The sequence below is a fragment of the Pezoporus flaviventris genome, unplaced genomic scaffold, assembly GCF_033815535.1.
Source record: "Pezoporus flaviventris isolate CSIRO_AGI_PZ_B2104156 unplaced genomic scaffold, CSIRO_AGI_Pfla_v1 ptg000030l, whole genome shotgun sequence".
Classification (NCBI taxonomy): Eukaryota; Metazoa; Chordata; class Aves; order Psittaciformes; family Psittacidae; genus Pezoporus; species Pezoporus flaviventris.
In genome coordinates this window covers 6705509-6777291 of record NW_026892578.1, presented here as the reverse complement: position 1 = coordinate 6777291, position 71783 = coordinate 6705509, and the positions used below count along the sequence as shown (strand labels likewise).

The following is a 71783-nucleotide window of genomic DNA, read 5'->3' as shown; positions in this document are numbered from 1 at the left end:
TTGGCCTTCTTGGCCACAAGGGCACAGTGTTGGCTCATGGTCACCCTGTAGTCCACTAGGACCCCCAGGTCCCTCTCCCCTACACTGCTAACAGGTCGTTTCCCAACCTATACTGGAACCTGGGGTTGTTCCTGCCCAGATGCAGGACTCTACACCTTCCCTTGTTATATTTCATCAAGTTATTCCCTGCCCAACTCTCCAGCCTGTCCAGGTCTCGCTGGATGGCAGCACAGCCTTCTGGCGTGTCAGCCACTCCTCCCAGCTTAGTGTCATCAGCAAACTTGCTGATAGTACACTCAATTCCCTCATCTAAATCGTTGATGAATATATTAAATAATACTGGTCCCAGTACTGACCCTTGAGGCACTCCACTAGTTACAGGCCTCCAACTAGACTCAGCCCCGTAGACTACAACTCTCTGGCTTCTCTCCTTCAGCCAGTTCACAGTCCACCTCACTACCTGATCATCCAGACCACACTTCCTCAATTTAGCTGTGAGGATGCTGGGGGAGACTGTGTCTAATGCTTTGCTGAAGTCAAGGTAGACCACATCCACCGCTCTGCCATCATCCATCCACTGTTATTTCCTCATAAAAGGCTATGAGATTGGTCAAGCATGATTTCCCCTTGGTGAAGCCATGTTGACTGCCCCTCATAACCCTCTTATCCTTGATATGCCTTAAGATGGCACCAAGGATAAGGTGTTCCATCACTTTCCCAGGGATGGAGGTGAGGCTGACCGGTCTATAGTTACCCAGGTCCTCCTCCTTGCCCTTTTTGAAGACTGGAGTGACATTTGCTTTCCTCCAGTCCTCAGGCACCTCTCCCGTTTCCCAAGACTTGGTAAAGATGAGGGAGAGTGGTCTAGCAATGACTTCTGCCAGTTCCCTCAGCACCTGCGGGTGCATCCCATCTGGACCCATGGATTTATGGATGTCCAGATTGCTCAACTGGTCTCTAACCCATTCCTCATCGACTAAGGCAAACCGCTCCGTTGACCTGACTTCATCTAAGGTCTCAGGGGTACAGGGCTCTTCAGGACTGCCTGCAGCAGAGTAGACAGAGACAAAGAAGGCATTCAGTAACTCTGCCATCTCTGTATCTTCTGTCACCAGGGCACCCATCCCGTTCATCAGTGGGCCTACATTGCCTCTGGTGTTAGTTTTATCTGCCATGTATTTGAAAAAGCTCTTTTTGCTGTCCTTGACCCCTCTCGCCAGGTTTAATTCTAAGGAGGCCTTAGTCATCCTAGCTGCCTTCCTACATCCTCTAGCAGCAGCCTTATATTCCTCCCAAGTGGCCAGCCCCTCCTTCCATGACCTGTAAACTCTCCTCTTCCACTTGAGCATACCCAGCAATTCCCTATTTAGCCACGCAGGTCTCGTGGCCCTCTTCTTTGACTTCCTACGTGTTGGGATGCTCCGATCTTAAGCTCGGAAAAAGCAATCCTTGAATGTCAACCAACTATCTTGGGCCCCTTTACCTTCAAGCAGCCTTGCCCATGGGATTTCCCCTAGCAATTGCTTGAAAAGGCCAAAGTTTGCCCTGCTAAAGTCCAGGGTTGCAATTCTACTTGCTATTCTACTGGTCCTACCACACAAGATCCTGAACTCCACCATCTTGTGGTCGCTGCAACCAAGGCAGCCCTCAACCCTTACTGCTTCGACCAGATCCTCCTTGTTAGTGAGGATGAGATCCAGCAGCGCTCCTCTCCTGGTCGGCTCATCCACCATTTGCAGGAAGAAGTTATCATCCATACACTGGAGGAACCTCCTGGACTGTGGCTGGGTTGCTGAGTGGTCCTTCCAGCAAACATCAGGGAAGTTAAAATCCGCCACGATGACCACGGCCTGTGACTATGGAGGAACTATGCTTTCCTCCTTTAACTTTAACCTAAAGCAGGAAATCATAGGCCTCCCTCTCTCAGCCCATGAGAAGAATAACTTAATTTGGTTGCTAATTTAAATACAAGCTTATTAAATACAAGCTTATTAAATTAAAATGCATCACAGTCTTCCGAAGTGAAGGCTGACGTGACTGTACTTGCCCAAACTATGGCCATTTTTAGCTCTCTACTTCTGAAAAGTAATTTAAAAATATATTTTGGAAGTTACCAACATTTCTGGGTTGGTTTTTTTTTCTTTTTAAAACTGGCCTCCCTTCCTAACCAAAATTCAAGCAAATATGTATGAGAGTGATCTATTATAAACATCTGTAAGAAGCCCACTTGCACAGAATTATTTTGTGATGCCTTTTGAGGACAGTCCGGAGGCTACTCTCAAACCAGGATTAATTGCTATGCAGCCAGAAAAACTGTGTACTTTGCCAAAACATGCCAGCTGGAGCTCCTGCGACCTTGGGACCACCAGCAAATCTGGTCACTTCATGGGACAGCAGGCTGCTTGACAAGGAAGTATCCCACACTCAAGAGCAGTTCTTTGAGACAGACACAAACATTTCCACAGCTCCCGCTCTACTCACCAAAGTGTCTGCATCCATGAAGACACATTTGCTATAATGAGTAAGAGTCCAACAGTGAAGCTTAGTGAAGGTTACACCCAGTTCTGGCCTCTGCATCAGAGCCAAATGGACTGAATCAGCACTATCAAGCACATTCACCTCGATTACTTCGTCAAATACGTTGCGGAGGACAGATCTACCAGAGCAAGCAGTAGAGAGATGAGCTGACTTCAGGCATGACAACAGTGATACACAGCACTACATTTATTATAACAATAGATTGATTGGTTAGGATGTGAAAAGCTCTTGTTAACAGCCTGCTGAAGTGATAGGAATTTATCAGGCCATAAACCATTCTACTACCATTCTACTTTTGAGTTGTAAGCACAGCTCTGACAACTCAAAAGTGACAAGTGCTATATGGAGAAGAAACCAGTCTTTATTTTAGTTACCAAATCTTCTAGAGAAACACCAATGAAAATTAAAGCAGCTTCAATCCTGCACAATTGACTTGAAGTAACAGCACTCAACTGTGTTCCCTGCACATTGCACAGGATGTGGCACAGACTGCCAGCACAGACATTTACACCTGTTATGCCCAAGTATACTCAGCTTCAAAACTGTATCTCTTAAAACAGGCAGTATATGCTTGTTTACTACTACACATCCTTTAAAATGAGACTTCTAGGAACACATCTTTTTTCTATGCATATCTTTTCATGGGAATTTTATAGGGGACACCAAAGTAGGTAATTTTCCTTCAAGACACAAAAGACACTTTTTTAAACTCAGCTTATTTGTTTACATTATGCTTTTAACATTAAAGTTCCTGCATGTCATATAAACACAGAAAAATAAAAGCCTGTGCTGATTGTCTAGGTTGCAGAGTCATTAGCTCGTCTGACTGATCTGCAAAGGACAGTAGTTAACTGGGAAAGAGCAGGTACAGATTTTTAGAAGCATAGTTCCGTGATGTGCTTTTTTTAAAAAAAAAGCTATTCTTGATTAAAAATATATTATAAAGGTTTTTCTCTCCACTGAATGGGGAGAAAAGAACCTGATGGTCTTGATATCCACCCAGGTGTCAAATGTACACAGTACTCCCCCAGGAATGTTCCAGTGTTCTGACAAAATCCATACTTCAAAAAGCCTGCAGAAACATATTCCTTCACACTTAATCACAGCAAAAATGGGAAAATCCCTTTCTTGAGCCAGATCAATTGCAAATACTTTCACATGGCATATAAAAATCAGGAACTTGCACGCTTCTTAAGCCACAGCAGAATTGAGTTTAAGCAGCTATGGCATATCATGTTTCTTTTAACAAGCAATACAGTCCTCCAAATAACAGAGCTTGAGTTCAACAGATCCATTGAGATTTATGTATAAGCAATTCCGTAGTGTCCATAAAATCACATCCCAAATTGGAAAGTGATTAAAAAGAAGTTGAAAATATATATATTTCTCATCATGATAGCCATGCATCAATATTTTAAGAAGATTAGTCATCTAAAACTGAGATCCTATGGGGTTTTTGGAGTTCTGATGTCATGGGTGGTTATGTATTGCTCTTTCTAAAAGAGAAACACTGGGGGGGGGGGGGGGGGGGGGGCAGGGGGAATAGTAGCACCTTTATTTTGTGTCAAAGCAAAACACAAAAACTGTAGCTCCTAAACTTTCAGCTTATGTTATGTTGTGGGCTTAAGATAACTTCCAGCCACAAGCTCTCATTCTGCAAGTGAATTCTTATTAGGATTACAATCTTACCATGGACATTATTTGGATCTCCTCTCAGAAATCACTAGCCAAGGGGGAACTTCAAGGCATAATGCTGTGAAATCCACAGGAAGCCTATTAAAATCTTCTATGCTGTTATTTATTCTTTCATAACATCAACCTCAAAAAATACATGAATACTTACCTCAACCCACTGGAAACCTCTGGTGTAACTAGTACTGCCAATTTTCTAGATGTTCTATGGTTCCTCAGTGACTGTCCAAGAACCAGAGCACCTTGACAATACACATCATTGGTAGCAAGGGTCACAAAGGCTTGATCCGTTACTGTAAGCAAATATTCAAAAGAGTCACTTTACAACTTTAGATCATCTCTTTTGGCAGGCTCCTTCCTCCTCCATCTAACCCACAGGCTGCAGCTTATAACAAGCTGCAGTTCCTGTGATAAGCTCTTTTCCCTCCTAAACTCCCCCAGAAGACACAACTGAGTAGAAAGCCCAGTGAATATGAGTGCAGAATGTATGTCTCTGAATTTTATTATGTTTTGTTTGCCTCATTTACATAATAACAGTTATGAAGTTTTTGGACTAACCTTAAACAAATAATTACCCGAGTCTTATTGCCTAAATACAGTGACAGTCAAAAAAGCCAAACTGTGAATATTTAGATTTTACGTTTAACTAACACAGTGTAATACAACTGATAAGGAGAATGTTCCTGTTTATATAGTACCAAAAGCTAAGGAAACAACTGCGTGTTAAGTATAGCCAGAAACATCTTTCTTTCCATAATGTCACTAAATCAACACAACAGGCATTATTCTTTGCTCTGTCCTCTTTGTACTGGAGTAACTGGCGCTGGCTCAAATGTACCTAGAAGCTAACAATCCCTACCTCAAGTAGCACTAAGAAAATCAGAAGTGTTCCTTGTTGTCAAGGAACACACGGGAAAAAATGTTGCAATATAAAAAAAAGCAAGCTGGCACGACAGGAGACATAATGTATATTGCAGAGATACTAGGCATGTGGCAGTATCACCAGGGGCTTCAGCTTCAGCTCTGACCTCTGACAGAACCACTGCTATTGGGGTTCTGGGGAGAGCCAGAACCTATGATTCAGCAAAGTGAACAGCCTCCTCGGAGCAGAAGGAAGACTTCAGCATTCTAGGCTGCAAAATTAACCAGAACAAGATGAGCTGGTCACACAGATGAGGGGAATTCCACTGAGCTCTACAGACCTTCAATAAATACTTGTTTAAATCCACCATCATCTTAAGGGACAAATAAATTAAAGGAACCAAACAATAACAACAACATAAACACCCTGTCATACAGTTTCCAGGCTCTGTGAGAGACACTAGGAAAGAATCTCACAGAACTAGTTGCAGAGAACCCAGCAAATGACCTCATGGCTGCCTCAGCCAGATGCTGACAAAATGAACATGTTCAAACCTCTCACTTAACATCAAGGTATGCAGTGAAGGATGGTGAGTGCTGCTGACAAGCTCTAGGGTACTAACATGTCCTCCAAATCCAGAGCAAAGCACAGACCCACTGGTATGCTGTCTTCTTCACCCTTTTTTGCCTTACTTCCCATTCATCTCCAGCCAGACCTTAATTCAAATCAGGCACATGCATTTGCTGACACTGTAGCAGATTCCTGCACCTCATGAAAATTCCACTAGTGTTGGCCAAAAAGAATGAATCATCCATCCAAATTTAAACCAGTTCGCAGGTCCCTTTTACCCCGTAAAATAGTTTGCAGGCTGAGAGAGGTGGGGGTGTTCAGCCTGGAGAAGAGAAGGCTCAAGAGAGACCTTGTAACAGTCTTCCAGTACCTAAAAAGGGCCCATAAGGAAGCCGGAGTGGAAATTTTTAGAAGGTCATGTAGCAACAGGACAAGAAGGAATGGCTTTAAACTGAGAGAGGGGAGTTTTGGATTACACAGTAGGAAAAAAATAGCTTTACTGTGAGGGTGGTGAGGCCCTAGCACAGGCTGCCCAGAGAAGCTGTGGATGCCCCATCCCTGGCAATGTTCAAGGCCAGGCTGGATGGGGCTTTGAGCAACCTGGTCTAGTGGAAGCTGTCCCTGCCCATGGCAGGGGACTGGAACTGGATGATCTTTGAGATCCCTTTGAACCCAAACCAGTCTGTGATTCTATGATCCCTCAGCTAAGCAAACTCCTGCAACATTTTTAATCACAATTTCCAGAAGAAGCAAATGAAAAAGGGAGCTTTCAAATCTCCTGTTACCATAATGGCTCAAGCAAGTTATGGGTGTTCCAGAAATAATGAATAAGGAGCTGCTTACATGGAGTGTTTTAAAAGGACAGTTGTGCAAGTAAACCACTTCTACTGCAGTTTTCCAAAAGGTTAAGCAAATAATCTAAGCATACATAAAAGCCAATGCAAAACAAAACCACTGAAAGCTACTTTAGCAAAAAAATTATTCTCAAAAGACACAAAGAGTCAGCAAAGCACTTTTGGCAACAAGCATCTTCAGCCAAATAAAGGTAATAAAACAGCCACTGAGAGGAATGTGGGAGGTGGGTTAATACAAAAAGCAAACTGTGAAATGAGTGGGAGTTTAAATCTTAAAATACTGTTTTAAATAACAGCCACAAAACTGAACATATAATCTTCTTATTGCTTTTGCATATTCTTTTTAGCTAGAGAAGCTAAATCTTTACCTAAGTAATACATATAAAAATACACAAGCTACTCATTAAATAGTTCAGTGAGCTGGTACGGTGAATTACCACATCCTACATATACTTTCATGCCCTGTACTGCTGGGGCAAAGGCTGTGGTCAGAACCACAAGGAAGCAAATTGCCGAAAAATACAGCTCCTAAGAAACTCTGGCTAACACCTCACACAGAAAAGAAGCCAATTGTCTAGTTTGAGAATCAGATGTGGGATACATATTATGGCCTTCCTAATAGAATGAATCATTACAGAGATAATTAAACTATGGACTGCAACATTAAAATATTCCTGGTGCAAAGACAGAGGCACATCCTAGTCATTTTAAAAACATACAGGGGCATCACTGATCTGCTAAGAATCCTTAGGGAGATTTAAAAAAAAAAAAAAAGAAAAAAAGATTCTATCATTAATTGTTCTTTCATCTAATCCCCATTTTCAAGGAAGAAAATTGGACTTGCCTCATTTATGATGTTTAACCATGCCACATGCAAGGTCTACACCTGGGTCGGAGCAATCCCAGGCATAGCTACAGGTTGGGTGGAGAAGAGATTCAGAGCAGCCCTGTGGAGAAGGACTTGGGGGTGTTACTCAATGAGAAAATGAACATGAGCCAGCTTCAGTGTGCGCCCACAGCTCAGAAAGCCAGCTGTATCCTGGGCTACATCAAAAGGAACATGACCAGCAGGTTGAAGGAGGTGATCCTGCCTCTCTACTCTGCTCTCATGAGACCTCACTTGGAGCATTGTGTGCAGTTCTGGTGTCCTCAACATAAAAAGGACATGGAACTGTTGGAACAAGTCCAGAGGAGGGCCACGAGGATGATCAAGGGGCTGAAGCACCTCCCATATGAAGACAGGCTGAGAAAGTTGGGGCTGCTCAGCCTGGAGAGAGAAGGCTGCGTGGAGACCTCATAGCAGCCTTCCAGTATCTGAAGGGGCTTATAAGGCTTATAAGAACGCTGGTGAGGGACTATTCATTAGGGACTGTAATGATAAGACAAGGGGTAATGGGTTCAAATTTACAACAGGGGAAGTTTAGGTTAGGTATAAGGAAGAAGTTCTTTACTGTGAGGGTGGTGAGACACTGGAATGGGTTGCCCAGGGAAGTTGTGAATACTCCATCCCTGGCAGTGTTCAACAGCTGGAGAGAGCCTTGGGTGACATGGTTTAGTGTGAAGTGTTCCTGCCCATGGTGGGGGGGGGGGGGTTGGAACTTGACAATCTTAAGGTCCTTTCTAACCCTAACTATTCTATAATTCTATGATTCTATAATGTTCTTTGGAACACTGACCCTGTAAGTAAATGTTTTATTTTTATAACTTACAACTAAGGATCAGGTTTTCAGATACAGTTGTGAAAGTACCCTGTTTAATCTGAAAATTCCAATTTAACTGAAATCAAGGGCAATACTGTGTTGAATCTAATCTATATAGGGTTTCACTCACTGACTAAGCTGTAAAAGAATATTTGATCTTTCAAGTTTGAAAGACAAAGGTGTAGGAAATTAAAATTCATTGCAGCTGGATTTTGAGGGTTGTTTGCTTGTTTGTTTTTTTTTTTCTGTAAGTGTCAAGCACACCATTATGCATAACTTTCAATTCCATGTGCTGAATGACAATTGGATTTTTCACAGAAAATACCTAGTGTGAACAATATTAAGTTTTCAAGCAAATTGTTTTCAAGCTGTGGAATCCTATGGCTAATACCATTAATGCTTAGTGAATTACAAGAAAACTAAGTGTATGATTAGAATCACATTAAACCCATGTTGTATGAATTTATAAATCTGCTCAATTCTCTTGTTTGGAATGCCACACAGCACATCAAGATGCAAATTCAGAAATCATTATTCTCAGCAGTGGCTCCTCAATTTTAATACCTAGCAATAGTTGCTTGGAACAAACCAAGGGTTTTCAAGCAAGTAAGGTGAATTATCTTAGCACCCACTCTGCAGCTACAGATAGCAACAAAGACAAGACAGTAAAAGTAATACAAATCAATACAGTCAGGGAGATCTTTTTAACAGGATGCTTTAGCCAAGGATCACCAACTTCTTATGATACTTACTCATAAGAGTACCTCTGACACTGCCAGAGACAAAATTCTTTAACAGGCCTGAAAAACAATTCCAGGGCAGCCAAAAGCCTTACTTAGAATCTGCACCAGCAAGCAGACAGGGTGGTGCTCGCTTTGATGTTCAAAGAAATGAGAGAGGGAATGAATAAACACTAGGTACCCACTGAAAATCAGCACTGACTCATAGTAACAATCACTGAATGAACCACATGCACCTGTGCACCTGCCAGCTTCAAGACATGTTTCAGTGGGGTAGGGTTTATTTCCATAATTCACTAGACATAGCTTTTAAAACATATTTTGGTCTTTCTTCTGATAGAGAAAGTATAAATGTGCTCTAGCTATGGCTCCTGGAGTAATGACTCAAAAACACCAAGTTGTCCACTCTGAAATTGCAGTAGGAGACCAGAGAGTCATATGCTTTGACTTTCCTGCAAGTATATTCTAAATAACACATTGCCCTCTTATGCATAAGAGTACATAAATCAACAGCTATAATCCTCCAAGAGGCTGGTTAGGTCCCCAGTATGTACTGCCATTCATGCAAGTGTTGCACAACTGCTTGCTTAAATTCCTCCTTGGTACTATCTGCTGCTCTTTTGTCATCTCCCTGCTTCTACTTCAGACACAACTTGCAGTACAGGCAGGCTGCAGTCTGGACCTCTGCCTGCCAAGCCCAAAGTGCTTTTCTGAAATCCCGAGTGACAATGACATAACACAGCCCCAACTCACTGCATGTTCTCTAGCAAGTTTGTTACTCTCCTTCCCACACATAGGTCTCTGTATCCTCGCCCAGAAGTACATCTCAGTGAAGATGTGTTAGACTACGGCAAAGATAAAGAAAGCTACAGGCCTTCTCACCTCTGGCCCAGCACAACCATAACTGAAGCACTTGGCACAGAAAGCTTTACTCCAGCTGCCACCCACAACCTTAAGAGCAGTATAAATACGTAAAATGAATAACGATGCCAGACAATAACCTGTGTCAGACCACCATCAAAAAACATTGTACAAGTTCACAGCAAAGAGGCAGTTCTTGCCCTAGTAAACAAATGACAATTTTAATCCCCATGCTTCCCCTAGAAGTAGAAATGTTTCTACCTATTGGCCTGGGTCCAAGAGTAGAAACATTTACGTTATAGATGAAGGTGGTACAGCAACACTTTACACAGACCTTTTTCTTATAGAATAGAAATTCACATTTGATGGCATGCAATATTTCTCTTGGTCTAACAAAGTTCTGCCTGATCCAAAGCCAAATTCTTTCTTATCCTTTATTAAAGCAATGCTGAATTTTACTAGACAGGATTACAACTATTATCTTGGAAGGCTACAGAAAGAGGACTTATTTCTCAATTTCTGGAGCTTTTGCTATGTATATTTCAGATAAGAACTGTTACATTCTCCTTCAAGACCCTGCAGTTTCAACAGAGAGTGAATGATCCTTCTGAAAACCCAAATGCAACAGTATTATAACATGCAAATAAGTGTAACAAATCAGCACCCAAAGCTAGTCCCAAAACAGTAACGTCCCAATTTGAAAACAAATAGTTAAAATTGCCTAAGCAATCCAGGGACAGCTCAGAGGACTTGATACGTTTCAAGTTAGATGTTTCCAGTCTCTTCCCACGGTGTTGAGGCGCCACGTACACAGATTCAAACTCGGGATCCGCAAGGCCAAATGCCCCAGGTAGGTGTCTGTGATAACCTCCAAATGGTTTAGAGCTCTAAACCAGTCCCTCATGGCTTCAAGGACATCTGAATAAAATCAGTACCACTGGAACATAGAATGGGCTGTGAGAAGGACTTTTCTGAGCATGCCTCAGGCCGAGGGGGCCCACCCTGATCTGTCACCCTGCAGACGCCCCAGGAGAGCACACAGAGGCCTGGGCAGGCCAGCCTGTACCTACAAGCAGGATACATAAATGACTTCAGCTCTTCCATCCCACCAGCCAGACGGTTTAAATCCTAAGCTGCGAGTGCTAATTACAGCAAAGCGGTCTGCGATAACCAAACAGCGGAGACCCCCTCCCGCCCTCACCGCAGGCCACGGGAGGAACCGGCCTGTGCAGCCCCACGCCGCAAGCACGGCTGACCACAGCGGAGCGGTGTGGGGACACGCGAGGGCAGCCCGTGGGACAAGAGCCCGGCGGCAGGGCCCGCGGTACTCACCGGACATCCTGCGGCCGGCGCGGGCAACCGGACAGGGGCGCAGCCCGCGGCGGCACCACCTCCACCGCCTCACCTGCTGGCGGCAGGCCCGCTAAGTGGCGCGATGGGATTAGCCTCTTTCCTGCTGAAGACGGTGGTACGTGAACTACATCCGCAGGGGCTCCTGCGCAGCGGCCCGCAAACGACATTAGCGGCAGAGACCGCTTGGGAGGGTTGGCACGACCCACCGACCCATCCCGACCCCCAGGAACTGACTTTACTGCAAAGGGCCGTGCCCCCCTCGCCCGCTGCGCCGTGGTGCGCTCCCGCAGCGCCCCGCTTCTGAGGCCCCGGCAACCACCACACACCCAGCACCTGCTGCTGCTCCGTGACTGACCCCGACCCTGCACCCTCACAGCCCTACGGGAGGATGAGACATCGCGGCGCCTCCTAGCCGTGAGGCGCAGATGTCTCGCCCCATTGGCTGCTGCGCTGCAGCGCCCACCCCTCCCGCCCTGCGCTGGCGGTGGCTGCCCGGGGTGCTGCCGTCACGGCGGGGGCTGAGGGGGGCTTCCTTTCTCTTTACTTTTCCCCTTCCTCTTCTGCTTTTCCCCTTCCCCTTCCATTCCCCAGAGAGAAGCTGGGGGATACTCTACCGTGCAGCCCTTTAAGGAAAAAAACACCAATGCCGTCACTGGTGAGAATGGCAGAGCGTAGAAAAAAAATCTCGGCGCATGACTAGGATGAGTCCAGCCTGACCTATGGTAACCCAGACACATGGGGTTCACCCTGAGTTAAGGGAATCTGCCCCTTAGCTTCTTCGGAGCCATCATAAGCCTGAGGCTACATACACAGTCCGATAACTTGTCACCCAGAGAAGTAAACATGTTTTCAGAGACATTGTTCAGTTCAGAGGGCAATATATATATTTTCAGAAATACACACGTAAATGCACAGATACTTGCACAACGTGGTTTTGAGGTAACTATTACATGTAATTTAGACACACAACCTCTCTGCAAGGTAAGTTTAGGCTAATGTGGTTCAGCCAGGGCATTTCTGCATCCAACTGTTCTGTGGACATCAGTAACTACTTAGCAGAGGGCTGCGATGTAAGGCAGTGTGCCACCAAAGAAAATGCACATCCTACTCAACTATTTAAACCATTACTTGCAACAACTTGCCATCAGTGTTGCCACTCCAAGGTGTAATATTTGTTCTCTCACACACTGGAGGCATCCTAAAGGTCTACTGAAGAAGAGGATGTCATTGCTTTGGTAGTGGCAAGGTGTTTGAGGAAGGAAGGACCTAAATGCATAGGAAATCAAGCTTTACTTATCCCACAAAAACAAACTTTGGGAAGTGTGTTCATCATCTGTTTATATAGACAGGTCAACTAAACTGCACTTATGAGTGTCAAGATCTCTGTTGTGGATAATTTTACTGTCAGATCTGTTTCGGTTGGGGGACTTCATAAACACCAAAAGCATTTCCTTGGTAATAAAAGCAATGTCTACATTTGGATGATTTTCTGTTTCACTTGTACGCCAGACAACCTTTTATGATATAGAACAGTTTTAGAATGTCAGAACCAATAATACAAGCTACAGTTCTTCTGATGGTCTGACAACCAGTTTATATTCCTTCCTTCCCCTCACAATTTAAATGCATTAGAACTTCCCTACATACCCCCCCCACCCCAATTAGCTGAAATAATAGTAATGGTAATTAGTAAAATTAGTATAAAATTTTTATTATTATCATCATCATCCTAGTTAAAAGGGGAATTAACACTGAAAAGTGTGCCTGCACACTTGTATACTGATTGACTGTGTGTTGATGTAATTAAACCAAAGAGCTTCAGAGACTTAAACCCTTGGGTGGGCAGGATTGACCAACTCATGTTCATGGGGTTTGCTCAAATTCTCTATAACAAAATCTGCTTTTTTGTTAATACTATTAACACAAGTAAGAAATTCCTCTGAAAGTACTGTAAACAAATGTAAATAAATTATAATATTTCAAATGCAAAAATGTTGGTAATGCACCCAGATCCTTCTCTGGACACTGCTCCTGCAGGGAAAAATAATCTAAAAAAAAGAATAATTTCAGCTGTTTTCTCCTCACCCTCCATTCCCCCCCCCCCCCCCCCCCGAATTCCTTAATTTGAAGCATTTTTTTCTTTCCCCTATGAAGGACATAGGTGAATTTGTATGTAAAAGGTATCAGCTGGCATATGTCCAGAAAGTAATGAAACAAACAAAACTCAGATAATCTTAGATAAAACACAGTATGTGTTTATTGAGAATTCTCAAGAGAAAGAAGAAAATACTTTCATTGTTAAACAACTGACGTGGCAACACTAACTTTTCATTAATCAAAACTTTATGTCCACCCAGCAAAATAGACGTCGATCTGTTTTAACTTTCAACATTCAAAATTAGTACTTTTAAAGGAATATCAAGTGTCCATGAAAACCCTATTAAAAAGATGTTCTCATTCACAAGTTGAAAGTGATAGCCACAAAGTTCCTCGTTTGGTTTTTGTGTTGTCAAAATGCTTCCATATTTAAACTGTTGTATATTAGAATTTCTTACCTTCAGGATCAAATTAAGATTATGGTAATATCCTCAGTAACTGCTATATATCCGTTTCATATATACTTTAAATAAGACGGTATTTGACTTTATGAGAAGAGTAATTTTTCAGATGATGTCTTTCAATAATTTAATAAACACAAAATCATGCTTACCTCCATCTAAATGGAATTTCTGTCAGAAAAAGCATCCTACACATATAAAATGGAGATAAAAACACATGGAGTCCCTCTGTGCTTTGAAGAGTTTTCTAAAATGCCCGTATTGCAGAATTACATTGGTGAACTACTAGTTTGTCCAGCTTTCATCTGTATGTCATTCATTTGCTAGTATTTTGAATCAGTTACTGAAATTAAGGCACAGAGACTGGAAAAGTGTTAGTTTTTGTTGATAGATTTGTCTACATAAGGACATTTGTTAACATGGCGAGGCTGATCAAGAACAAGGGAAAAAGATGAAACAGCCTTGTGGCAAAACTATCTCAACCATACTTGCATATATGTATGAAGTTTAAAAATTGGTGTGACATAGATTTTATGGAACAAAGTGTCACAGACTCATTCTAAACGATTCAGAAAACTTTGTACCTATTTCTCCTTTACATATATTATGAATAATATGGTTCTTTCTTAAAAAAACAAACAAACAAACCATGGCAGATTAATGCTTTTGAAGGCTCTTAGAGCAAGGCCTAAGTTTTCAAGAAGAGAAACAAAATTTACATCAGATTCCAGCTCCTGAGAGAATCTAAACATCATTTCAGTAATAAATAAATTAATAAATAAATAAAATCAACAAGTGTTCCTCTCATTTTTTATTCTTTTAACAGTGGTTTATCAATTTACATGTTCTTTTCATGCAATATTTTAAAATTAAGACTTAATTTTCCACCTGTAACCCTTTTCACTTTGCTAGAATTCAGACATAAACATAAAGGAAAGGCACTCAAATTTTTAATCCTTTACACAACTTCCAGTTTTACTTAAACATTATAGAAAATACAGAAATATCATAGAATCAGATGAATGATAAAATGGTTTGGATTGGAAGGGACCTTAAAGTTCATCTAGTTACAACCCCCTGCCATGGGCAGGGACACCTTCCACTAAACCAGGTTGCTCAAAGCCCCATCCAACCTGTCCTTGAACACTTCCAGATAGGGGGCAGAGTGGGCATCTATATACTAAATATACTAATGAAACCCAACATGTATTAATGGAAATGTCAATTTCCTTATTCCTATTCTATCTGAAGTATTAAGTATTTTGGGTAATTTTAAATATCAGGAAAAAAAAAAACCCTGTTCAGTGACTCAAATGCTCCCAAACCAAAATATTTCCATCTTTAGCTTATATTAAATTTGATTTCTTTGTTGCTTGAAATAACTTCTGAATCAATGCAGGTTGGAGAGCTCAATAGAATCCCTGGATGTTTTAATCATGTCTTTGATGACATAAAGCTCAGGGTGCAAGAGGGACGTCAGATGAAAGGGAGCAGGACTGCAGGGTCTCAACAAAACGTTCATTAGAGGAAGATTTCCTTTTGTCAGTGTGAGAAAGTAGAAAAACACTGTCAGATCTGTGGGTCAGATGTCACCCATCAAAGGAGACTGTGATCAGAGGGCAATTCTTCTTCCAGTGATTTAGACTGTAGCCCCACCTGAAAGATGAAGATTTAACATTCAATGTGTCCATGATGGATGCTCTTTGCCAGGTTTTTGGGCTTTATTTGCCTCAGTTCTGGTAAGACAACAGGCAGGAACCTCATATCTCCAGATATGTATAGACAGCCCTCCCCATTTTTTCTAACTTCACATTTCCAGAGTTACATGGGATTACTGACCTGACGCTTTGCTTAAACCACGGCCATTCAGACAAAGGAAAATAAGAAACTGTTGGGACCCTGATGGCACAAACATCTGTTTGTGATGATAGCCTTCACAGTACTGACCAATCTATCCCAGGGCATCTCAGGCCATGCTCTGGCTGGATCTCCCCTTCCCAAGCTTTACCCCAGCACCTAGGAAGCAGTGGCTGCACAGAGCCCACCATGGCATCTCCAGGCTGAGTCTTTCTGAATCACATGGGGATTCCATATCTCTCAGTAATGCCTGTGAAGCTGTACACACCTCCTGTGTCTCACTCATGTCATAATTGTTAGTCCCATTATAGAACAAATAAGGTGAATTAAAGGTTTGAATTGACCTCTATGGCAAGGGCAGGATGCCCACCAGGCCAAAGCTGAAATGGGGGCCCCAGCCAGAAGGTACATGGGGTGCCCCAGGTGAGGCGCAAACAGAGCCACAATAGTCAGTTACCTCTGTGGTGGCAGATACTTCACATCATGTAATTTTCTTCATAAAGAGACTTACATCCAATTTCTGACCACATTATGGCTTCCTATACTTGTCCTTGATGAAGAACATTAAAATTACCACTCTCTCTTACCACAGAGGGTTTTTAGGATGAGATTTTCAAATGCCCTCAGCCCTGAGCTTTTTCTGCTCCCACTGAAATTGTCTGTAAAATTCACATCTACCCCACCACTAAATCATCATGGAAAGCGGGAAACTGATTTGGTCTTACCCTGTGGTTTGAAACAAAGTTTCTTGTTCTTGTAAGCAGAGTAGGCTGCTATGGATCCAACAACCAGTATTACAAAAGCAGAAATTATAGGAGATGTAACTCCAGCTATTAATCCTGAATCTGTAGAAAAAGTAAAGAGTTCTTTTTCAGAGACATCAAAATGGTTTCACTTACGTGTATTCTCTACTAAGGTATGCTTTTGCCAAACTATGAGAATTGTTTGGTGAAACATTAGAAATTCATTAAATAGAATTAAGTAGAATATTAGAAATCATGTTACATTACAGATGGTGTGAAAAAAGTGTCTTAAAGCCTAATGTAGTGTATGTATTACTTTTATAAGACTAACATTTTATGATGATATAAAAAAATTAAAGAATACATTATTTACTATACCCGTGTTTCCTCCATGATTGAAATTGTGCTCCTCTTCTCCTGGAATAGAGGGTGAAATTTCATCAAGAAATGTGCTTTATCTTGTTTTGACAACAAAGTCTTTACTCAGTGAAGTGTCATTTCATACAGGAGGTGAAAGGGGGCAGCTCATCAGGACTTTGAGAGAGGAGCTCCCTTTCCAGTCCTAACTGCAGCTGCACTGGCTGAAGGAATAACCATCCATCCCCCTGACAATTTTTGGAGACTATTATCCTCTAAAAACAGGATAATACTTAACAGCCTACATCAAGCTGATTTCACAGGCTGATTTAGCATAAGATCATAGGCACCGTTCATCTGCTTGCAGTTCTCAGCAGAAGACCCTTGCTTGTGGACTGTCCTAGCTGAATTCAAAGGGATAAATCCTGCAGGGTTCTGGCATATGCCAGAAAGCTACAAAATGTTTAGGAATATAAGCTAGAGTTCAGACTCAAAGTCATGGCTTGTGGAGAAGGACAATCAGTCTAAATAAAAACAGCAGTGTCTTGTCCTACACCTTCAGTGACAGACTATTGCTAAAGCGAAAGTGGCCAGTTCTGAGTTACAAGTATTAGGGAGAAGCTGCAAGAAGAATTAGCAAATACTACCTGTTATGTGTGGTGGTAAAGGCTTCCCATCAAGGAGATCTGAGTCATCAAAACCTCCTGCAAGATAAAGATTAGGATTTCTATTGCAAAATGTCTGAACTCTGGTAACCCCTTCTGCTCCCTTGTCTGGTCCTTTTGCAGTGTTCTGGGGACGGCTGAGGGACTTTTGAAATTCCAGCTTTGACATGATGGGTGGATCAAGGGTCTTCCACTGAATGGTCACCTATTCAAATTCACCTGAACGCTGGAGTACTAAAACTGTTGCTGCTCTGCCTTTCTGCATCTGTATTGGCACCTGTGGGATGTGTGGGCTTGGGCTGTCAGAGACACAAATCCTTGTACAATATGGACATCTCAGATCTCAGCAGTTCCTGGAGCAGGAAGCCAGTGGAACCTTTCCAGGAAGACCTGCATAAGGACTCCAGAAGGGCCTGATCATAGTTCACAACTACAATCATACCAGAAGTAATTATGGGATACATGGCGGTAGCTGGGATAGGTCTCCCACTTCCACTTCAATTAAGTGTGTGTCTGGGACCACACTCGAAAGCAATACAGGCTTACATCCACCTCCCCAGTCCCACGGCCATCTCAGATGCATATCTCAGTATAGATTTGAATGTAGGCTTACCAATGCCCTGTGGCTAGATGTCAAATTTGAACCTTAGCGTGGCTCAGTGTAGACATATCCAAACCAAAAAGGCAAGCAAGATGAGTGTTAGTCTCATGCCGCTTAGGAGTCAGTGTCCCACATTTTGGGCAGACCACTAAAGCTTTATGGTACCAACACTAAAACTCGGGAAAACTTTCCAAACACTGTGTCAGGAACAGTGACAACAAAAGGCAGATGGAGGGAAGTGGTGATAAAAATTATTAACAAAGAAATAAGAAAGTAAACTATTCAAAATATTTACTCAGAATAGCTCATTGTGCTAGGATTTCTTAGAAGAAAATATTCTTACCAGAAATACCATGGCTCCCTGGTCGTGGTGGAAGAGGTGGGTATAAAGGTTTTCTTGAGATGTCACCTACTGATAATTAATATTGTTAGATGGTTGGAGAGGCAAAACAGAAAGCTGTAAATAAAGAGCATGATAACCTGAGATTTTATGCCTATTTTTAATTTGTCCTCCTGTGAGTTAACAAAAGGATCTTGAAACCAGTTAAGAAGTCTCAAGCAACATATCAACAAATAGGTGGCTACTATAACTGGTTAGAAAGTGAAAACAGAGCATTTGCAAAATTAAAATGACACAAGAATTCATAAAACTATTGAAGGAGAGTATTTCCTGTGTTTCTGGTAAGTGCTAGCATTGTTTAATGCTGACATCTGGGAAGCACAGTGTGTTATTGTAGGTGTCAGGGGTGCAGTTAGCAGAGCTGACAGAGAAGCTGGTGTTCCAAGCTGGGCAGGAGACAACAGGTTATCTCTGTATCAGCAGGTATCAATAAGATTTGCAGATTAGTTTCATCTAACGTATTCTGAATTTATCTAGCGCACGATGAATTTTCTACTCTTGAACAGTGCAAAATGAACTCAGACTTGAGCTTTGTTGCTTAGGACTTTGTGCTGGTATTTGGCCTTAATTTTTACAAAAGGTATTATAAAGAGATGCATCGGATAGAGAGAGAGATCTGATAACTAATAGCAGTTTCCAGACTGGACTAAAAGTGATGGTGTAGCAAGAGCTGGCTCAGGTCTAAACCTGACAAAGTTAACATCCAGGGCTGTTACTCTGTGTATCCATACTGGGTCCTTTTTGCTGTCCTTTCCTCAGCCAGTTCAGTCACATATTAAACTGTTCTCAGAGCCAGACAGTGAATTTAGCTCCGAATAAATTAAAACTAGGTCACAGAAATAAATACCAGTTTCCCTTCCTCTCCTTGAATCTTTCTTTCTCCTTCAATACATGCCACATGCCCTTTTATCATGTTTTCTTCTTGCCCAGCTGCTAAATGCAATGCTTCTGTTTGGGAGTACTATTTAGATTCTGATTCAGTAAATTATTTAGATACATGCTTAACTTCGTGTGAGTTCATCCTGCTGCAGTCAATAGATTTTAGGTAGAGTCTTAAAGCTTTGCTGAATCAGACTATGCCCAATTAACTATATTCAAAAGAAGAAGAGACTTGTTCTCTTCCAGGTCTCTGTGTAACAAACCAAGACTCACCAGTGCACAAAAGCAGAAAACTACTGATCCCATTATTCATTATTTTTATGGTGCTGCAGCACTTATTCAGTCTTCTCTAATTATAAGAAGATATATTTTATATCTGATATTTTATATCAGAACTATTGATAGTGAGGTAGATGTCATTAATCCTATTATACTCTGTATGAATATCAATTAAGAAGCTGAACTGAAAATGGAGCAAATAAATAGAAATAAAGGAAAATATCAATTGCCATTCTCTGAATTAAAAGGTGGGTTTTAGTAAAGATACTTAAGATATTCATTAACAATTGAATCAACACCCACCCTCTTATAACAGCACTCATTAAAAACTTGCAGGAATGGAACAATTAGTACAGGCAGGAAGAAATGACAATATAAACATAAGAATTAGAAAGAAAATTAGATTCAGCTTTATGAAGTGCAGGCTAATATGTCATTCAAACACAGGTATGAAAAGCCCCAGGAGAACCTGGAAATTTGAAAACCATGGAAATGGGAAAGAATAGTGTAAATAGTATGATTCTCTAAGACTGAAACATGAGTAAACCAAACCACTGCAACTGGAATCATAATTCAGAGGATCTGTGCTGAGAAGTAATTCTTTTGGGTAGCCTTGATTCAAGTGGAATGCAAAAATTCCCCAAGTCAAGGATTTCCCATACCTACACAGCTCAGCACAGCACCATGAATTCTTCCTACATCAGGTCTGGATGTTATAGAAACACTTGGAAGTGGCAGCGTGTTACAACAGCTTGAGTGCTTCAAGCTTTAGCTATATTGTGCCATCAACGCTCATCTCTAATACATTCCTTCCTGCATTTCTGATTTGTGATCAGCAGAGCTACAACAAGCTCATGCCTCCCTCTATCCACTGTTACCTCTGATTGCTGACCTTAGACTCATTTTTGGCAGCCGAAGGAATGACTGCCATCACCTGATTTCTTCTACCTGCTGTCAGAGGCCACCACCCTGAACGGTGCTGCACAGCTGAATGGGCAGCACATCCTCTCCCCAGCCATGACTGTGGCAGCCTGGCATGGTAAAGTAAACCAGAGCTGACTTCAGCACACACAGGTAGCCAGCCTGCAAGGTCCCATTGCTAGCAACCAAACACAGCCCATCCTGCTGGCCCCACTCTGCGTGATGGCCTCTGCCAAAAGGGCCTGCATGTACAGGAGTTGTAATGACTCACACTACCACAGTTCTGCCTCCAATCACTAAATTTCTTTTCACAAATCAGGCAGACTTCTGAAAAAGACTATAGAAAAAAGCCTTCATTATATTGAGAAAAGAAGACAATACTCACCCCCACCAAGAGCATCTCCTAAGTGCAGATCGTTGTCTAAAAATGAAAAGGAGGAAGATGTAGAGAAGTGCGTTACACACCATTCTTGAAGGAAGTGAAATGTCAGTTTTAGTAGAAAATGTACAACTGAATGAAAAGCAACTTTTTCAGGTCAGACCCACAAATGCAAATAAGGCATTACACTTTTCTTGAAAACTCTTATAGAATTTAATATTTGTCCACACAGTAACTGAAAAATGAAACAATATTTTCTACTCAAAATACAAAAGATTTTTGCCTGCTTTAAATAAGCTCAGAATAAATATCATAATGGAAGTAAGATCAATAACTCTTTAATATGTCTGCAAATGCATAAATGAAATTTGCCATGTTAAAATATTAAAATATCTTTTTTAAATATACTTAAGTATTAACAATGATGTCTGTTGTTAAAATTTGTGTATGCATGTTTGGCTTAAGTCCGATTTGTAGAACTGCAAAAACTGACTATTCATTTCAGAACGAACACTGGGAAGTAATAAACCTACTTGGGGAGCGAGATTGAATCAACTAATTTTTGTAAGGGTCGTGGTGACATAAAAAGTTTTGCTTCAAGCAATCTTATGTGATAGTTTGGCTGGGAGACTGCTTTTCTTTGGCTGAGCTATAAAGGTTTTCACATATATTTCGATGTTGGCATGTGCATGTTACTCAGTGAACAAACAGGCTATGACTATTCCCCCAGCACTGTACGTGTGTTCCACTGTACCTGGGATGGAACTTCCATTCAGTGAACAGTTTGTTTATGAGCTGGAGATGCATAAACAAGAGGAACTCCATTTCAACATGCTGGTGTGGGTACGACTATGTGGGTGACATGGTAGGGTGTGTATGGAATGACGGTGAGCTCTGAAAGGTCACTGAGTGATAGGCAGAAATATGTTAGATGAATGTCATAACTCCAAGAATCCCTTTCCTTCTCATTATAAATGTGGAGTGGTAGAATGAATCAGAAGAAAAGAGATGGCAAAATCTACGTAAATTTTTATACCGATGCTTCTTGCCACAGAAAATTAGATAGACACTCAACTGGGGTTTTTTTTTCCATTATAATTGTGCCGGAACTCCCAAAACCCAGTAAAATCCATCCAAATACAACACCAAGCAGAACTCTGCCTTCTTGTGTTCTTTATATCCAGAGGGAGTGGGAAGCTGATTTTGAACAGTATCTAGTCTCAGTTATGCAACAACTTCTAAATGTTTTGATGTCACCAGGAAATCTGGCAGGAAAATAATCAAATTCATACTACATGACTGGGCTTTTTCTTGTCAGGTATTGCTGCTGTCTATATGTGGCCAGCAGAAAGTTGCATTTCAAAAATACCTTTACCTGTCAAATGCTAACAATAAGAAGCAATAAACTGCAAACTGGGTTCAATTTATTGTCAAGATGAAGAAGTTAGATAAAGTGTAGGGTTCTGCTCTGGAAGGTTCATGCAGAGATTTGTTTCAGAAATTGTCAGGCTGCTATGAAATACAAATGGAAATGCACATGTCTGTAGGGACCAGAAAAACAGTTGAGCAAAGGGTTAAAAGAACAGACAATAAAGGTCACCCTTCCCAGCTGTAAAATTGAGGAATGTGTCGTGTCTGTCAAAACCACCAGGCCTGTGCTCTGATGACAGCACAGATGACTTGTCATCAGAGGAAAAGCAGAAGGGCACTCTAAAGCCAAAGGTAGCAGCATACCACCTATTCCACTACCTCTCCTTTTCACCCACCCACACTATAGATATAGTCTGTGTACCCCAAATAAGCAAAAACACCAGGCAGCAACCTGGCCTAGGGTTCAGAGTGCTGAAGTAAACAAGATTATGAAGCAAATGACCTCTAGTTGGTGACTCTTAAGAGGTGTAAAATATCTGTACATAAACCAGCCTGTGATTTCTGATCTAGAATAACCAAAGAGATGGCATAAGTATTCAGTAGCTAGCATGCTACACATGACACTCAACAGACCACCTAAGCACACACATCTTGGCGCTCATGCGTATGTGGGTTTGAGCATATGGCTGAATTAAATCAATGGCAGCAAGAATGTGAGTGGGTAGCTTTTTTAGATTTTGTAAATAAACATCACCTTCTACTAAATTTTGTGTTGAATGTTGTTACACTAGATGGCAAGCGCCTACAGGAGAGCTTCATCTCAGGCAGAGGTGTGTGGGAAGTGATGCCTGGAGGACACAGCCTCTACAGTAAATTGCTTCAGCTGAGCCAAAATCATCATCTCAGCCAGCCTCATTTCTCAATGATACTGGCTGAATGAGACATAGAGGAAACCCTGAGGTTAAGAAGCAGCATTAGGCAGATACTAAGATATACTTTTGTATTAAATTTCTGCACTCTCAAATCCAATAATTGATTTTTAGCACTTTTTTTTTTTAATAGTTTTAATTGTTTTTACACTCCCTGTAATCCTCTTCAGTGCTGAAAGAGATCCTGACATGGGCTGGAAAACATGGAGTTCTTCATTCCCAAGAATCAGTGAAGTTGACTCAGGTAGGTAATCATCTCATAGTCATACCTCTAACAGATTTTAAAGTCCCTAAAAATCAAATTCTTTTCACCTGACTGAGGCAGCTTCACTGTAGATACTGGCATCTCCAGCTTACCTGCAAACACAACTGAGGACAGTGTTTTAGGGCACAATTCAAGTAACCTACTTGAAATGTCTGTAGTAAGATAAGAACAAATCCGCATTTAGAGTGATATGACCATCCCTAGACATGCTGATTTCTCTCCACTGACTTTGAAGGAAGTCAGGACAGTAAGCTCAGTGGCTTAGTAGTATTTTACAACTGACACTTCTAACCTAGGCCAAACAAAGATTTCCTTTGAAAAACTAAGAGGGAAGGAAAAATGCAACCTTCACAGGATTTAGCAGCTGCCACATTCACAAAAAGCTGCTCATTTATTCAAAGAGTGAGCCAGAGAATCATGTGAGAATGTAACTGCTTTCATATACCTAAAGACTTACTGCAACTTTTATCCAGAAAAAGACTGACACTGTTGTGTGGGCTAAAGTTATCCTGCATCTCCCAATTCAGGCATTTTGTTTGATAGCCAGAAATTCTTTCAATATAATTTGGATGAAAACTCTGTTATCATTAAATTCCGTCACAACTGGATGTGTGGTTTTCTTCTTGTCTGGAGTTTGTTGTTGGTTTTTTTTTTAACAATAATGAGGTTAATTGAAAATCATCATTCTCAGGACTGCAGCTATAAACCTTTTGGTTCTCTCCACTGTTCAGAACTTTTTTTCCTTTCCGACATAGGTCTTTGTAGTGATCAATACTAGGTAATATTAAGCAAATACATGGGGAGAAGAAAGAATACCCAGATACCTTCTGATTCTTTTCCAAGTCCATTATCAAGCACATGAATATTTATGCTAAAAGACAATGGAGAAAAGAGTGGAAGAACAGTTACCCATGTTTGGCAACAGTTGCCCAGGGAGTTAAATACAGGCTGGAAAAGCATGAAGATCTTCAGGAAATAAAATGCCTTCACTGGCCAGTTACACTCTAAAGCCTTACTGGAAGCAGCATGTCCTTCCTTACTGGAAGAGATGTAATTGGTAATTGTCAAAATAACCCTCTTACTTTACACATAGAAGACAGTTTGTATTCACAAATGATCTCAGCTATGGCACTTTAGCAGATATGATCAAGAATCTCATGGGAGACAGTTTCTACCTATCTAAAATAAGTTATGACCAGTTTTGTCTTCATTACTTACTCAGCACAGGCCTTGTCGGTCTTCTGATCACTATAGGCTTCCTGGTAATTATGTCGTCTGTGGGACACAATGATATACCAATAAACAATAACAGCCTAATCTTTTTCAATTTCACAAAAGAAGGTATCTGCAAATCTAGACAGCTTCATTCATTAAACCTTTATGTATCACAGCAGAAGCCAAAAATTAAGGGATATGTTTTCAAAGCCTTTCTTGTTTGTTTGCTTTAAAGAATTTTTCAATTTTATGAAAGAAACATTGAACTCTAGCGTTTCTCAGTTCTTTGTATCTTTAACTTCAGTAGTAGCTACTTCATACTCCAGTCTTCAAGGAAAAGGACTTAAGTTATATTACTGGGTCTAAATGCCATGGTAAAATAAGAATAGGAGTTTTACCTACCTGGGTGATCAAGAGCATCAGCTAAATCAAAATCACGTTGACCTAGGAGGAAAGTGACAGAAGGAAAGAGACTAAGTCAGAGGGCAGGTTCCATGACCTTCAGGTCTGAGGGCTCTGGACAAAGCCAGAACACCAGTAAGAAACAAAACAAAAACCCATCCAAACAGGAGCAGGCACAGAGCAAGATGTCAGTTGTTGTCCCAGCACCATGTAGTCCTGAACGACCATGAGAAATGGGCTGATCTAATGCAAAGAAACTACTTGTTTAGGTAGTGCAATGAGGTGCTGTTCTCTTCTGTTATCCATGTTCAGCGGCTGTGCAAACATGCCTTTGAAGAACACAGGTTGCCTGTTACAGGGCACAGGGTCACAAGGTCTATTGCTGGGAGACTGCTGAAAGTAGCATTCAGCACGGTACTTGCAAACTAGAATCATTAGGTGAGAATTTTTAATGTCTTCATTATTGTTTTACTAGCTCAGCTTTACTAGCAAGTCTGCCTTGTGATCACTTGTAACATGAATCAATTCTTTCTTATAACTCTTCCTGTAACACGTGCCAGCAAGTAAAAGCTATAAAGATGTATTTACCTAATTTATTTTCTACTGTACCATAAAAAAACTGAAAGTGGAGAAAAGAGCCCTTCCTGTCCTGTGTTAGGTGACAATGATGTCACTAAATGTCACAGGGGGGCAACTAGCATCCTGACATTTGAAGTTAGCAGGCAAATGAAACTGGAAAATATTCAAAATGTATAAACTAAAATATATGATTTTGAAATAAACAAACACAGCTATTCATGTGAATTTTACTTTCCACTCTCTACAATCTGCCACTTTCCCTTTAATAACCAGCCTTCCTGAAACATCTCTTTGCAGAGTACATACCCATTAATTTTCATCCAGGCTGAAATTTCATCATCCTTGTGTTTGCACACCAAATACAAGATTAGCCTGTACAAACCCACAAAAAGTCACAGTGTGCCATGGCTTCCCTAAGCAGAAATGTTTTACTGTGCTCTATCGAGTAAGCCTCTTGATCAGGGTCTGTTTATTATCCCATCTAAGTGGCTTAATACCTAATTCTTCAATAAAGTGTTTTTCTTGGTAAGGCTTGAACACTTCACAGCAAGGGTTATAGAATGGCTTGGGTTGCAAGGGACCTTAAAGGTCATTGGGTTCCAGCCCCCAAGAAAGGCATCATTGCTCAAGAAGGGAAACTGAGGAACAGAGAGAGGCTGTCAGAGGTTCTCCAGCAACGCTCTGAGTTCAGCTCAGCCCTGACAGGTGCTGTCTGTCTTCATGGCATCTTCGCACTAATCACTGTTCCTGATTAATAGCTCTCACCTGTGTCAGAGAGCCCCTGGGAAGATTAATCGTCAGTGGCAAAACACTGTGTCAGCTTCAAATAACAATCAGTGTGGGAGCATAAAGTGGGAATGTCTTGATTCCTGTGAGGATTTTCATGTAAGTCTGTGAACTTAATTATAGCTGATGTCTTACAGAAAGGCTAAAACAAGGCTGGAATGCAGAATAGTGAATGACTTTAAAAGCAAAACTGTCCCTATAAAACATTATGACAAACCTGTGCTTGGAAGGGAAAAGCAGATAACAGAGTAAGGCTTTCCCTGTAATGTTAGCAGTGTAGCATTTCATCTCTTATACAATTGAACTGATCTTAGAGTGCCAGCTCATCCAACAATCTCTCCTTCCCCTGCCCTGGCTGCTCAGCCAACCTTGCCAAGTCCAGTAACCTTTGGACTGGGTCCTTAGCTGCGTTGCTAGTTTGATCTATATTCCCCTACTTGCAGGATGACGTCATGGCATTGCCTCTACTAATCTGGTCAAATTATATTTCTCTGAAGCATTTTTTTCAGTGCCAGCAACATGAGAAGTTTGACTGTCCTTTGGGTTTGTCCTCTGGATAAATCTTCATTCTTCATAGGCATCCCGAGCGCTGACAGAGGTTATCTGACCTGAGCCCTGCTGCTGCAGGGCACAGCTGGCAGGGCTCAAACCATTGCTCATCAGAGTGAGTCATGAGAAATCATTCTGTAACACTAAGGAGCTGTTGGCCAGACCAGCTCCTTTGTGGCAGGTCCTGACATGCAGGAAGTAACGATATGGAAAGCAGCTACAGAGGTCCTAGAGCTGCAAAGAGAATGTGACAAGTTTGTCTTGTGAAGGAAGACTCTGGAAAAATTCCAGGTAAAATATTTCTTTGAAGTTAGGGAAAAGAAAAAATAAATAAATAGGAAGAACCTCATCAAAAGATACTATAGAATTCAAGCAAGATGACACAGATGCTCCCAATTATATGAGAACCAAAGCAAAACAGCAGACTGAAACAGTTACTAATATCTGCCCTTCTGTATGATACCAACATTTCCCTCTCCTATTGTGTGTCATGTCTGCTCTGTTATCAAACAGATGAGAAAAGACAAGAGGTGATGTTTTAAGCCTGCAAAGGAGAAACAGAAGACAACTACAGGATTTTTAAGAATAGAAAAAAAGAAGCCTGAAAATCTGCAGGAATTATTCAGATTGGTTTGAGGTTTTTTAATTATATCTGATGATAAACCAAATAATAAAACCTCCCAGACACCAGCACAGAATGACTGACTGGGAGTAAGACAGGAATCTACACTGAAATCTGTTTGGTTGTGTAAATATAAACCTTGACAGATGGGCAAATTGTCTGTTGACATCTGTGCACCATGGTAAATGATATTCCAATAAACCAAAAGATTCCTTGGACTTCCATCCCAGCTTCTTCTGGTAATAACGTCAAACAACCGCAAGGAGTAAGATTTTGTGGAGCTGAATTTTAAATGCTCATTACCATTGCACCTAGACATTTAAAGAATGTAATTTGGGAGGATAACAGATGGTTAAATAGCTGAACAGCCCAGATTTCATCCACAAAATGGTGGGTCTACAAACAAAAACACATTTAGAGGCTCAGAGAATATTTAGCTCAATAGGAACTGGATACTTCAGGGAACTGTGAAGATGAATGACAATGGAAATAGATCAGTTAAGCTGTTTCACAGAACAAACAGACTGAAAGAAATTAATTTTCCACAAACAAAAATGGCCCTTTCTTTCCTTGGATGAGCTTCCATAATAGAAACAGCTGGAAACTTATGAAAATGAGAATGAAAGGAATTTCAGTGAGGAGAAAACAGCTTTGTTCCTTTGGGGGTTTTATTTGTTTGGGGTTTTTTTGTGTGCAGTTTTTGTTGGTTTGTGTGTGTGTGTGTGTTTAGTCTTGGTTGGTTGGGGTTTTTTGTTGTTTTGGGTTTGGGGTTTCTTTTTATTTGGTTTATTTTTTTTTAACCTGGATAAAGTTATTAAGAGGTTTAGCTATGCAGGAGGCATTATCTCAGAGTTATCTGTTATTACTGCTTTGGGCTGGTATGCTATTTCTTGGCAACACTTCCAGCCTTTCTTCTGGGAGTATCCCTGTTTTTACAAAGAAATGGAACTATTGCAGTGGTGTTTTTTCTTGGGTGGTCCACCATGATTCACAGCAGAGAATCTGAATAATGTTTATATGCTCCTGCCTGACATCACAGAGCAGTCCTTATCTACAAATAAGAAAGCACTAAACTAAGAAAGCAAGCCTTCCAGATGAATACACAGTTTGTATGGCAAAAGGACCTCTTTTAATCATGCTTATACTAGCTGCTCAAACACAAGGAACTAAACTACCAGCAGGATTTCTGCTGGCACTGCCAGCCTTATTTGGGATGTAATTCCCTCATCCCCACCCAACCGCCAGTAAAAAACTGTGTAGTAGACCTGGCCTACATAGCTAACAGTAGACCTCTGTAGCAGCCAGTCAGGGGAAAATAGACTTCATAAAGCCAAACATCAAAACATGGTAGTTTAAATGTCAAAGTTGCTAGATTTCTTTTTACAGGCATGATTTTTCCAGGTAGGATGTTTGCTTTCACTAATGCCCATACTTTCTATAAGCCTGTATAATACCATGTGTGGAAGCCCAGTGACATAAAATCCTTGTTAGTCTAATTGTTCTACTATGGAGACTATTATGGTTGCTCTTTGTTGCAGAGATCCTAAGCCAGCTTTTAATAAGTTTCTTTGAATATGAGACACATCCTGCTGAAGCATCATGGAAGTGAGGCTGTCCCACCCCACCAAAGCAGCACTCTACAAAGTCATGTCCTCAGGCATGTGTGCATTTAATGTCCACAAACTTTTTACAACATTAGTTTTCTGAAAACGCGTCCCACATACCCAGTCACTAAAATGCCTACAGCAGCATCTTTGTCTATGGTTTAATTTGTGACCTAAATGTTAAATGGATCCATCACCCTTTACCCGTGTAGCTGACTGATGACAAGGGCCTGAGGTCCCACAGTTTTTGAGGAGTATTTATGAGGAAGAAGGCTAGATTCTGCAGGTGGATGTCACCTATTCACCATTACAAATGTAGTCAAAAGTTTTCTGACGAAAGGCTACTGTGGCAACACTGCAATTTTACAATCTCTGTAAGTAGGCTCAGTCCTGCACTGGATAAAGATGAACACAGTTTGTGGCCATTAAAATGACCCACATTTAAATAGGGCATCATGAATATTGCTAAATAAGAGTCAGGTTATGAGACAAATGAAATTAACTTCTGATGCATTTAATATGCATAGTCTGGTATTAAGAATGAAACTAAGATCCATGAGAAAATGTGTTTCTATGTGTATATACATGTGTGGACATACATCTTAAATGTATATATGCACATGTGTGTTAGATAAATCCTTTTTTCATTAACATGATTAAATTATGGGCTTTGAGGGCATTAAGACTACCTGTGTTACAAATAAATTAGAAGCAACTAACTCAGAAATGTGAGCTAGATAGAAAGGAAAAATAAATTGAATTTACATTATTTTAAAACAAGACCAAAAATATCCCTTCAGTGTGATTAAATATGAATTGCTTTGTGAATACAATGAGCTTAAATCATTATGAAGCTGGCAGAGACTGAGGAAGAAGTGAGTGACTCACAAATGAGACCAAAAATTTTCTGAAAAGGAAGAATATGTTGCCAAAGCCACTCATGGGACCCAGTTTATGTTCTTTTTTTAGCTGAAATGGTAAGTTATTCTTTGCAGAGATCATTTCTGATTATTATACAGTCATGAGACATACTTCCCTGTAATGAGAAAATGGAATGTTTCCTCCCAGGTATGTGATTCAGAACATACCCATTTATTGGTTCAACTTTATTCAGGAACTCTGTTTGTTTAAAGGAAATTACTCATGTAAGAAAAGTTGTGGGAGAACATAAAGGCTTATACCCTAGAGTGGACATTTTGGACAAAATCTCGAGCAGGTACTATTTCTTTGATGTAATACACTCATGATCCATATTTCCTGATGAGGCTACTGTAGTTTTCCTTTCTATCATGGCCCTTTCATCCCATAAACAATGACTGCCATTACAGACCATTGATGTTAGGATGGAAACTGAGTTTGCTTTAAAATCTGTAATTAGCATCCAAGTTCCAGTCTGTAGACCACAGCATATGGACCTGATAATTGGCTTCGTGGTTTTTGTTAGGCCACTTCTGTTTACAGTTTGAATTCAAGGGAAATGAAAAGGTCTCCCTCACTTATTCATACAAGAACACATTTAAATAATCACCAGCAAATAAGATGCACTAATAAAGCAGGAGTGGCAGTACTGCTTTAGGTCTGTGCAGCATAGTTTCATCCAACATGAAAGAAAATCTTCTAGTTCTGTGGTGTTTGCTTTGCTGTGGACAAACAATAGCTGTTCAAAGGTAGCTGTCATTCTTTATGATGTGATATGTCCTGCATACATAAAATAGAGTATACATAATTTTCTATGTTTTGCTTCAGAATGAGTGCAGAAGAAGCTGTTGTATGCTGTAAAACTACAGGCAGAGCAAAAAAGTAGGGCTCTCCCATAAAGCAGCACCATTCATCTGAGCGCCTCAGGTTTTCAGCTTTGTGTCACAAGGAAGCAGAGATCAGGCCATGGCATGGGCTGCTCACCCAGAGCTTCAACCTGTTCCTGCATGGTTCAGGAAGCTGTCTACCCCTTTTCAGCCACTTGGTCTGAGAGTGTCAGGCTTAACAAAGGTCACGTTCCATGAGAACTGTACATGAGATAGGTTCAAACGAGAGACCAAGATGAGTGTTCCTCCTAAAGCCCTATATAGTGTGGCACAAGCAGCAGCTGCTCTCACAATGACCACTCACTGCCTAAGTACCAGCTGGCTAATCCAAGCTGTCCCAGATGGTGGGGTAGCGACAACAGAGGGAGCTGAAGATAATGCAGAAGGTCAGGGAGATGCCAGGCTTTGCTATTTCTGTTGCTCACAATTGTTCCTCTTCCCTGCATCATCCCAACTACACTGGTAAAATACGTGCAAAATACCCTTGGTTATGGGTAGACAGATGTCAGTAGGGCTATTCTGCAACTTAACATTGGGTTGAATTTGTTTCAGAGATTCTGTTATATAACTAATCTGTGCCCCCTGAGGTCAGCATAGGCCATCAGCATAATTATTTACATTTCTTCCAAAGGGGTTAGTAATCTGCCAAGTCAAACGGGACGTTCGGGGCATTTCACATTCTTTGCTTGTGTGTTGAAGACGCAAGACAAAAAAGAAGCAAGGCCTCCATCTTCTATCTTTCATACCATCAAGAATATGTTTTCTAGAAAACAGTAATGCTGGAAGGAGTTGCCGGACATCAGCAAGCAGTTCTGCTCAGCCACAGGTCCCTGTGGAGTCTTAGGAGCCACCTCCCATCTCATTTGAACTACATGAGAGAAGCAACCAGGCTCCCTTCACAGAGCTGAAGAAGCCTTTGCACATGCCACCAGTGTGCACAAAGAATCCTCTTTGAATGACCCTGAGCAGAGGGTGATTGAGCATCAGCTGGTATCTGAACTTCAAAAGCAGGAGACTCAGAAGAGGATCTGGTGGCACAGACTTCAGAGGAAACAGAGATCAAGAGTCTTGGCATGCAGAATGCTCTGCAGATCTGGGTTGGATTTCTGAACAAAGAGCCAGCCTTCTTTTGTTACCATTATGCTCAAGAAGCAAAATGTTCTGTATGATCTTTGCAAACAAAAATACCTATCTTGTATCTCAATTTCTGCTCCTTGCTGGTGGTAACCTGATAGAGTTAGAGTTGATAGTTACAGTTTTGATGTGGTATAGATTGTGATCTGGGAGATCGTGTTGTCATTAACTCCGAACTGTTCCTGGTGTGGAGTGTGTACCCCTGGTTCCTCCACCACTAGATGTAAGACCTGGGACATAAGGAAGGACTTTGATTTAATTTGTCTGCTAATCTCAATGCCTACTCTGGGCTTTGTTTTCATTTGATCTGGAGCATTGTTGCCCTTTGAAAATATATCGGTGTGATTTAGCTTTTAAAAGAAATTCCCCAGGAATTAAAAAATGTGTTGATTTCAGGCAAAGCTCAGACAGTGGAAGTGGGAGTGTTATATTTTCATAACCCATGCATGCCCTTTCTTTCAACTGGGATAGCCTACTTGGCGTTATGAGATACTGTACTACAGATGAGATTTTAGATAGTATTTTCCCACAACATTCACACATGTCAACCCCTTGTGGAAACAAAGGAAGACTAATCAAAACAATCTGTATCTCCTCCTAACCACGAGGCAAAATGCCACAGAAAGGCATATTTTTATTAGTTTTTAATATTGAAAGAATTATGGCTTTTATTTGTTTACTTACTACCCAATGGAAAAGGATTGACAAATCACTGCTGCAAACAATGGAGATATGCACACTGAAAACAGGCAGTCTGAGCACTGTTACCAGTCTTGCAATGTGGCAGCAGTGTATGAAAAGTGAACTCGAGAAAGTGAGTAACTGCACCAGTTATAAGCTCTTCCCAAGCCCTGGTGTTGCAACAGTTCTACTGCTGCTACAGATGATAGCAGCTCTGGTATCGGGAGTGAAATAGTTTTGGCACCCAGCAACAGAAGAACTCATTGTCTGACATATACCTTCTGATACCGTGAGTGCTTCAGCACGTACACAAAGGACCTCACATGGGGTGACAGCAAGGACTGGAGCTTGATGGAGCAGTATCAGAAAAACAGGACTGTGTTTTTCATCTATCTTATTCTGTCTTTTAACTCTAGTGAAAGCTACTTTATTCATAAAACTGTCACATAATGTCTCACATCCAAACAGGTCTGTAATTTTCTCCCATAAAGTGCCCAGCTAATTAACCAAGAATACAATTCATTTTGAGTTATTACAACATCTTTGTAAGCCTCAGCTGGACAGTAGTACATGGTTTACTAGTTAGCAATAAATGCTGTTCCCTTTACCTGTGTAGCATGTAATACCTCATGAAGTAAACTTAATATGTCTTAAACATCATCAACCTTTGCACTGTCTTTGTTACTGACTAAACATGTGATCTATTGTTTGATCTTGAAGACCATGGGTGTATAGGTTTTATCTCTATTGGGAACCTGAAGGGCATTTCTGAGCAGTCATGTCTGAGGGAGAGTCTCAGTTGCTTTCCAGCTGTGTAGGAAGCAGAGAGCCCTTTGCACAGCTGTCCCACTGCAGGTATGCACACAGATGTACAGCCCAAACAGGACCTATAGTATGTGTCAGACAGCTGCATTATCTCAGTTACTGGGGGGCTAGGACCTAAACTGTGTCTTACCACACTGCATGTGGGCCAAGCTGCAGTAACCAACATGGGGTGTTAGCATGAACTTCAGTGGAAGAAGTTTCTATGAGGTTTCTTTCATTTGGATTAGTCTAGAAGACACTCAGAAAACTAGCTGTAGGAGCTCAGCTTACATGGGGGATCTCATGTAACCTGCCTAAGCTTGGAAATAAAAGCCAGTGAATGTAGGTAAAAGTGTGGAAGACTGCAGCGAGCATGTAAGTTTCTGAACTGCATCAGGTCTCACTTTTCTTGTGCAATGTGGTCTTTGGGTATGTCACGTTTCTGTTGAGATGTGCCTGTCAAGGCCATGTAGCCAACTAACTGAAGATAGCAGGACATAAAAGAAATGCTAGATGGTAAGAGAAATGATGCAGTGTGCTCTAGCTGTGGTGGTACAGTAGATTCTAGAAGTTAGAACAGTTAAAGGTTAGGTAAGAATTAGGACTGCGTATACAAAGATGAATCATGTCACAGACATTCCCATCATAAGGACTTAGACCAGCTTTTTACCAGCACGGCCAGCCCTTCCTCATATCATGTCTTAATTGGGACTGAGAAGTGATTCCTGAAAATGTCCCCTGAAACATGGAGGGTTATACTCTTTGATGATAAAATTCAGTGACTGTTGCCATAGACTTATAATAATTCATTTTGCTTTTTAAAGTGGCTTAAATAGTTTCCACAGTTGCAAGACTGCCCGAAGCCCACAACGTCTTTCAGCAATGATTCCTTCCCCAAAGCAGTGCCTGAACTGGCTCTAAATTATCACATGTAGAAGGCAAGAACGGTTAGGCTGACTATCCTTGTAATTAAAATGCTAGAGTGTAGGGCAATTGGGTTGCCCATGCTCAGATTGTTTGAACAGAAATACTCAACACAAGACAATCCTCCAGAACAAGAAAGTCTGCATACCAGTGGTGAGAGACCATGTGAGTCACTGCTGTTCACAACATATTGCAGGGCAGCCCAGCACAGTCCTACTGCTCTGCTGTTTCTCCACCACGTTACTTGCTGAAGACCTCTAAATAATTCCTTATTTGTGAAAATGGAACTTGGGCACTAATTTAAGGCAAGTTTTTTCTCTGCCCATCACTGCAAGGTCTCCCAGGGACTGCATTTAAATCGGGGGTGGTGGGAGGAGGAGCAGCAGCAGCTATGTTGGAACTAGCGGTTAGTGAATGACTTCTTGCTGCAGTCAAACACTGCACTGCAAGTTTCTGAAGTAATGCTAATGTACAAAAAAGAAAAGATTACAAGTACACTACGTAGCACATGCACACAAGGATGATCCTATTTGGTCTGATAGCCAAAAAAGCTTTACAGAATGTTTTGCTAAAAGAAAATTGCATTTGAATATAGAAAAATGACTCAGTGTGAAAGGACTAAATTTTCCCAACTGCTATTCATTCATCAAAAATATATACAAAGTATATTCAATTCTTCATTAACCCTGCATGAAACAAAGAAAGTATGCTTGTGTGTGGAGTTTCTATATTCAGGAATGTGTTGGCTAAGGTAAATAAATTATTAATTTATAATTACTAAAGGATGAGCACCAGTATGCAGGTATGAGCATCCTTTAAACTGAATCAGAATTTGTTTTTACAATATAACTAACACATTTCAATAACTAAGAAGAGCTGTATAAACATGAAGTAAATAGTTGACTAAGGATCTGTTTGGGAACTTCAAACTCCCTTGGAACCTCTCATTTTACAGCTTTCATTTTAAAAGTTGATACTCAGCTCTAAGCTTGTCAGTAATTTTAGGGCAGCAACACTACAGAGGAAATAAGAAATTATAACAAATAAACAGACTCCAACTAGCACAGCTGTTATGAGCAATCATCCAGAAGATACGTATCTCCTTAGAAACTGCAGAAGTACTTATCTAAACACTCTTGAATGCTTCTCGTGAAACGAGTAACAAAAATAATGTCAGCAAGCATTTCTAAATAAACAAACTTTTTTTTAGGGGTTAGGGTTTAAGTTTTTGTTGTGTTTATTTCATTTTAATAATCATGCCCTAGAAATAAGCCAAGGTGAAGGTCACTTACCTCTTACATAGACTAGAAGAAAGCCAAGGCACAGAAGAAGGATACTTTTGAGTTTCCCCATTGTCTTCTATGCAGTGCCTTGATTGTCTTTTTTCCAAGCAATGATGGTAGATGTTGCAACTGCAGCGCCAAGGTTTGAGGGAGACACTTGGAATCAGCGGCTCTGTCCAAAGAGTTCTCTCACCATCACACCCAAACACCACAGAAGTCCCTAAAACCTCTTCTAGTACAAGACAAGCAACAAAAGCAAACAACCCCGCTATGGCCAAGCTGTGAGCAGCACCGTAGGTGCTCCCCGCCCTCTAAGAAATCTATTTATCACCCAGGCAGGGAGCGTGGATTGCTGGAGAACCAGCGGCAGCACCCAATGAGGAGGGAGCCGTCGTGCTCTGAATCCACCTCCTTCCCGGAGGGAAAGCCAACCTGTTTGACATCCTCGCCTTCAAAGCAGGGTGTGGTGCTGCGGGAGCTCAAGCAGCATGTGAGAGGAGACTGGCCTCCTCTGAAGTGTAGTTGGAAGAAAAATCTCTCAGATAGATTCTGTCCTCAAAGTGCTGCTTCCCTGCTCAGGTGTTGGCTGAGCAACAGCTGATCATAAAGGCAATCTTGTCAGAGTCCTAACTGCTCACTCGAGTCTCCATGCTGGGGAAATGGAGGCCAAGAACCTGCTTTGCAGAGACCTGGGAATTGTCTGCAGGAGGAAGACAAAAAAGTTATATTTTATAAACTTTTAAAAAGTGATACTGCACTACCGAGGTATGCTCACCACCTCGGCAGATGCTTGCCTCCAGTAGATAACATTGTTTGTCGTGATTTTTCCATTGATCTAGATATATTTTTAAACATAAATATCCTACATGGAGAGAGATCTCAGTGCCGAGTGTCAGAGCACAAAGCTTTGGGAAATCATCCATCCATCCATGAACATAGTTTAAAATCACTGACGTGATTTAAATTCAGTTTTGTCATAGCCTCTCTCTAGCAAATACCTATGTCAAGAGACACTTGTCTCTTGAACTGGATTGACGCTGTCACACCAGCTCCCAGCACCGAGGAGAGTGGTGTGTGTCCTCCCTTTTGCTGGGGGTTAAAATGCGGGGGGGGGGGCAGAAAACACTGTTCTGACTAGGGCTGGAAATACACTGAGGACTCTGCTACCATGAGTGGCCAATCTGTACACTTGCAATGTTGCTGAGTGACTCAGTCTGATGCGGAGCACAGGCTGGCCTCAATTGCACTTCATTTCAGTTACCTAGAACATACAGTGCATGTGCTGAATTCATGCTTTGATGCCAACTACAAAAAACTGACGCAACAACATAAACTGGACTGATAGAACCTGGTGATACTGGATCTTCAAGAAGCTTCTAGTCCAAGTAGGTCAGATTTGAACACCACCCCCCCCCACACCCCCCCCAACAAATCTGAACCAGCAGAATGGTTTATAAAGGCCTGGTTTACTGCATTGCATGGCTTAACTATTTACACTAGCAGTAGAAGCTCTAAAGCTCAAATTACGTACCATCATTCTCCTTGTCAGGGCCAATTCCTCAATCTCAGACAAGTTAAGGACATTTAGGTTTAAGAGGTGACTTTGTCAGCCAGTTAAAACAAGAACTATAACATGACACAAGCAATCCCATAAACCCACTGTTTGTTTTTTCCCAGAATAACAAAAGCAGGCACACATGTGCTAATCTTCGTATCAGTGATGAATTTGCCTGAAGGGAGCAGGAAAGTTACCAAGGCTATGTACTAGAACCAGGCAAGTCCAAGCAACTCAGAAATGCTCAGTAGCATTTGTTCTTGTAAATGAAACGATGTGTTATCTCACCTGCCTGCTGATACTAGCTCATTGGGATATGGCACGTTCTTAAGTTTGAAGATGATGTACCCCTTGTCTAGCTCTTCTGAAGCCAGATACTAAAGAAAAACAATGGGAAGGTGGCACAGAAAGAAGTGGACCTAGCATTGGAGTCCGGATGTCTTGAATACCTGTCCCACTTCTGTTCTTGGGGACATTACAGGACTTTCTTAATCTCAGCTCCCTCTGTCAAAGATGTGCAACAGCCTGCCCAAGATAGCAAGTAAACAATATATATTGAAAACAAATATAAGGCCTTACACCTGAGCATAAATTACAGTTTTATCACTTTAAGGAACTACTGACCCATGTTTTTCAATTTAAAGGGAAAACAACATTCTGCCTAATTTTTATCTGACAAGGTGGATGACTTGCTGCATTCGTTTTACTTGTTCTTTCAAAAAAAAAAAAAAAGCCCTTGTATTTAAAAAACAGCAAATGGGTGGAGTGTCTGTCTGTCCTTTGCACCCATCAGGCCTCTTTTAGATTAGACAAGCTGAAAGAGAAGGACAGTCACAACTCACCACAGTAGCAGCCCCATCCTTCCTGTGGGTACAGGTTAGACATTGCTCTCTTTGTCATGAGAGACCTGCTGTATGAGTCTATCGGAGATGAAAGAATCAAATTATACACTAGAGCTGCTAGGGAAAGCCACTAATATCCTATAGTATTCATCTTCTGTCATAAGAATTGAAGTATTTTAATTAAAATATTGAAACATCCAGTAATATTAGACATTAATTTAAATATAAACCAAATACATGAGTGACTCAGTGATAGAAGTTCTTGGCAACAGAATAATACAACTACTATATGCTAGCTAAAACTTCAGCGTTTTTTTCACAAGCAGGTGGAGGAACATGATTTTTAGTATTTTATTCTCGTGGTTCTTAAAGCACTCCAAATGTAGGGGTTTGAAAACCCTGTACTTCTGCTTCATTCAAGTCCTTTTCCTATTCCTAATCATCTCTTCCCCTTCTTTCAAATGTGTCTTTTATATCTGTGTAAAAGAAAAGAGCAAGGAGAAATTCTTTTCAGTTTATGAAAAGGTTAGGGTTTGTTTCATAATCTTGTCAGGTGGAGAATACTCAAAGAATAGTACAGTTTAGATGTTGGCCTAAAATAACTAGCAAGAAAAACCCCAAAATGCACAACTGGGAGCACAATTCAGCGCAAGGTACACTGAATGCTGAGTGCACTAAATAGTTTTCTTTAGCATTTAGAATTTGGCATAGACATCAGAATGAGCATGAATAGGAGCTACAGGAAAAAGCTGCAAAATCTTATGCTTAAGAATTGCCTGCTTTCATTTCCACAGCCCAGTGAATTAATTTGGGTAAGTTTGGATAAGTATTTGACAGGGACATCACATTTGAAAACCATCAAAACATTTTTCAAGCAGTCCTTTTCACTGCTGTTCAGGATGAACTAAACTGCCACCACAGCAGATACTAAAGTGACATGATATTCTATTAGAAGATCCTGCTTTGATTTTTTTTCCCTCCTCCTGTTACTGAAGGCAATTGCTCCTCAGTGGAGGAAAACTGGAGTAAAAAACAGAACTGAAGAGGGTGTGCTACAGGGACAGGACTGGGCTCTTTGTTGCCATCCATTTGAACTCAGATTAATGGTGAAAGTACCTCACAAGAGTGAACTTGTACTTTCAGCCTAGAAAGGACAGTATTTTTTCATGCCACTGCATGGCCTGATCTAGACCTGCACTGGAATCTGGAACCTTAATTCCCAAACTGGGACCTGAGTGCTACTGACAGCCTATTAAGGCCGTGATGGACAACAGCTTATCTGTGGGGCGTTACCATAAAAATACTTCAGTAGAGTGATGAATAATTGTTAATTGATAATTTTTCTTGACCAAATGAATGTGAGAAATAATGAATTAGGAAGGTTAGATAAGCTATGCAAGAGCAGTTGAGTTAGGAAGGCACAGATCACAGTTTCAATGGGTAGTAAGGCAAATAGCAGTGTACCAAAGACTACCCTGATAACTAAGTGAACATTTTATCCACAAATAAGAAACAGAAACTCAAAAATTTTCAGCCTGAACTTTCTCTTTAACCTTTTCTTTTGCACTGGGTTTGCATGGCCATGTTTGGGTAATGGAGAGGCTAGGCGGGTGGTTTCCATGAGAAGCTGCCAGAAGTTTCCCGTGTGTCCAATACAGCGAACATCAGCTGGCTCTAAGAGGGACACACTGCTGGCCAAGACTGAGCCCATCAGTGATGCTAGTAGCACTCTTGGATAATGTATTTCAGAAGGGGGAAAAGGTGCTGCATAACAGCAACTGCACCCAGAGAAAGAAGAGAGAAACAGCTCTGCAGACTGTGTAGAAGCGCGTGCAGAAGGAGGGGGGTTAGTTTTTATTTCTAGAGTTACTACAAAAGAAAATACATAAACATTTTCTTTTTTATAGATTTATTTTTAGAAAAATCACAACGTTGATAGGAGGTTTTAATAAGTAATTTCAGGCTTGCAAAAGCTGAAGAAGGATTCAAGAGTCTGGTTAGCTGAAAGCTAGTGTGAGCCCACCATTTTATCCCTAATGAACACTGGCTTATTTCTGTTTTCTCTATACTTGGCATTGATATGAGATACCTGTTTATTCATGTAGGTAAGCAGTACATTTCATTTCTTTGTATTTACATAGATCAAATGTTTATATAAAAATCATTTTTCCACCCTCAAACACACACTTAAAGGTTTTAGTTCTTTTATCCTAAAAGCAGAAGTAAGGAAAAAGAGGTTTACAAATTAATTCCATAACAAAATACTAAGATCTGTGTAAAGCTTTCTTGCAAGCTAAGAAACATGTACAAGAAATTCTTAAATGAATTATTCTTGGCATACATTCATATTTGAATGCACAGATACATTTACATGTTTAATACCCAAATTCATGACTTCTAAGATGTTCTGTGAAATGTCATCTTTCTGTAGAACCCTTTGGCCAGGAGGCTGAAGCACATTAGTAAGACACATATTGTAAAACTGCACAAAAATTGGAAACAATTAGAATGCAAGCCAACAGAACTGGTCAGACTACACCTTCCAGACAGAACTAGTTACTAGTCCAGACTCAGTCCTTTAACTGTTATGAGTTGCAGTTTTCCATGTTTCCACAGATCTTTGAAACCTTCCTGTGGCTTTCGAGAGCAAAGGCCACTAGTGCTTTCAGGTGAGGATGCAGTCATAGGTCCTGATGGCAATCCTTCACAAGTCCAAAAGCATCCTTCACATATATGCTATTTATGTTGTTCAATGGATACTTGTGGAGTGAGGCTGGGTTGTTCTGGTCAGTCTTGCGTTTCAGCACTTTTGAACTGTAGCACTGTTTCTGTCTTTTTAGGGTGTATGACAAGCCTTCTGAATTCAACATCATTTTCTGTTAAATTTTTGGTTATGGAAGCCTGAAGATGTCAATCCCCACCCCCTAATGCTTCATCTATAACTGTTTAGACAACTACCAAACACCAATCTCACCAGATGTACAAAATCCAATTATGGTTCTGATTTGCAGATCAGGCTTTTCCACATCTGATCGGCTCAGTAGTTGCTAAGCAGGAAGAGCCAGAAAGAATGAAGGGTCTCTGTGCACTAGTTTGAGTGTTCTGAATCTGTACCAGACAGATGCAACAACAACAACAGAAAACCAAAAACAAAACTGAATCTTTGTCTCTTGGATGCTCTAGAACAAGTATCTCTTCCTTCTCTAGTGGGTGACCCAGGCAGTTACATGGATTGAATCAGCAGCACCCACACCCAGATTCATTATCCTACACAGTGAGCCATTTGCTTTCAAGGTGCCCACAACATATGCCAGGTTGTTTGGCTGGTACACTCACTGTGTACAGGATATTAAAAAAACTATTTGCACACTGCCTGAAAGCAATGGCGTTAACAAAACACTACTTGCCTCTTTTTCTTTTGGAGATGTATGGAAAAGTTAAAAACACTGAATGCACTTTAGACACACCCATTTGTCACAGGAGTAAAGAATGTAAAGGCACAACATACTTCTACACTCCTGTCATTAAGGCCATATATTGGTGTGCAACAATGCTTCACAGGGCTAACCATACAGAAGTGCTCAGGTCTAAGGCAAACTCCCAGAGATGTTTCAAACAAGAACTATTTTCTCATGCAACTTCAGGCTCTGCTGTTAATGTTATGCTTTTTTTTTTTGTTTCCTTTTTTTTCCCCAGGCAGAATGCAGGCTCTCTGTCCAGTTTCAATGATGTTTCTTCATCATGTTTTCTTTATTTCAGTTCTCCAAAAGTGTGCGCTGAACTAAAAAGTGAGAAACAACTCAAGATTAGCACACTATGTCATTGTAAGTTATGCATTACTATGTAACAGTGTATGTGGACAACAGATTTTTTGAGCAGGCATTTGAAACTGGGGGATAAATTCAGGTAAGCAGAGGCTTGATGCTGTGAAGCCAGTACCCTGCATACCAAGGGATATTACAACCCAGATTTCTTACTCAAATAACCACATCCTGCTAGAGTGCAGCTATCTACACTTGCAGCATAACCTAACATGCAGTGTTTTGCAGAGGCAAAAAACTAAATGGAATACAGTCTGCGTAACTGATAGAAAAAGTGGGTTACTGAACATAGGTGCTAGGCTGAGTCACTTCATTTTCAGGAAGTCAAAGACAAGCCTACATAAAATGTTAAAAATGCAAACCTCTTCTGCCACGCCATCTGACGTGGCTCAATGCAAGACTGCTTCTAACTAGAAGCCATGTAGGTACATCAACACTCTATCACCAAAAGCAAAGCCAATGACTGCTAAGTCCCAGAACTCAGATCAGGAGTAGCACCATGCTGACCATGGTCGCCCAGTTTCTTGGTTCAAAACATGCTCATGCTTGCTTGCAAAATATAACAGAGGTATGAAATTTGGGATGTAACATGACATCAATATATAGGCAGGAGTAATCATTCATGGTAACATCCCAACTTTGACTTTATCAGTTAAAGTATGCATCATTTGATGTGTTTCACATCTGAGTTCTGGTGAACCTTAGCCAAATTTTTGCATCTCTGAGCTGCAAATCATATGTTAGCTGCCTGTGGCAGAGGTCTTTCAACAGCACTGCTTGCTTCACTAATGCTTAGCTGAATTGCGGATATCCGTTTAACTCCCGTCCTGACTTCTATAACCAGTCACAAGAAAACATCTTCTCCATGAGTTTTATATATTTAATAGCTTAAAGAAAAAACGTTCATAAAGAGGATTATGAACCAGATAGGATTTTTTAGCAAACTGATGAATTACCTGAGAGAAATAAGGTGTCATTTATTTATTTTTTTGTTATAAAAAAACAGAACTAGTTCCATGGGATTTAGATTAAGACCACAGAAGAATGTTCCAGTTACAAGAAGATGCTACTAAGTTCAGTCCTCCTTGCCTCCAATGTAGTTTCACCTCTGCCCAAACACTATTAACATTTTTAATACACATTCTTGAAGAGTTCGATATGGACTTGCAATCAAAAATGGTGGTGTCCGATTCCAACAGATGCAACACACATGAGTAATGCACCTGCCAGTTATCTGCAGTTACGGATAACACTACAGGAGCTTACCAGGTGGCTCAGATTGTGCTCCCCGATGGCTTTCCATATTCACATTCTCTTCATCTGCTGGGAAACAAGCAGATGTTTAGCATTCAAATTCTCTTATCTTTCAAGTTGTTGATTAAGAGAAATAATTAATAGAAATAATTTGAGAGAAGAAATAGCACACAAGAAACTGAGCTACTGATGGCAGTTGAGCTGCCTCTGTGTCGCCTGCATTTTAGTTAATTTTAACATGCATGGTAGATGTTTCCAAACTTCCCAAATTACAAAACTGCAGTGACTGGCTGGATGATTGCTCTATCATCACCCTTCACCAGCCAGTCAGACAGATTAAAATGGACAAAACCAAAGTTTCTGCCCCACAGTACTCCCAAAGTTCCCTGATCCAAGTTATATCTTATTTTGGTGGAAAGGAAGCAGACAGCAAGCAACAGATGACTGCAGAAGGAAGAATCATATGGAAATGAACACCCAGGTAGTTGTCAGGAAACTGATATGTAAGCAAGTACCTTGTGAAAACACAAAGACAAGATTTACAGAGTTAGAAACGACAAAGTATTTTTTCAGCATTAAAATAGTCTCTAATCCCCAGCCTCCACTCATTTTTTCTTAAAGAAATGTTTTCTTGCAGGCTCTCCTGCTTACTATTTAGCATGAAGTAGTTTCATTTTAAGAAATGCAGAGCCTAAAGTCTGTCTGCTTCTGGAAGTCTCAATTTTGGGCAAGGCATTCTTCTGACACCCTGCTTTAGATGACCGGTAAGAGAGGTTACTCCCTGTGAACACAAACTGACCATGCTATTAAACTACCTTATGTATAAGACCAATTTCTAGCTCCCATCTAAATACAAAACTGTACCTCTTCAGACAGTAGAAAACAAATCTAATTTAGAATTCTTACCGCTTTGTTTGAAACAGAGTTTCTTCTTTTGGTAAGCAATGAAACTAGATACTGCTCCAATTACTGTTGCAACCACAGCACTTACAATTCCAGCTATTGCTCCCTGAGAACCTATAAGAAATCAAACCAAAACATATATATTGTATATATTTTCAGAATCGAAGTAAACCCTGTGAACACTTCCAAAAAAACAATAAACTGAAATTATTACATTAAACCATAGTAATCACAGTTTGTGAATACTGAAAAGTGAATCGTAATTTTATAATCATAGATTACTTAGCAATGCCTATTGTTAAGCAACTTAAGCATGCCTGTTTTAAGTTCCATTAATTGAAAAAGCTACCTACTCATAGCCTACTATGCATGCAATCACTGTACCAGCATCTCTGAGACCTTAACACCTGTGAATCATTTGCAACATAGAGACTTTTAAAGAATTATGAAAGAGCTTGAAAGTAAGAATCCTAGATGTCACAGACGATTTTAAGATAAAACACAATACCAGCACTGATCGTTCTAGCAGAATATTAGCAATATAGAAAACCCCAGGAAAAAAGCTTCAGACATGCATACACATAAATTTCTGCATTTACCCTCAGCTTCTTCACCATTATTTGGACTTGGGCCCTTTCGTTCTGTGAAAATGAAAAAAAAGGGTTAGATTTTACATGTATAAAGAACAGTCACAGCATCACTGACAATCTTTTTGTCAATTAATTATGCAAAATTACAAACCATCTATTATATCCAAACAGTGCTAAACTCTGGCTTTCTATTTTCAAAGTACAGCTCGAGCCAACTTCAGGCTTGGTTACTCTGTGCTTCTACTAAATGAGCGGAGCACATCTGTGAAATGTGGCTTAATCAACTTGCCCACCACCACAGAACACTCAGTGGACAGGAACAGCATATAATTTTGGGGAAGCATTCAACTGTATTTCCATGGAATCAACTATCTTCCCCTAAAATCCCAGCCTCATTTACTAAACACCTTTACAAGTCTCTTAGCAAAGAAGACAGAATTTCTGTAAATACTACCCTTGTTTGCCATCGTGCAACTCATACCACTGAAAGTGCAACCTTGGCAAATGAAAACACCACACAAGTCTCAACAGACACTTCCTGCCCCTTCCAGTTTTTACAAAGGAACCCTGGGAGGTGAAAGCTTCCAAAAAAATTAGCATCAGTAATCTCTAGGACAACTCTCTGAAGAAGTCAGTAACCAGTGGCACATCTCAACACCACATCAAGATACTTAAGCTAACTCTGATCTGGAGACACTAAAGTTGCAGTAATGCACACTGGGATGTGTTAGGATGAGCAACCTCATCCTAACGATGACCATTACTGCAGCTTGGTCCCAGTGACCATCTGTATACTGAGCTCTATGGTAACAATCAGACATGGCAGATTACTGAAGAAAGAGTTTGGTAAGATATGAAATGGTTTTATACTGCTCAGAGTAAATATACCTTACATCACTTGGAAGTCTAAGGATCATTTCGTCCTGTGGGACAGAAAAAATCCTTGAGAACACAAGACAGACCCTCTTTTGGCCCACACCTGGGCTTCCTAACCACAAGAACTAAAAGAAACTGAGAATATCTCACAGAAGATCTGCAAGTAACACCTGGATTCCTTTAAGAACTATATTCACAGTGAATTTTGAAATAAGTACCACATTCACATCCCACTTTTAAACCCCTTATTTCTTAGCATAACAGTAAAAATCATTGAAGGTTTTACCTCTAGACCAGTTCTACCATTTAATTATCTGTGGGGTTTTGGCAAAAGCAGAACACATTGCTTTTGAACTGGAAGGTATACTCTTAACTTTCAGAAACCAGAACCAAAGGTATTACAAATTGGACAATGTTAACCAGCTTGCAAGCAAGCTTTTATCAAAAGCTCAAGTAGTTACAGGATCAATATGAAGCACAACCTACAATCTTACCATTGTGGCCGCTATCACCACCTCCTCCTTTTGGTAAACTGCCATCATATAGATCTGAATCTTTAAAGTCTATAAAAAGTAAAAATAGTATCATCTTACATGTTTGAAGTTCAGTTAAAAGACATCTCAAGGCACATGGAAGTTTTCTCTAGTTCATTCAGCTGAATTTATGGTGGTCTGAGACTCAGTGTCATAGTCATCAGTATGTTCACATGTCAAAAGCCCTCTCAATCTCAACTCCCTTCAGCTCAGCACTATACAGTTTGATAGCAGTACTGTTGCCTCTGGATTTCCTGAACAACTGAGAGAAATCAGTGTCCAAGAGCAGGTAATACTGCACAATTCAGGCTAAGCAAGCAAGAAGCCCTGTAAGCTACTTAACTGGAAAAGCCCAAGTCTGACTATCCTATTAGAGCAGAGGAAGACCATGGACAGGAAAGAACCATTTCTTTTCAAGGCTGCAGCTGTCAGCGTTTCTTCAGATCTGGGTTTCTAAGTCACAACCAGTCTTTTGAATGTGTACAACACAGTAGTTAGAGGGGGAAAGAAAAAAATTTAACATGCCACCATCCAGTGGCTGCAGTATTTGCACAGCAACGGTAAGATCCAAATGCAATTTCCTCCTCTGATTTTTTGCAGGACACTGAACCAGTCCCTCTCCACTTCCAATAGACCCTACCTCATAAGGCCTGAGTTCTCCTTCCCTTTATTGCCAAATGAATCGTTAGTGTATGCAGAGCAATTGTGTTTCAAGCAGCAAAGCTAAAAGAATTGCATCAGCAGCCATTTTAGTTGGGTGGTAGAAGCACTGTACTGAAGAACGCAAGACTTGAATTCAACTTGCTGCTGCAAATCAATCAAGCAGTGGAGGGGACAAGAACCAGCACTTGTGTTCCAGGAAAGGGCTCTTTACCACCATATTCATGGATAATGGCATCATCACAGATGCATCTATCTATGTTTTGCTCCGAGTTAGGTAAGGACAGAAGACCTCTAAAGCACAACAGAAAGGGAAGGACTTGAATTTTAAGCCTCCCTTTCAAACACAAAAGAACTGTATTTCTTAAATGAGCCTTAAAAATAAAAAATAAAATAACCCTTTAACTCTGAGCTGAACCTTTAATTTGGATGCTTTAAGAATACAGAGCACAGGTAGTTCCCACTTACTTTTTAGCACGACTAGTAGAGATTCAATTACTAAAGGTGAAAGGACTCAACCCAGTATACAGGTGCTCCACCACAAGCAGCCAAGAACAGCATTGCCACAAGCACACACACTGTCCCATCCTTCCACCTCCCCATACCATCTCACTTTTAAGTGAAAGGAAAGTGACTCAACAGGCTTGTTATGGCATTTCAAGACTGCTGCAAAGCTTATTTGCACGACAAGTTTTCCTCAATCCTCAGTGTTTATTCAATGCAACATCTGACATACACAGCAGCCAGTTAACAAGGAGTTATTATTAGAAGTTAAACTGAGATAGTAAAACCATGTCACAATTCAGGAGTTTGTGCTAGAAGCCTTACCAGAGTCTTTAGGAAGTACATGTGGACCTCGCTCGGGGTTACCTATGCACAATGGAGAAAAAAAACCCAAACTATTAAGGTATCAAAAGCAGACTACAATGCAGTAACCTTGAAAAGGATTAGGAAAGATTAACAAATACTTTTCTACTGTTCAGAAATTCCTGTTAGGTTAGTCTTACCAGTGTCCTTAGGATTTGCAGGTTGAGTTGGCTTGGGTTCATCTGTAGTCAAATGGAATTAGAATAAAGTGAACAAAGTTACTAGTGTGAAGAGACAAAATGCAGAGCATATAGTAACCTTGAAAGACTATCTGACCTAAAAAGTAGCATCAAATCTTCCCCATGTAATTTTCCTTTCTTTTCATTAGCCAATGCTGTATTTGTTTGGTTATTTTATGTCAAACACTTCACTTTAATGAAATTAACATTTTTCTGCTGCATTATCCTGTATGTCAGACCCTTGCTATAACTGAACACATACAGAAGAACCCACTAAGTGTTATGCAGCATTTCAGTTTGCACATCTGATTTCAAATGGTAAACGTCTTTATATTTTTCTACCAGGTACAGATTACCTGGCTGTTTCCTCTTTTAAAACTACCAGATTTTAACCAATAATAGAGCTTGGTACCTCATTTAAGTAAAAATAAAAATTCAATAATTTTAAGAAAGATATACATAAAGCAGTAGAAATATAGTCTCCACAATGACATTTCATTTAGCTTGCCACAAAATAGGATAAGAGAGCTTAGTAATTATCGCTGTATGGTTTGGCTACAGACTGTTGCCTACATCAAATGACACACCAAGAGTGCGTTTCTAGAACTGGGTTTTCACCAACAGCTGAACCAATCTAGCAGCCCATTTCTTCTGTGTGCTACTTCTCCTTGACATTGCATGGTCTTGCCTCCTCCCAGCTCCAGGCACAAGTCAGATTGCGTCTTCTTAGGCTCTCTGCATACTCTAAGCGGCAGGCACCCGTACAGCACAGTTCTAAGACCCCAACTTAGGCCTGCCATCCTATAAAAAATTCTCCCCTCTTCACTTATCTGAACCATCTGATTCATTCAGCCAATTGTTTCTCAGTTAGCCAACTGTTTTCAAAAATGACAATGGTTGAAAACAGACAGCTTTAAGAGACAAAACTTCAAAAGGCTAAGTCAAACACAGCACCAAACAGTGCTACTGTCCTACAAATATATGCCCTGTGTTAGGAAAGCTGTCTATATTGCAACAGGTCTACTGATGGTACTTGAAAAGCTGTGTATTATCTGCCTAACTGGATACACCTTTTTACTGGCTGAGTGACAACACTTCTGTCTCTACTGCTTCCCACACTGTAGAGTTAAAGCACATTAGAAAGAGTAATTTTCCTCATACTGTAAAGTTTCCTTGTGCTACTAAAATTACTTCCTGGAAAGGAAGAGACTACTTCAGATTTAAAAACTACTTCCATAAGTAATAGTTTATGCAATTAGTGCCATCTAGTGAAGACACAGCAATGAAACAAGCAGGACTTGGCTGAGAAGTACATACATTTCTGTATGGTGATCCAGACCCTTAAAAATTAAGGTAAATAAACACACCTAGATTGCAATTATTTTTATCTATGGTCTGTTACCTCAATCAACTTAGTGCCATTATTATGTTTAGGTAATAAAGTACAGACAGACACTGTACCAAGTACTGACGTCTGTTGCCTCAATCAACTTAGTGCCATTATTATGTTTAGGTAATAAAGTACAGACAGACACTGTACCAAGTACTGAGCAGTATCCAGAAAAACATACTTACCAGGCTCAAGAGCGTGTTCCAAACTGAAATCCTCTACAAAGAAAGAAGGAAAGTTTTAAATGCAATTTAAAAACTGGACTACTTTAGACTATTTTAACACAAAATGCACCTCACAATGTTTTCACCAAGAATATAATGGCATGCTTATTCAACAGTGACCCACAGAGGAACACTACACAGTTACCAGACATTATCTCTCAAACTAGGTGCTGCTTGCGGTGACCATGGTACACGTCAAGGGCCATGTCAGAGCAAGCTCAAAATATACAGATTGAAAGCCAACAGAAGGTATTCTCATAGGGCCTTTAAGCTTGTGAAATCACAAAGTAAATTTGTGAAAGCACTAGGAGAAGACTCAAAAATGCAGAAATACCTTTACTATTAGGGAGCTGCTTTTTTTTTAATAGAAATACCACAATTCTGTGTGCCCCTAAATCTAAATATTCAGACTTTCAAATTAGTATGTACAACCACACTAGACTTCACGGGATTACCAAATGCATCTTCTAAGCTGAAGTCATCAAACTGCCTGTAGAAGATGAAAGCAACAGTATGAACAGTTTTTTCTCACTCAAAACCAACACTTATTACAGTCATAAACATGTTTCTGATCTATCTTGAGGAATGTTTTCTGCTTCCTGCATCAGACTAGAAGAACATTTTGAGTCAGGGCTGAAGACAGACATTCTTCTCAATTTCTCTAGAAAGAGACCACTATCCACACATCCCTTCAGGGAAAAAAAGTACTAAAAATTGTCTCTTTAGAAAGTATCTGGAGGGCCGGAACACATATTCCTACAGTCAATATAATGCACTTAATCCTTTATTCTTGCCACTGCTACTGCATGCTTTTAATGCTATCCACAGCATATTCTTTCCATTGAACCACAAAATGAGCAAGGGCACAGCTCCAATTCACAAGAACTTACAAGACTCGAGTGTGAAGGGCAGCCTTGGAGCACAAAGCCCAGTGTGAAAAGTATAGGTCAGGTAATGAATTTAATACCTTGGCATTAAAAATAATTTTCATGGGTTTGTAAGACTTATCTTTTCCCTTAACAAAGGCTAACAATATGAAGGTGGTGAAGTTTTTAGCACAGATGATCTTGAGCAGAATCATCAATTTCCTAAAAGGCCACTAAATGCAGCTATGAGCTCTCCACTGCAGGCAGATTAAGCTTCATTTTTGGCCCTCAGGAAAAGAACATTCTCTCTTGCTGTATTAGGTCAGTTGCTAGAGGTACTACTGCTTACTCAGCCAACTGCAAACACATTAATTCAATATATTCATGATACAAACTGGTTTTGCAGCATAAATATAGTAGTGTGATCTCAGCAGCAGAGGCCTGTCAGGTAAATGGACAGCTAAAACAACTGCTTGGGATATTTCTGATAGTTTATCATTCCTGCTGTCACGGAAGTATGGAAAAAGGCATGAAAGTAGATGCCAGCTATTGAAGAAAAAAAGACATACAAAAACACCACTCCAGCCCCAAAGAAGCTCCAAGACTTTTTTACCTAATGAGCATCAAGACAGCCAGAGGAAAACTTAACTCCAGGCAGAGCTACCTTAATTCAGAAGATAAATGCATAAAGCATTGATGCGCCTGGCTTTTCCTTAAGAATGTAGCTACAGAAGAGGAACCAGAACTCACTACTGCAAAGTCTGAAGAGAGGAATAACAACCTCAAAAACCAAACCACAAGCATAGTGTTCCTTTTCTGCTTACATGACAAGGCAAATTAAGACAAAGACAAATCACAAGTCTAGCACCAAGAATGATGGATGTTCATATACTTGGTGACATCTTTCATCTCAACTGAGGTCAAAATTGAAATCTGTCTTTCTTCTCAGATAACTGCACTAATAATGCCTTTTTTTTTCTTTTTTTTTCTCCAGAGAGGAAATGCAAGAAACATTTTTTTTTAATGGGCTTTTGTTGTTGTTGTTGTTGTTTTTTAATATGGAAGCAAAGAATAACAACTGGAATTAAAAAAAATATATATAATCAAAGGCAAGCTTGCAGTTTCCTGAAAGCATCCTTCCAGCTTGTCTTCAGTCTGGCCAAATGAACTGCCACAGCAGAAACTGAGCTCTGAAATCTAAGCAGCAATTCCCATACTGTAACATTTGACCTGAGTACCACCTTGCCCCAGAGCCAAGTAGGGAGGCAGCACAACCTGGACTGTGACAGGCCCATTCATGGAAAGAGGGGTAATTCATGTCTTTATTGCAGTGCACAAGCAAAGTGTATTTAGAACCTCCTAGATAAAGTCATTAAGTACGGATCTTGGACAGAATGCAAGAAGATATTTTACTTGGTGTTCTGTGCTCCAGGGGGAAAAACAAGCTCTTTTGGATACTTAGCTCAGTTAAAACTGTTTCACAGAATGCAAAAATATTTGCAGGCTGTTTATCTGAAGCCTACATCTCCTTGCAATACAATCTTAAAATGCTCAGTAAAACTACCTGTTGTGAAGAACCAAATCTGTTAACTCTGAAATTATCACTTTTTTTTATACTACACTATAAAATCTTCATATTAACAGGCAAAAAAGGTCAAAACACTCAACAGAAATTTAAACAGGTATTTGCATAGTCGCTCCTCAAACCTGAATTCTGGTTTGTTTGTTTTCCCAAGTACATACATCTCTCAGGCCACAGCCTTCCAGGGAGGAATGCTTAAGACAGGATCTGACCAGGTATTTTGCTAGTCTAACTCCAAGGCAGCAGGAAGACTGTTGAAGATGCACGCTCCTCAATACACTCTACCTGAGTAGCAACCAGAGGATGGACCACCAACACCTGTTTCAAAGTTAGAGATGTATTACTAAGTCAATGAAAGTTACACTGGTAGGTATATCTCTAGAGTACTACTACTTTTTAGCAGTGGCAGACCAAAACAGAGGCACATATATGCAACGTTACGCTTTGGTGCAGCCGAAGTTTTACCTGGACCAGGAAAGAGGCTACGTGAAAAGTCCCCCACAGACACCATGAAACTTAGTCTGAGAACTCTGAATGGTTCCAGCTGCAGAAGTTTCCCTAAAAAGGGGGAAACCAGCGTAAAAAAGTATGCATTCAGTGATGTTGCAGTAAGGGATTGTTTTCCTTTACTTCTCCATGATATTCATGAAGAAGTAATTTAGGAAGACTGCTGACTACCCTTCTCATACAGGACATGCTTTGAGACAGCAATAAGCAAACTTGAGAGTTAATTTTAAAAAATAATAATTCTATAGTGACTGGAATTACTCAGTACTCTGAAACCACCATTCTGTTTTACAAGCATGCAGCATCAGGCTCTTCAAACACGTAAGCTTTTGAAAGCTGATGAGCTAGAGAGTATCCAAGAGAGTCAAGTAACCGTGCAAATAGGAGTCCTTTGCAAAGACCCCTTACCACTCTCAGATACTTTCTGCTAATGTATAAGTCATAGTTACATTCCACTGCAAAAGAAGAGATGAGCTTTGGAAAGTTCCTCCATTAGTCATGTGTATGGCAACACACCAAGAGAGAAGACTTGTGATGCATCACCACAAACGTAACTTTCCGACTTGAGCAGCAGATTGCTTGGATTTTGTTCTTCTAAAAATACTGGTGCTCTTCTCTCTTCCCAATGCCCTGGTCACCACAGAGTGCCATAGAGCCTGCATGCTGCAGTTGGTCTTCCAGCGACAGGTATAGGGACCGGACGACAGTGGTCAGCCCGCTGCTGGATGTTACCCGCCATTCTGTCAGTGGCCAACTAACTTTGAATGACAGAATCATAGAATATCTTGAGTTAGAAAGCACCCATAAAGATCATTGAGTCCAACTGCCTGTGGGACTTCTTAAAACTATACCAAATGACTAAAACCATTGTCCACATGCTCCTTCCAGCACGAAAACTGGATTTTATACTCCTGTGTCTTGTACTTCTTTCCCTTGGGAGACTAGAAACATGAACAGAAATAATCATCACCTAGCCCTAACAGAAAATACAGGAAGGCAAACACACTTGTTCATGAAACACTTTAAACAGAGCAAAGCCATTGTATCCCTTACAATTGCTTTTTAAGTTTACCAGCACTTTATTTCAATCCAGGTTTTGCCCCATCAGCATTAGTCATCTCCAATAAAAGACTTCTACTGATCAGCTTACATTCTGACAATCATTTTCCAAAATGTCCTAAGCAGGCAAAACCAACAGGAGACAAGTAATAACAAAAAACTGTGAGAAAGGTGACCTGGCTTGCCATACCGCTCTGCCTTTCTAAGGTCTTAACTGGAGAAGCTGGAACCTGAAAACTCCTCACTGCAAGTGGAAGAACGCACTTAAAACTGTATTCTTCCTCTCAGCCGAGGCAGAGGTTTGCAAGCTGCCTCTGCATCAGGGAACGCAGATGGGATGTTTACTCCCACTGACAAGCAGCAGTTTGTAATTAGCCCTGCCTGGAGTCTCATGAAATTAAGAGACAACCCACACTTGGTTTCAAACCCTGTTCCTCCTGTAAGGACCTACCTATCAATGCTGCTTCTCAAGCGTAGTTTCTCTGCTGAGCAAGAGAAAAGTAAAAGCTTTGCACAAAGTTCTGCTTAGAAAACAAAGCTCCTTCCTACCTAAGTATGACCCTAAACAAAAATACAACTTTAACTCAGTCAAAAAACAATGATAATTTTTTTTTACATCTGGAGAGTGTCTGCTTTCTGCACATCTGGAGCGTTCACTAATGTAATCTGATGGGAATAAAGTCAGCTGAGCCTCTGCTGCAACCAATAAAGATTTATTTCCTCTTCAAAAAGGTGCATTAGACTATCCTCATAAATATAATTTATTTTTTGTACAGTCAAACAAAAGCTCCTTCTCTGAAAAGTTACTTTATTTGCATCAATCTTGAAAATACAGCATGGAAAAAGCAGGCAATTATGTAGAATCACAGAATCATAGAATAGTTAGGGTTGGAAAGGACCTTAAGATCATCTAGTTTCAACCCCTCTGTCATGGGATTGAAACCTCACACTAAACCGTATCACCCAAGGCTTTGTCCAACCTGTCCTTGAACACCACCAGGGATGGAGCATTCACAGCTTCCCTGGGTAACCCATTCCAGTGCCTCAGCACCCTTAAAAAACTTCCTCCTGTTTGAGTTTTAACCCGTTACCCCGTGTCCTATCACTACAGTCCTTAACGAAGAGTCCCTCCCCAGCATCCTTATAGGCCCAAATCCTTATGTAGCCTAATCTTTTTCTGATGTGACTGCTAGAAAATGGTTCTTAGACTAACTGTAATTTATTTTAATATTTGAATTACTAACTGTTCCTTCCTCCAAATAAATAATTGCAGTCACATGAGGGTTTTTTAAGAGAAAACAGTAAAACAAGCCATTTACTGTGGCAGAAAGAAAAAAAAAACACATTTTTAAGCACAGTTTGGGGAATTTCACTTGTCTAAAAGTTTCTCATGCACTGGAAAACTTTGGTTGCCCTTTTGAGCTACAGAAAGTAGGAAAAAACAATGGGGCTTGAACATTTGCAATAAGTAGACTTTTCCTGGGAGGATTTAATATAGGAATGAAACAACAGAATGAATAGCTCTAAATCATCAGGAAGCATAAAGAACAGTCAACCATGAAACTAGAGAATTAGTATGATGGCAACAATCCTGCCAAATACTGAGCTGTTTTTCCAGAAATGAGAAGGGGTAAAAGAAAACTAAACAATTACAGAAGGACTAAGAACTCCTGTGAGTCCTTTAAATCAAGTAGTGAAGATGAAAGCAAGTATTTGGCATCTTAATCTCAACCTGCCCAGTGATGAGCTGTCTACCACAGTCTGTTTGTTTTCATACAGTTTGTAATTCTGCACATCCATAACCAATGTGACCACTTTTCCTCCAAGCAGTGGTTCAGATGCTTGATGGTTCTCTTCTGGTGACAACCCTCAGTGGTAAACCAATGTCAAATGGCAAGCCACAGGTTCCAGAGCGACTCTTTAAGCTTAAAAGAGCTTCCAAAGCACTAACAGCAGCTTGGGAAAAGCTGAAGTATTTTCTGTGCTTCAGGGAAAGTTGTTTCTTGCAGATTGCATTCAATATATTCAATATACTCAAAACCCCACTGACCATTGTCCGGGGCAATCTTCAGTGGCTGACCCTACTGGCACAGGGGTTGGGACTGAAAGGTCTCCAGAGGTTTCCTCCAGCCTCAGTGCCCTGTGGTTATGTGACCGAATCTAGTCACTGGGCTAAATTCCTTGTGTTACAAAATTCATATAACTACAAATACAATAAATCACTCTGTCTCTCTGCAATTCTTTTTAAAGATAAGAACTGAAATGCACTGCTTTGTCTCATGGTATCTGTAAGGGGAGACATAAGCTACACTAACAAAAGCTGTAAGAACAACATTTGGGTGACAGGACAGCACCTGTTTCAAGAAATTACAAGATTAAGTTTTGGGGGCACTGGGATAGAAAATGGGAAGAGAGAAAAAGGGTTTTGCAAAATATAATAAAGTTGCTGAATCCAGATGGCAACAAATGAAAAGATACTGGACATACTCATTTTATTGTCACTCACTTCTTCTTCCTGTAACTGCAGAAGGGCCTGACCACACTTTGAGACTGCAAATGTCATATACTATACTTACTGCTGTTTCACCTAAGTACTTGGCCTTACCAAGCATAAATGCATTACTAAAATTAGTGAATGTTTCAATAAAGTACTTTCTGGAAAGAAAATACTAAGTTTCCTTTTGCGTAAATTCAGTGACTAAGGCACAATACAACTGGCAGACAGAAGCAGAGTCTTGTCTGCATTTATATGCACCATACCCTTGATGAAGGCTGCAGGTGTCTAGTTTATTGCCTATCTTTATGTTATTTAAAGCCTGCATACTGGTCCTTACATCTGCAAGTGCTGAAATTTACACTCTAGATAACTGGTCTCAAGTTGTTGGTACTTTTCCTCATAGCAGCCCTAAACCACAAAGACATCAGTGTGCGTTAAACATGAAGTTATTTCATGTCAACATCACCCCTGAGGCCACTGTTGCCACTGCCTTCTCCTGCATCAACAGAGCACCTGCAGAAGGCAGCCCTGTCCTTCTGCTCCTGGGACAGGCAAGGAGGACCCCCTGCCCCTCTTCCCACATCTCAGGTGCCGGTGCAATTGCCAGTCTCCCAGGGAGGCTCCTGGAGCAGGCACAATGGGCCAAGACACTTCTGCTCTCCACCACTGCCTCTCGAGAAACCCATGCCAGGGTTGGACCAGGAGCTCTGAGGCATCCTCAAGAAACCCTGTTCTCAGATCTCACCCAGATCAAGCAGGCACTGTGCACCTGCTTTTTTATTCAGCCACTTCTGAAACTGTCTTAGGGTGAGAAATGTTAGTAGTTTGTTGGGTTTTTTTTTTATAAGCCTAAGAAACCCAAATCCTTTATGTAAATGTTTCTCACAATCTATAGTTTCAAAATTTAAGCTGCTCAACATACAAGATTTTAAGCTTCTACAAGGCTGACAAGCCTTGCAGCTGCTACTCACATAGCCTAAATTTCCAAAACCAGGTGCACTATTACCTCAAGGTTCACATTTACTCTTGTTATGAAAGGTCTCTTCCCTAACTATTTTATCAATCAGTCTTTACAGTATGAAAGTGTATTAACTTTGTCAACAGATTAGTTCACATTATACACTACAATGCAATGAGGTAGTGGAGTTTTACTGAAGACTTTGGTGCTGTTTATGCTTAAGTAAAAGAAACGAAAGGACAGGTTGGTTCTGTAAATAAGGACTTTATTTCTTGGAAGCTTAGAGCTGTCTGTAAGGGACGAAAGATTCCTTTTTTAAGGATAAAAGATACACCTGTACAACCAAGTAAATACCAGCATCCCAGCCTCTCTAACACCTCTTTGAAACCCTCCCAGCATCAACTGGCACCATAGATAAGTAACTGTAGCAAGACTAACTCCGAAAACATTTGGATCAATAGACAAGCAGCAAGAATGCTACAGAAACATAGGCGTTTTGCAAAGTTTTACTACAATTGTAAACAGTAGTGTGGGTATTAGTGACTAGTCAAATCACATTGTACTTGAAAGGTTGAAGGCTACAAGAACCCTCTGTGAAAACACATTCAGGGTTCCCTAATTTAATTAGGACACCTCATGCACGTGAATATTTACCCTTACAATTCTTCATTTTGCATGCTAGTCTCAGTTGGCATGGGCTAGTTGCAGATTTTCATAAGGTCAATCAGTATGTCAGCACTTCTCTCTTCCAAAGTCACGGAACCTTACTACTTCTTAAGGATTTCTGCACTTAGGTCTCCTAACAGCTTCAGCAGTTCTTGGCACCAACCTTTCCACAGTTGACTGACATCCATGAAACCTCTTGCTCTGAAGCATGTACTTCAAAACAGCGGGCACAACAACAAGCAGGCAAAACTACAGTTTGAGAACTGTGGAGCAATATACACACTCATGGCACTAAGACGGACATCAGAGGTGGGGTTGGGAAGGGGCATGTATTCAAGCCCCATTGAACACTCAGTGTTCTCACCTTCATGAACAGTTTCATGACCATTAAACCACAGCGGGATAACAACCCAAACTGCAGCCAGCACCATACACTGGAAAGACTAGAATGGTGGTTAATCAAGAGATTAGTCTCAAATTTAAGAAAACTGTTTTAGCCAAGCAGGCTGCAAACTCTTCAGTATTGTGTAATTTTATAAAACCACTGGTTCTCCTGAAAGTAAAACTGACAACACATAACTTAATACTATTTTATCACCAGAAGTTTATCTATACTTCTATTCAAATAACAACATTCACCTCCCTTTCTCCTGAAAACCTGTATGTGCATTTGTACAGTTCAGCACTCTGCCCAGGCTTGTGTGAAAAAAAAGAGTGTTTTCAGGGCAATTGTGTGATCTGAAGCCACGACTTCAAGAGTTGAGTGTTTTTTCTACTCATCCCAAGTCAGTAAAACACTTTACACAGCAATAATGTGTGTAAGATGATAGACTGGAGGCTTTCCTACTCACCAAATGGTCAGGAAACATCAGCATTTTGGTTTGTCTGTACCCGTATTTGCTCACACTCTGTGCCTCTGGCAGCCTCTTGGATTGGACAAGGAGGGACGGAAGAAAGAGCAGTCTCAGAGGGGGCTCGAACGAATAGGAAAGTGCAGCAGTGAGGCTCGGCTGCAGAAAGGCTAGGGAGGTCTGCACTAGATGAAAGATTCGGCACAAGATGAAGAAATGTCAGCACAAGGAAGAAGGAAGCTTTAGGAAACCAAGATTTGCAATCTGGTAAAGGGTGAAGTAAAAGCCCAAAACCTCAGCAGTTAGGAGCGGTAAATAATTCTCACTTTGATCAAGGAAAAAGAATTTCAATTATAATTTATTATGAACAAGTAAATGAAACATGGCCTTCCATTTAGAAATTCCTTCTTCAAAATAAAATTCAGTTGAGATATACAACTGCATTATGCACTAGGTCAAGACTACTCTTATTTTTTACAGCAGTACACCAAAACAATGGTTCTTAGTAAGCAGAATTGTTTTATGTCTGCTGATAGCTGTAAGCTGACAACTCACTTCATGGCCTGTTTCTTTTACCTTCCTCAACAGAAATCTTACCAGTTTATCGGTTTGTACACTAATAGCAAAATCCAAACAAAATCCATAATCTAGTCAGAAACATTAACTGAACAGTAAAATTGACTTTGCTTTTCTAGACTCTTCTTCATCACAGCTTCTTCAGCTATGGCTAAAATGATTTTTTCAGCCTTTTCAATCCGCATACTTAAAAGTAGCTACTACAGCTTTTACTGAAAGAAAGAGGAAGAATTTGGGTTTTACAATGACGGTTTCCTGTGGGGAAGGGGGTGGTAGAGGAAACCAGACCCAGTACAGTGGTTTGCAATGGTTCAACTCGTATTTTAATCCACTGCTCTCAGATCAAATCAGTTCTGGCAGTAATCAACTCACTGTGTAACAAAACCTATTGTTCTGCTCAAATTTCAAACACTGACATGTTTCAGTGGCACCAGTGACACTTTTCTTCCTACTTATATTTACTATTAAGTGATTAACTGAGACAGAGTGGTATTAAGTAACAATTCAGTGAGCCAGCACTTTGCAGCTCACGGTCCACTGCCCCACACCAGTACTGGTTTGGAAATGTGCAGGCTAGCTTCAGCCACAGGATGTGCGATGTGACAGCAGCCTGCTTCTCCAGGCGATGTGGAACACTGCAAGAAAAGGCTTATTTTTGATACTTCAATTAACTTTGCATCATGTACACAAAATTAGCACCTAAAAAAAAATATTTCTGAAGGACAGCCATGCACCCAGAGATGCTGCATGCACCCAAGTCAATGTGACTAGTTTTAGTTACCCAAACAGGACAGATAAAAAACCTGAATAGATTAGCTGGAATTCAACTGACAGCCACATACGGCAAGCCAGAAATGTGGCACAGGTTTTGTCAGATGAGGGTTTACTTTTTGCTTCTCATTTTAAAAAGGGTTGGGGTTTTTGTTGCTGTTTGGTTGGTTTGGGTTTTTTACTGCCCATCCTTCATTATTGTTACTTGAGGAAGTAAATAAATCTTCCCTTCAGTACCAAAGCAATGTTCTTCGTAGTTCCAATGTGTTTAGGCACTCAGTAAAACATCTGGAATGAGTTCACAGTGAAATCATAAGCATTTCTAGTTCAAGTGCATCTTGTGAAAATACTTCTGCTAGATTTAGACAAAAACTTTTATCAAGAATTCTCCATGTCCACCCTAAGAAATAGTTTCACCACCTCCACTCTGATTCTTTATCACCTTCTAACACAAACTGGATTTTATATTCCAGGGTAATCAGTTGCAGGCAGCTATTACACATACCAGACTTTAATCTGCAGTATAAATTTACTTGTTTTGCACACCACCACAGGAAAGCGTGGAGCGGATGGAAAAATTGTCCTCAGGTCAGATAAGAATTGCAAGCTGAAGGAAACTGTGCTTGGGTACAGGATTGGCAGTAGAGGCCAGGGACAAAGATGCAATGGCAACACACAAGGGAAGGGAGTAGAAAAAGCTGTGGGTGGGAAAGAGGAAGAAGGAGACAGAGTCAAATAGGTCTGGATGCAGAGAAGCTACCAGCTTGCTACAGGCACAATCACAGGTCTTCCCTGAGGTTTTGGGGGAAAAAAGTCAACATCTCTCCGTAGTTAGCAAAGTAAAGAGCTGGCCTTTACAGAGCCCAAAACACCAAAAAGGAAAGCTTGGAAGTTTTTGAGAGAAGGGGGAGGATATTGAAAATCAGATTGCAAACCTCACCAAGACAAGAAGGGGCAGATCTGATCTGCAGAGATGATGCCTGTATAACCATTTGCAACATTCAGGGAGGGAGAGGGCAGGGAATGGTGAAGAAACTACTGTATTAGGGATTCAGCTGCAAAATGCCTGGCATTCAGGATATACTAAGAATCATAGAGGCAGGCAGAGATTCCTGGCATCAAAGAGGGAATACAGACAGGCATGAATAGCTGAAGGTGAGGGAAGAAACAGTAGATTGAGGTAAAGATAGAAATACAGAAGAAGATAGCCTTATGCAAAAGCTTTCCACACAGGCTTCCCCAAACCCTTCCCCCGAACCTTACCCTGAAACTTCTTGTTTCTAAATTTAATAACAACTTGCGTGACTCCAGAGTGGTTTGTTTTGTCCAACAATAGCATCAGCTCTAATAAAAACTGTACGCTACCCAGCACATTTGCCCCACTTATTTTTAATTCACCACATCATGCTACTACTATCACTTCACAAAAATTCCATGTTTTCCTCCAAATCACAGGGAACAAACAAGTGTAACTCCGTTTTTTCCAGATAGAAGAATCATAGAATAGTTAGGGTTGGAAAGGACCTTAAGATCATCTAGTTCCAACCCCCCTGCCATGGGCAGGGACACTCCACACTAAACCGTATCACCCAAGGCTTTGTCCAACCTGGCCTTGAACACCACCAGGGATGAAGAGCATTCACAAGTTCCTTGGGCAACCCATCCCAGTGCCTCACCACCCTTACAGTAAAGAACTTCTTCCTTATATCCAATCTAAACTTCCCCTGTTTAAGTTTTAACCCGTTACCCCTTGTCCTATCACTACAGTCCCTAATGAAGAGTCCCTCCCAAGCATCCTTATAAGCCTCCTTCAGATACTGGAAGACAGAAAAGATTTAGAAGGTAGTCTCTTTCTGGCAGTAACAAAACAAGCAATACTACCAATATTTCAAAGTATAACCAGACTTGCAGAATTTGCTGTCCTGGAAATATCACAATTTAACTAATTTTTCACTTACTTTTTCCTTCAGAGTATTGGACTTCTTCACAAACAGAAAAGATGGAAGCAATATTTTATGTGGTTAAGGAAAAAAAGCATATAAAGACAGTTTTATAAATAAAATAGGATTTTTACCAATGAAATTGATGGGTGTTTAATCAAAAAGAACTTCTATTTCATGTAAAGATTAACTTGTATCCTGAGTCATAACATTTATCTGATGAAAGTACAACTGCTATCCTAAAAAAATAAAACAAGTTTGATTTTACCAAGATTAAAATTCTTTGGCTCAAAGCGAAATGTGCTTTGTGGATACTTTACACACATCAAGAAATCAGTAACATTTCTCATGAAAAATTCTGAAGAAATGAGATTCAACTGGAGTTTTGCAGGACTCAATCTATCAAGAAAATAGAGCAGAAATAACATCTGCAGTTAGTTACCAGCTGTCTCAGTCAAAAGCTTTTCCTTTCAGAAATACAGTTAAAGATGCCATTTCTTACATGTTTATAGTATGTGCACTTATCACAGGTGACTGAAATACCTATGAAAGAAACCAACTGCAATTATTAAACATCCAACGATGCTGTGTTAGCAGACCTGACTTAAAATGTAAATGTTTTCCTCCAAAATGATCTTTTCCCCAAAATATGTTAGAATGATTCCTGCATTTGACATTTTAATCATGTATTTTAGAGGAGCTGTTCTACATTTTTTAAAAAACAACCTGTTATATATATATATAGAAAAATTATTGTAAACAGGCCTGATGCCACAAAGAACTAAGCTCTTGGACTGTCACAGGAATGTGCCTTACGACTTTTTGAAGTTCTTTGTAGAAAATCTTCTGGATCCTATTCTTCTGGGCTCCCCAGTCACATCAAATTCAGAGACTAAACCAGTTTAAAAGGAGTTTGTGATGAATATCGCTGCAGTAATTTTTATTCCCATGAAGTGAAAAATGTGCTTTCCTGCAGCAAGTAGCGAAATCTTTCCCAGACTAGAATTTACAAGCATACAAACAAAGCAAGACTTTTGGTGGTTGTTTTTTTTTTTAATATGAAAACACAAACTAAAACTAGTTTTTATGATAGCAAGCAACCTTCCAAACACTATCTTTTGAAGCGTTGGTCCCAAGTCTGCAGAAACACTGACTCAGTGCTGTTTCTGCCACAATGTATTTTTGCAAGGTGCACAGACACCTCCGTCAGCTGATAAAATACAGACAAATAGGCAAAGAGCAAGACACACAAGCTGTAACACTGGTTCTCTCTATTGGGAATAACTCACAGCATCTAGGTAGCGGGGGGCTGATAACATGGCAGGATCCCTGTTGACCAAGGAAGGGCCTACTATGGTACCATCCTGGAGGGAGCATGCAGTGGGATTAACAGCAAGGCCAGGAATAATACCAGTAATGTCAGTATGGTAAATCTTGAGAAAAAATGCCTGGAAAGAATAGCAATTCTGCATGCCCCTGTCATAGACACTGGGACTTGTGGATGCTGCTGAATGGAAAAGGAGTGTATGAATCAAACGGAAGGCCCTCCAGAGATGCAGCATTGCCAGTGTTCTGAGCACAGGGCAGAGCTGGAGCTCGGTTCAACCACTGCCTTTTCCTGCCCCAGCCTCTGTACCACTGTTCTGACCATAAATCTGAATTCACTGCACTGGGGGGATGTCTGCTGCTACTCTGGCAGCAGGTGCAGATAACCAAATTTGTTGGGTTGTCTGGGTAAGGTGGCCAGGCACCAGCTGGCCCCATCTACATCATGCCCTAACAGATACTGGTGCTCAGGGCACCTTACTGCCCTTGTGCAGCAGTGATGAATAAGTAGCTATTCCCAGAGTAACTGGGGAAAACACGTCTTCCTCTAGTTGAAGGGAGCCTCAGCTTGAGGCTACAAGACTGGTAGCCCCCACCTGTTGCCACCAATCCTACTACCCCTGCCCTCCTAGGGCTTTACTTTCTTGAGTAATGTAGACAGACATATGAGGCTGAGAAGCACTGGGCTTTTGGTACAGGCAATGTACTTTGTACAGGAGGGAACCAGCTACAGGACTCTTACTGACTCCAATAATGTTGCATGTACATAGATAGACCCAGTAGTTCTTCCATTAGCAACACAAACAATTTGCTGAAAAGGTACTGAACTGATGGTGATATTTAAAAAGAAATTAGCAACTGATTGCCAGAAAAACAAGGGGAGTGGGGCTCTCAAACACATTTACCTTACAATAGTCCTGTTTGGCCCATCCAGAAGGAAGTTCTCCATACTGGAGAATGGCAGTTAAAAACAGACATCAGAGATTTGAATGCTGCAGCTGCTGCATTAGCAACTGTAGTTCCACGCGTGCTGCAGCTCTTGCATGAGCCAGAAGCAAAAAAAATATACCTGTTACAGCTGATTAACATTATAAATGCTACAGCAGTAACATTATAAATGCTACAGCTGATGTTGCAAACTCTTTTCAATCCCTCTGGATGGAGAAGCAAGACTCCAATTGTGTTCACCTGGAATAGCATGCCATGTCCGGAACTGGCTATTGCAAGGGGTGGAAACAGCCCTACCATCTGCCATGGCATCATCCACAAAACTTTAAAGCAGCATCTCTCTAGAGAATTTTCCCACTGCAATGTTTATTTATTAATTAGCAGAAAAACTCTCAAAGCTGTACTAAGAAATGGGAAACAGGTAATCTTTATTTTTCCCAATTTGAATGATTGGCCCATGGGCAGCAAATCAACAATATGAAGACTCCTCTGGCTATAAAATGCCCCATCATATGATCAGTTATATGCTGAAAATAACCAGTTTGTTTACTAGTGCACCCTGTAAAATCACAGCAGCAAATGTGGCTCCAAGCAGCTTGGAGGCCCTCCACAGGGAAAGGTACCACCTGCAAAGGGACAAGAAGCTGCCATCAATTCACAGAAGTAACAGCCTTCAGAGTCACCTTGGAACATGCTCAGGAGCACTGCTGGCCCCACATATGCATATACTCAGACTCCTGAGTGATCACTAAAGCGGTGCAGAAATGGTTCAAAGACTGGAATCATGATAACCAGCAGCAGTGAGGAAAGCCACTTTCAGCAGAAGAAGAACAGAAAGTAATATAACAGCTACTCAGAGAAACATCTACTTGAACAGAGTGCTAATGCGTATCTGAAATTCAAAGGCAATCTGAGAAACATAACAATCAGGATGACCAGTTAGCTCAACTTGCCAGAATAGATTAAGGGTGTGAGCACAAAAGAGAGTTATTTTTAGTCAGGCAGGTCCACAGAACTGCTGCTTATGTACTGAGGCGGAGAACACAGTTTAGACTTGCCTCAGGAAGCCATAGCGCAAGCAACCAACCAAGCAGTATGAGATGCCACGGTGTGATCTGTGGAATAATATAACATACATGGAAAGTATGAACGATGAACCAGTGTGTCTGAAGAAGCGTGGCAAGTAGATTGTGTCCTTCTCTTCAGCAACACCAGCACGTGCTGTGTCCTCACAGTGGCAAAGCTAGAAATGCATTGCTAGGAACTTTTCTACTTGTACAGAAAATGTAGGCAGCACCCTAGATGGAACAAACGTATTTGTTGGTATGATGGAATGCAGCTTTGGCTAGACTCAGACAGCAGCAGTCATTTCAAAACCACAGCTGTCCAAGAATGAGGGGGAAATTGTGCAGCAGAGTGGGTGTATCATATGCCCTCTAAACCCCAGACACCTGGAAAGATACAACAGTACAATGGTTTACTTCAAACTGCACTCCAGGGAAAGGGAATCTCACCTCTACAGAGCTGGGGGGGGGGGGCTAGTTGACATAGAAGTACAAACCCGTCATAGCAGCCCTGCAGAAAACCATTCACCACAAGTTCAGTTGGGTGGAAAAGTATGAGCCAGCCCTGGGAACACCAGAATTGAGAAAAAAGTTACTGTCTTCTTGCAGCAATCCCTAAAAATTTAAATTCCTAAAGAAGGAGTCCTTACCACATGAAGACCAGAAAATGCCTAGTAGGTGGCCTTTGGAAAAGTGATAATGAAATTAAATATGTGCTGCTACATATGATAAATACTCTTATTTCATCTTAGAAATTATGCTATGTGTTTTGGAGACACAAGATGTATATGTCCAAACAGTTTGTAGGCACACGCTGCTCAGGAATATACAGGACATGAACTAGGCAGGGTTTCAGCAGCAGAGGGTGCAGGATGCCCTGCCTGGGAAGAGGCCATGAACTTCCCAGTATTACTTACTGCCATGTCACATTGGCACTGATAAGAACAGTGTGCACCAAACCTTCAACTGATCAGAGGAGCACAGAATATTCTTGCTTGAACAGAAGCAAGAATAAGAAACAGCTTCAGCCAGCAGGTACAGGAAACACGAGTCTGAAAGACTTGCAGAAGGGCCATGGCAGGAAATGTGCTCTTGGCAGGAAAGGTTCCATGCCAACACGGTATGTTCCTGAGGAACTGCAGCTGAGCCATCTACATCAGGGAAAAGGCACCCTTGAGGACTGCAGCTGTGGGCTACTGACACTAGAGCCACACCCACACCAGAGCAGTGGCAGCCCTGAGGGACCATAAGCAACCCTCACTGGGGCAGGAACACTTAGAAGCAAAGAGCAGCAAAGGAAAATCAGGAGGAAGCAAGGAGGAGCAGCAGAAAGAAACCATGAGGTGTATAGCCTTCCTGCTCTGCCTGTCATATCACTGAAGGAGCAGGGGATGGGCTGAGCATAACCTGCAGCAAAAACCCGGATGGGCTGGGTAGGTGTGCTTGGCTTAAGCTAAAAGCAGGGAACGGGGAGTACCTTAGGGGTTTGATGGATCATTTTCTTTCTCTCAATGCCCAAATGCATCAGCAGAAGTTTAGGTAAACTGGCAGTAAACTAACTTAAGTAAAAGTTTCCTGAGTTGAGACTGTTTTGCTCATAATATTCTCTCAAATTTTATTAGACTTCAAAGAGTAGGTCTCCATGCTAGAGCATGGAAAACAGTTTGGCTAAAAGAAAGAGGCTTGCCCCTGGCAAGACGATCTTAACTGATCAAGATTGCTATTATTACTGCATTTCACTAACACAGCTGTCACCTGATGAAATACAAGTCGACTGCAGTGAGGTTCAAGACAGCAAGAGGTAAAGCAGAGTCCCTTCTCAAGTGCAGGCAACCCCACCACATGCACCAGAGTATCAGGAAAATACTGAAATTGGTCTTGGCTGGACAGCAGTAGGCTGAGTCATGCTTACCTCCTGCCAAGTTAAATCACTGTAACTAGGGAAAGTTTAGGGATTGCTGCAGTGATGTCATTTTGATGTAGCAGTACAGTGGCCATTTTATATAAATACCACCTCATTAAAAAAGAACAACAAACAACCTCTTAGCCGTTTCAAATTAGAGTACACAGAAAGATGCAGAAACGTGTTGCACCTTCCAAGTTCATGCTGACATGTATGCACACTAGCACTGCTACTAAAACTGTTCAACTGAAAGTAAGTTGTGCTGTGTTGGAGGGGGGGGGGGTGGGTGTGTTGGTGTGGGCTTGGGTTTTTTGTTGTTGTTGTTTTTTTGTTTGTTTTTAATCAGATCTAAATGGCAAACAACTCCAGAGCCCACAAAGCAGAGATCAGCCTCCAGCTGAAAAACTCCATCTACCTGGTTACACACATGCTCTTTTCACCATCTTTCATCCAACTAGTCATTTTTCTCAACACTGACTTGCCTCAGCAATAAGTCAGGGGCACAAGTGTTTTCTTCCTTTTGCTCATAGCCCTATAATTATAGTAGTCATACAAAGAAGAGACACCTACCTGTAACTTAACCTAGGCTACGGATCATACAACCTAGATACCTCAGCTTCTAGCACGTATTTTGCTTGCCTCCTGGTGCTCACTACCACAACTGTGTTTCAATCAGCAAACTCTACTCAATCCTTGCAAAGAATACTTAAATAACATATTTTTCAGTCCAAACTAGACATCCTCAGTCAGAAGACAGCTTTTTATGCCTTTATCTTTCTCCAGTAGAAAGGGAGACTTTTGAGCCTTGTGTCTCCATGCAGCAGTTCTCTGCTGTTCATCTATGTGAATTCTTTTGTTTAGTTTTCCTTCTGCTGTGCTCTTCCTATTAATTGTACAGAAGATCTGTTGCTTAATTCTTTGTTGTTGTTGTATTTTGAAAACCAGATGCCTAAAATTAGATACTGGGCTACCCAGTGATTTCGCAGATGCAGGATGGCTGAACCTCACAGAAGCAGGCAGCTTCCTGCCCCCCCCACTTCCCCCATCCCACTCCCACCTCATTTTCACTCTCCCATGCTCGACCCTGCCACTCCTTTGTGCTGGGTTCAACACTCAAAGACTGCAGATCAAACTCAATGCATCAGATTAGTCACTTGCTGATTTACCAAACTGAATCATCCCAGTACCCGCCCCAGCGGGCACTGGACCAAAGCAGGAGAAAAATGGAAAGATCCCACTCCTCAGCAGGGGCAAGCTGTCAGACTGCCTGTAGAAACTGATGCTACAAAAACTTACATTCAACCTTCTTCTGGATGCAGCCCCAACAATATCTAAATTCCAGATCTGTCTTACTTGGAGAGCTCATACTTGGCAAATGAGACAACACTTTAATACCAGTTCTGAGGTTAAAACTGCAAGCTCTTTTTCTAAGCAAGCTCAAATAACAAAGTTCACCCTTGCTTAATAATACATTCAAATCCTGCTAGCAGCTTTCACATGCCTAAAATGGATGATCTGATAATAAATTCTCAGTCCAGAGGCACCCACTCATCTGCTCAATTTATGAAAGCGAGCAGTCCCAGTGAAACCAGTCACCTCCAAACTGTCACACAACAGCTGAGCTGCTTGTAAGGCAAGACCCTTAACTTTCCATAGCAGTTCTGCAAATTCAGACTACAGACACCCTGCCAACAGTGACATCAACATTCTCAAAAGTATGTCATGCAGGTTTTGCCTTTATTTTAATGTAAGCTTGCACCACGAGAAATGGGAAATTCCCCTGGAGAGCCCCACCCTCCCCAGGCTGACATTCTCAACAGTTCATGAATTCTTATGCATTTTGTGTAAGGATAAAGTGTCCAAACTAATTATAACCTACCTACTTAGCTTGTGTTATCAGCAGTCAATAGTATGCACATAAACTAAGCAATTTTTCAGAGCAATCTGTTAAAAATGTAGGATCATTTCCTCAGAATTCAAAACAAAAGCCCTGAAGGCAGTTTCTGGGCACTTCCCCTCCAGTGAAGCAGAAACCAGACAGACTCTATTCACCTCCAAACTTCTTGGCAGAAAGTTTAGGAAGACTACTTTTGAGTCACACCAGATAACTTCCACATCTTAAGAGCATCACACCAAAGATCTTGCTGTCCACGACTGTGAGGACTGCTTGCAGGGGAAAAGAATCACGTTTCCCACTTAAGCAGTAAGATGATATCTAAATGTCATCAGCCTGAATCATCTGTCAGATTTAAAGGTGGTTTCTGTAAAATTGTACTAGTTGTCCAAGAGCTCAGCTTTGCTAACCTACCAGTTTAGACTACAATAAGGCCACAGCATAAGAACTGAAGTCAAATGGGCTTGACGCCAAGCTGCTTATCCTGCATACACTCTCTACAGCTTCCAGTCAAAGTTAAGAGACGGATACTTAAGTGTTGCTTTTACAAAGCACTGGAAAGAAAATGCCTAGGCATAGTACTGAGCATTCATATTAACAAGGTAAAAAAAAGGTTTCTTAGAAATAAATCATATAAACAGGAAATAATTTGCATGGCATATTCCAGTTTAGGAATCTTCCTCCTGGAAAAAAAAAAATCGAACCCCAGGTACTGGGAACTTTGCTTCTTTTCTCCCCCACCGAAACTGTTTCCTTATACCAAATACTAACGTGTTATTTATTACATACCTACCATTTTTATCAGAGTTCAGAAGAATCATCTCTGACACATGTTGAAGCCATAAGCAGCTTATCAGAAAATATACTGGTGTGTTTTACCCTGCTGTTTTGCCATAGTATATTTAGTTTGTTTTTAAGGTCTATAGTGTGACGGCACTTTGTGGTGAGTAACTAACTGCCTGATGCGCTCGAACTGCTGTAACTCCTCTTTCTTTCCTAAAATGGAAGCCGAGCTCCAGCAGAGCTCCCCGCCGCCCCGAGACCCCCCTTCAAGCCTCCTTCACGGACCCGCCGCACCCAACGACCGCAGTGGGACGAGTGTCACGTATTTACTGAAGAGACTCAAGACAGAGTTTCCAGTCCCGGAGTCAGACAGAAAACTCACGAATACTTTTCCAGTTAAGTTAACAGTGGCAAAAAGGCAAACCAAACACACAGAACAACAACAAAAAAAAAAAAGGCCGGAAGGAGAGCGGACCGTTTCCCTACCCCGGACAGACACGAGCAGCCAGCGCCTGGGGACCCGCCCGGCTCCATCCCGTGCTCCTCTCGTCCCCGGGGCCGCTCCGGCGATGCCGCTCTCCTCTGTGCCGAGCGACAGCGCTCGACCCATACCCCGGGAACAGAAGACAGGCCAGAAGCCCCCCCCCCCGGACCGGAGAGGAAGGGGGGTCCGCAGCAAGACCGCTACCCTGCGCCCGCCCGTCCTCACCTTGGGCAGTGACCAAGACGCCGAGCAACGCCACCACCACCACGGGAAAAAGCCTCCAACGCTGCATGACTGCCTGCCTCACACACGCCGCCCGCTCCCTGACCGCTACAGCTGCTCCCGCTTGGCCGAAGGGCGGCACCGTAGCCGGTCAGGGCGCGCCGCGCGGTACACGCCCAGGCAGCCGCGCTGTCAGGGGAGGAGGAGCAGGGCGGTGGCCGCCTTTCCCTTCGGGGCTTCTCCTGGTTGGGGGGGTGCGAGCCGCTCCTGCCCGCCGCGGTGGCGGGACGGCGCTGCGGTGTGTGAGCCTGTCATCGGGGTGGTGGGGCGCCCGCAGCTCTCCTCGGGGGCGGGCGGTGGCTGGAGCCCTGTTCCGCAGCGGGCTGAGGCCGAGAGCCGGGTTTCACGTGCGGGACGGGTCGAGTCGTCCCGGCTCCGGCGGGCTGGAGCAGGAGCACGGCTTTGGGACGTGCGGGTGTGTGCTGCTCAGTACCGGCCGCTCCTGCAGACGGAGGGAAGCACGGGACCAAGGAGCCCCGAAAAGAACTGTTCGCCAGAAGAAATGAGCCTCCGGCCTTGAACACTGGCCACAGCTTTTAATAGTAGATGAGTGCTGCTACACCCTGCGCTCTCTTCACCCAGCACTCTCTTTTCCTGCTTTTCCTAAGGAAAAGCTACCCAACACTAAACATGCCAGGATGCCTAATAATATTGCCCGTAGCAAGCTTTGTTTTTTTTGTTTGATTGGACAGAAAGTAGCTAAAATAGCTTTAATATGTGCAAGCAATGCTGCACTGTGCGCACAACTGAAAGGTACAGATGAAACCTCTGAGCAGTTTAACTAATTTTGCTGGTGTGGGAAGGCAAATACTAAAGACCCTGTTTTCATAGAAGTCCTTTTCCAATGGCCATTTTGTGTCATGTATTGGATACTTTGGGTTGAGGGCCAGCTTGTCCCCTGGGTGGTGTTGTGTCACCTGGAAGTGATGCTGCTGTGGGTCAGAGTGTTGACACAGTTGTGTTGTGCTCTGCCTGGGGACGCACATGACAAAAACACCTCTCCTAAATCCTGATTTTCACTTAGTGAGTATGCACTGATGATTGACTGGATGGTAAATAGTTCACTGGCACACAGAGTGTGACTTTGAATGTAACTGGTGGTGTGTGGGTGACTTGGATTCATTGGTTGTAAGCCTATACTTTCCTCTGAGGGGTCTATGCCTCTAGTTTGTAGGATTTGTAGGAAAAGTGGAAAGTCAAGGAGCCAGTGAATCACTGTCACCAGTTCATAAATTGATGGTAATACTTTCTTCTCTTTGACAGCACCTAATCACGTATTTTTCAAATTTAACAGGAGGCAATGAAGACTTTAACTGTAGTAACAGACTTAAACACACTTAATCTTAAAATTGTGTTGCATTTTAAAGTAA

The 71783-nt window shown here is 41.2% G+C and overlaps 3 protein-coding genes across 8 annotated transcripts in view; all 3 read right to left on the bottom strand.

Moving 5' to 3' along the window:
- The window catches only part of GYG2 (glycogenin 2), a 20735-nt gene extending 9327 nt beyond the window's left edge, over positions 1-11408 (bottom strand). For all 3 annotated transcript variants that reach the window (XM_061459834.1, XM_061459835.1, XM_061459836.1), the window contains exons 1-3: positions 11150-11408; positions 4382-4523; positions 2482-2656 (exon numbers count right to left, since the gene is read on the bottom strand). In XM_061459834.1, the coding sequence (XP_061315818.1) occupies positions 2482-2656; positions 4382-4523; positions 11150-11156 (324 nt within the window). In that variant the 5' untranslated portion in view covers positions 11157-11408. The remainder of the gene's footprint in view (positions 1-2481; positions 2657-4381; positions 4524-11149) is intronic.
- Positions 11409-13508: 2100 nt separating this feature from the next.
- Positions 13509-36463, bottom strand: XG (Xg glycoprotein (Xg blood group)). Its single transcript, XM_061459833.1, has 9 exons — positions 35772-36463; positions 24992-25033; positions 24593-24649; positions 20816-20851; positions 18295-18360; positions 17333-17389; positions 16707-16745; positions 16311-16430; positions 13509-15384 (listed from the first exon to the last, which is right to left on the bottom strand). The coding sequence occupies exons 1-9, from the start codon at positions 35830-35832 to the stop codon at positions 15368-15370; spliced, it is 495 nt and encodes a 164-aa protein (XP_061315817.1). The 5' UTR covers positions 35833-36463; the 3' UTR covers positions 13509-15367.
- A 3588-nt stretch (positions 36464-40051) lies between these two features.
- CD99 (CD99 molecule (Xg blood group)) lies at positions 40052-70640 on the bottom strand. Of its 4 annotated transcripts, none has more exons than XM_061459832.1 (6): positions 70357-70640; positions 46098-46166; positions 44737-44778; positions 44141-44251; positions 43247-43300; positions 40052-41940 (listed from the first exon to the last, which is right to left on the bottom strand). In XM_061459832.1, exons 1-6 carry the CDS (start codon positions 70421-70423, stop codon positions 41915-41917), a joined length of 369 nt encoding a protein of 122 aa, XP_061315816.1. In that variant the 5' UTR covers positions 70424-70640; the 3' UTR covers positions 40052-41914. The 4 variants fall into 4 exon arrangements, 2 of the variants coding, with proteins under 2 accessions (XP_061315816.1, XP_061315815.1); XM_061459831.1 differs by having other exon boundaries at positions 43247-43303; positions 70357-70635; XR_009744468.1 differs by lacking the exons at positions 40052-41940; positions 44141-44251; positions 70357-70640 and adding exons at positions 47625-47666; positions 47804-48856 and having other exon boundaries at positions 43281-43300.
- Between the last annotated feature and the right edge of the window lie 1143 nt (positions 70641-71783).

Excerpts from the sequence above, each read along its gene's own strand:
- XG (XM_061459833.1), bottom strand. The coding sequence starts at position 35,832 with ATGGGGAAACTCAAAAGTATCCTTCTTCTGTGCCTTGGCTTTCTTCTA. Across the intron at positions 18,361-20,815 it reads AGGAGATGCTCTTGGTGGGG|GTGACATCTCAAGAAAACCT; the intron begins GTGAGTATTGTC and ends AATTATCAGTAG. Across the intron at positions 16,746-17,332 it reads TTTACCACCACACATAACAG|GAGAAGAGGAGCACAATTTC; the intron begins GTAGTATTTGCT and ends CCTCTATTCCAG.
- CD99 (XM_061459831.1), bottom strand. The coding sequence starts at position 70,423 with ATGCAGCGTTGGAGGCTTTTTCCCGTGGTGGTGGTGGCGTTGCTCGGC. Across the intron at positions 44,779-46,097 it reads TGGTGATAGCGGCCACAATG|AACGAAAGGGCCCAAGTCCA; the intron begins GTAAGATTGTAG and ends TCATTTTCACAG. Across the intron at positions 43,304-44,140 it reads ACTCTGTTTCAAACAAAGCG|CAGATGAAGAGAATGTGAAT; the intron begins GTAAGAATTCTA and ends CTTGTTTCCCAG.